Genomic DNA, 60948 nt, shown 5'->3' with positions numbered 1-60948 from the left:
ACCCACATGAAATCAGGTAAAAAGCCTAATCATGCTGCTTGTTCCCATTCTCTTTTCAGCTTTGGTGTAAATGATTTTTTTTTTAAAAAGAAAAAATAGTTCTCATCAAACTTTGATTAATTACTCTGTCACCACTGCCAAATGTGGACACTTCCACACTTTCTCTTTACAAATCTAAAGACCAAAAAGAAGAAAAAACCCCAGCAAGAACACACACCTATCAATCGAGTGCATGTGCTAGCAACAATAAATAAATAAATAAATAAATAAAGTTGAAGACCAATGAAGAAAGATGGAAATGATTAGTTAGTTAATTATAATGGTTAATTATAGGGTTGTAATTAGCCATGGAATCAAATAAGATAAATACATATATTATTAAAAATGAAGTATTTAGTTGAGTCAAAGATGAAGTGATAAGTGATATCAGTCTCAGGTTGGATGATTAAACAACTCTTATTCCTATCCTTTAAAAATTTTGATAATTCATTTGCAGTGTATACTTTTTTTTTTCTGGAAACTATGTTGTGTACATAAAAAATGAGGGAATATTTAGGAGTAAAGAGTGGCACGTGAGAAAGGGATAAGGCAACGTGCAAGCCATGTGAAAGTGGGGCGGGTCCACGGCCCACTCCTCTTCCATAGAATCTAATGTGAAGAGGGCCATTAAAACATGTCCAAAGCAATAAATTAAATAAAAACACTGTACACCCATACCCTTTGGTTTCTTTTCTTTATTATAACAACTTACTGTGGGAACATGATAGTTGTAATAATTGGCATTCCACATTAAAAATAAAGTTTCATTGTTTTGGAATGAACAACCAAAATTTTTATACATTATCTCAACCAAAGGATATGAGAAAAAGATAGTAGAAAGCTAAACATATGGTATTTAATTAGGCCTATGCTTTTGATTGCAAAGGAATCATCACAAATTCAACACACTATTTTTAATTTACTAATTTTAGAGAAGGGGTTGAGGGAAAAAAATAGAAAAAAAAAAAAAAAGACAAAATCCAGCACACATCACATGTAGGGGAGACATTGGTATCTTCCCATGTATGATACAAAGATATGGAAGGAAAACAGGGAATTCATATTGTTTCTTTCTTTGGTTTTTGTTTCTTGCTATATAAGTTTTTGGGTCGAGTCAACTCAGTGGTGGTTTGCAGCAGCTGCTGCTGCTCCGGTTGGTGGAGGTGGCTTGCATTGATAGCACTTAGCGAACAAGCCGAAAGTGTCGATTTGCCTGATGAAATTGGTCATGCTAGCCCATCCACCGAACCCAAATCCAACCACCAAAACCCACACCACTATGAAGGCATTGAAGGCATACATTGCAGTCCAGCTTGGCATGAAGAACGGAGGCTTTTCTGCTGCATTCTGCTCATGAAGATAACGTGAAAACATAAAAATTAGAGAATGGGGTTTGGCATATGTTGGAGTTGAAGACGGAAGTGGAAGGAAAAGGGTCAAGTCAGCCAGCTCATGCACATCCAATCCAACACAGTGTATACAGCGTTGCAACTGTAGCATATAACTAAATGAAAAGGACTTGCCAACTATCCAATTCTTCTCGTAATGTTTCCAAATCCAAGCCTTAAATGCATTTGTACATTTGCTTCAGACTTTTAACTCCCTCTTTTTCTTCTCTCTCCACACATTTTGGCCAAAGCTAGCTACGACTATGTGGAATAATGTGTGAAATATTGCTCATCAAACCTACCTACAGGACTGACTGTGTCCATTGCCCACTTCATTTTAAAAGACCAATTTACCCCAAATAAATAAAGATAACTACAACTTGAGTCTAGGTTAGTGGGACAACAAGATAATGGTCCTAGTGAGTTGAAACTTTTGTAAAGGAAGAGGATCTGTAACTGTGATGATTTACCTGTCGAGCAGAGGCTTTTCTGTAGGTGAGCATATGGGCTAAAGCTGGGATGATGTAGACGGTGAAGCTGACCAAAAGAGCACCGACTGCGGAGTTTATGGGGCCGAAAAAGGGGAAGATGATGGCCAGGAACCAGATTGGAATCACCACTGGCAGCCTTGCCAGCGCCCTCAAACATATGCTTTTTGTGTCGTGCATCCCAATCACCTTCTCCCACACGAAGTATAATGGAGTGCAGGCAAACCCAAATGTTATGAACTGCAGCCCATTTCATGGAATCACACTGTTACTTTGACTATTAAAAGCATGATTCCATATTTAAAGTAACTCAAGTAATAGTAGTAGTCTTGCAAGCAATGACTTAAATATGGACTAGACCTGGTGAATAAGCATTAAGATGACGGCAGCATCACGGAAACCATTCTTGGGGAGGAGAGAGAAGGCGTTGGAATGGTTGAGCAGCTCGTCCCCGAATGCCCAGTAGACGGCAGAAGCGGATGGAAGGGTTAAGGTAAATACATATAATGTGGCCAATAAGTATATGTACTTGAATTTTTGAGGCTTCCACATTGCATGCATGATTTCCCTGAAAAGATAAGGACAAAAAGAAATTCCTTTACTTAGAATTTCCTTACTTAGAAATTAAAAAAAAAAAAAAGGAAGTGTAAAAATGGGGTAATTAATAATAATGATGTTCATTCATTATTAGGTTATAGTCATTTATAAGAAGCTTATTTGGAAATATACTCAAACTACCTAAATACCCTCACGCCATTGGATGGCAGCTCAAGTAACAGGTAGGGGAATTACAAAAACGTTTCTTTAAAGTTCTTCTAATATAATACTATGATAGAGAAATTATGGTACAGGTAAAGACAAAGGAGACTAGACTAGACTAGACTAGACCAGACTAGACCAGATTAATGTCAGAATCACGGTTTAACATGGAAAAACAATTCACAAACAGTTGAACATATGACTATTATACAATTTCAATTTCCCTAGAGAAATGGAGAAAAGATTTTAATGTTCGTTTCTGAGTAAACAAAAGTAGTTTAGTTTGCAAGATTTTGTCTGGGTCTCGAACCCCAAGATTGCCGGCAAAAGCTGCAAAGAGAAGCCGTGTAGAAGCAAAAGAAAAAGGAAGAAATGGAATAGAGTGAAATCAAGTATTATTCTTGTAAGTTTTGAAGGGGAAAAAGGGCTTACACCGTCACAGCATGTCCCCCAAAGGTGTATAGAATGTTGGTGGCTCCGGTGAAGTAGAGCACTAACTTTTTTGGACCGCTGTGCGTAACTCCGTCAACCTGATTAGCAAAAAGAGAATCATATGTAAAGAGAGAAATAAAAAGCATTGCATGTGGAGGAAGACGATGGCCGTTTATTTGTTGGTTTTTAACTCTTTTTTTTTCCTTACCTGACCGTGAACAAAGGCAGCTATTGCCAAGTACCAGGCCGTATAGGTGGTCATCCCAAGACCTAGGAAAGACCAAATACGGTAGTTGTGAAAGGAAGGAATGAAAACTGTGGTTGCGCAGCAAGCTCCAAAAATATAGGTCCATGTCCTTTTGTCCAATTTATCATTGATGTAGTAAATATTGCTGTTATCATACAAGTAACAGCAATGGTTAAAAAAGAATAATACCCAGTTTCAGAATCAGCTTAAATTTGACGTTGAATGAAGAAGAAAGATGAATAGGTTACGTATATTAACCTTGCACAAGCTATAAGTTGTATGACAGATCCGAATAAGAGGAAGGTACAGTTGAAGGCAAGTCCAGCTGCCTTCCAGTATGGACCCAGCAGCCCATCAAGCACTTCAAACCACTGCAATCCCAAAACAGTGTAGTAGTTAACAACAGTGATCGTTCGAGATTGTTTTTCCTAGGGTTCTTCTGCTAACTAAGCAATAAAAAGCAACACGAACCTGGATGACATGGTTCTTGAAGCTGACGTTCTCTTTCTCTTTCCTGCTTCTGTACTCTATATAGAGCACACTGATGATATAGGCAGTCCAGCTTCCCATTAGTCCATAGAATATCTGAAGCAGAATTCCCGACAGCATACCCAGTTGAGAGAAAGAATAGGGTAGTGTCAACAGCACTTGAGCCACCTAGGGAAGAGGGAAAAATAAAAAGATAGTCACTTCAAGAGCAGAGAAGGAAATGATGGGTTGAACGTAGTAATGGTTGTGTTGGAAAAGAGTACTTGATTGGAAGCGCAGCTGAACCAGGCATCCCAAGCTGAGCCACCATGCCAGAGGAGGTTTTTAACACTAAACAATGATTGTTGTTCTTCTTCATCTTTCTCTTCTTCTCTGGTTTCAAGCTCCATCTCGGTTAAGTTTGAGACTATTGCTTCTTCTGCTTGCTTCTGAGGCAGCATTGTCTTGGTTTTTCTCTAAAGCCAATGTCTAAATCCTGGTAGATCTGGAACATATAAAAGACAATCAATGAGACAAAAAAAAAAAAGAAAGGAAAAACTATATCTATAATCAAACGGATCAGTCCCAAGATAACGAAAGTCAATAGCACCCCAGATCCAACACCCCGGCAATCTCTTCCAATACGTAGAAAAAGATAAACTAAAACTTCCATCCCATAGAGAACAAAAAGGAAATAGTGTTATTGACATTTTTCACTATCCCAACCAAAGAGAAAGAAACTTCCCCCTACCCTGACTACCACTTTGAACGAAACTTGTTTCTGAGTTGTCTCTTTCGTGTAAAGAAAGAAAAAGGATTGTAGAAAATCAAGCAGAGATCTATCAATGACCCAAGAATGAGTGGGATTAAAAGAGTGTCCTTTGCTTGAGTTGATCTATCACCTTTATTTGTTTTCTCCTTCTCAAGAATGGAAAAAGAACAGACTTTGATAAAAGTATTGTATCAGATGGAAAAAAAGGAAAAGCCAAAGAAGGTATATAGGAGGGGGCAGTGTGAGAGTTTATGAATTCTCCATCCCAAGAGTTGGCAGAGAGAAAGAGAGAGAGGGGTTTTATATGGTTCCTGAAATAATTGCCACAGTAAAGCTCCTTACTTTAATGCAGCCACCAATTTCCTCAGCTGAAAGAAAATATATATATGAAAAATGAAATCAGTGCAGTGAATCAGCCAAAGACGGCGAGACCTTAAAAGAAGGGAAAAGGAAAATATCTCACTCTCCTCCACTCACCCCACTCACCCAACTCAACTTAAAAGAAGGTATACAATGGTTGAATAAAAGACCCTTTTTGCTTCTATTCAACTAGCTATTTATATAATGATATACAGTTACATTTCATCATACAGTATTCACTATTTGTGTTTTCAACTCCTAACCTCAACAGTAAGGGGAAGAAGGGTGAGAGTGACTAAACCCCGAATTGGGAGTGAAATCAACTTGGGATTCGATGCTTGGGGGTATTGTGTGGGTTGGTTTGGGTGGGTGAGGAAAGAATTAGAGATCCAAGCGACTGAGACGTTGTTCTAATCAGAAATGAGTGTGAGACTCAACCTAACCAAAACCATTACACCCTTTGCTTTTTATAGCAGAGCCCCTTTGCCAACTTCAACAGCTAACTTATATTCATCTCTGTCAAGTGCTTGCTTGCATTTATGAAACGGTGGCTCAGTGCATGCCAGGATTATTTTATTTATTTATATCTATCTCTGAACTTCTCGTTTCCGATGCTCTTAAATTACGTTATTTTAAAGAAATACTGCTGCTGTTGGTATTGCCTAAGCTGAAGGCTGAAGCTTAGATCCAAATCCAAATATAGGGGGTCAATTAAATTCCGTAGTGTTTTGTATTGTAATGCTGGATTCATTTTTTCCTATTCAATGGAGACTTCAGCAACCCCTCCACCCAATCAATATAAAGGAAACCCCATCTCCCACTCTATCTCACCAACGCGTCAACTTAACTGCCAATCATTATTTCCACAACTTGTCCAGTGAAAAGGGGCGTTGTACGCACGCTCCTTACAGCTCTGCTGGTAACACTTTACCAAAGTCCCCCTATGTAAAGATACGATGATAATTTTTTCTATAATGCTCTCTCCAACCCAACCTATATTTTCTTTAAGAATTTAAACGTAATCATGATTATAGTTGTAACTTGAATTGAATTTGAATAATTTGAGATTTGATCGGATATTAATTTATAAGTTCAAGTTCGATTTAAGATTTAATTGAGTGATTAAAGTTGAAGTTCTATTAAATTTATTAATCAATATTTTTTATGTAAATTAATATTCGAACTTGATTCAATTTAATCGTATTCAAGCTTCAACTCGTTGGTATTTGGGTTCCTTTTGTATAATAAGAGTAAAAATATAGTTACATCAAATTCATCCATAGTTATAGAAAGATAACTGAAATCTAAAAATATATAAAAATAAAATATCATCCAGAAGGCTAAATAAAATATTTATAAAATAAATAGAAAATGCATTAATTAAAACCATTTTGATAAACCAAACGTAAACGTACAAGTAATAACCTGAAACTTGGACGGCTCAACTCATTGTGTGGCCCTTTAATCGGATGGCTTCCTTGTGTGGCCCATTGTGGCCCGCTCTCCATTATCTTCACAATTCATTAAAACAAAACCATCCTCCTCGAAATTTCATTTACTTTTGTTAGGGAAAAAAATAGAATTTATATTTATTTCAGCCTTTTACAAAGAATAAATGTAAAAAAATATCAATAAATATTAATAGTCTTCGCTAGATATCCTAATTTTGATAGGAAAAAGGTGTGGACAGATTTCAATTAAAATTTATATTATTATTTTTAAGTGTTGGTGATCCTATCTTAATCAGAAAATATTAAAAATTTAATATTCTTTTTATAAAGTAACAAATATTACTATAATTATGTGTTTTTTAATTACTTTTATATAAAATTTTAAAAATATACCCATAATAAAATCTAAATTTAAAACACCATAATATTTAACATTTCAACTATAACCTCATTTAATTTTTTATCACCTAAGTTTTTGTTTTCACCCACAAATTTGCCACAACCTTGTATAAGTTAATAGCTTGCTAAGAACATATCACTAAATCTATAAGAAAAGCTGTCATAATTAATTTATCCAAATTAAATTACTTAAAGAAGGTGGTGAGGGTGGCAATGGTGGTGCGGAGCCACCACAGGAAACACCCACGAAGACCCGTTCAAACGGGGATTTGTCGGCTTGGTGAGGGTTATGAGCTTGGCCCTCGCTACTCATCCAGCACATCTTCCACTATTTCTTTGCTCACTTCAAAAGAAAAATAAAAAAGAAAATCCATCCCAAGTTAATCCCTCTTTAGTCATTACTCAATATTTTTGCCTCTCCTTTCCATCTCCCTTTGAGCTAAGTGACTCTACATTTTGACCAGTAAAATCCACGTAATTTTTATTGTTGAAAAATATGAGAAGGCTGAAAAAATGTTTGAGGGACTATCCATTTCTTGACCAATTTTCAATATATTAGATTATTTGCATATTAGAGTTATTGGTAATTTATTGAATTAAATTTTTGGATTGTGTTAATATTGTGGAATGTATCTTCTTCATCATTGAAGATTATATCACTTAAAAAACATATATGGAGGATCGGATCATGTTTATCTAATCCCTTGGATCAAGGTAGTTAGATTGGATCGAATCACTGAAGACTTAGCTACCAATAATTCTTGTTTACCTTGTTTGTGATTATTATATTGTATTCAACTTATTTAGTTATTGTTAAATAGTGATTATGATAGATCTTCTTTATGTTTGCAAGTCTTAAAATAGTCTATATAATTGAGAGATTGTTTAGGTTGATGTACGAAATATAAAGAGTACTAATATGTTAAAATGAGGAACATTATTTGTGAGAGTGAATTTCTGATTGTAAAACCTTTGTGTTGTGGTTTTACAAACTAAGTTCTTAAGGGGAGAATTTAGTGGTGAGAAATCTAGTTTTCAAAGGTACAAGAGTGAGAAATTGTCAGGAGATATAATATATTTAAGTTCACTGGTTGTAATTGTTTGAGGATAGTGGATTATTTTCACTGAGCTAGACCCCGTTAATGTAAGGAAACCGAACTATGTAAATAAACTTTGCTATCCCTTCTTTTATTCTTTGCTTCATAGTGTTTGAAGAAGTGCCCACTCCCTTAACCACTTCTTCCAAGCACTTTGCTTGTGTGTCTCAACAATTGTTCAGGCTAACATTTTTCCATAGTACTTTGTTTTAAATTTTAGTAAAATTAGTTTTGTTATTAAATGAAATAGAACTCGTAATATTATTTTAACAAAATATTTAAATTTACATAAAAAACTATTAAAAATATTTTATTAAATAAAAATCATCTTTAATAGATTATATTATATTTGTAAATTTTATTAAAGCCATGATATGATTTTTTAATTTGAAAATAAAAAAATTAAAATCTTACCTAAATTTCAAATATTATTATAAGTGTATAACAATCACCTCTATATAATATCCACAAATTAGGTAGGCAATGAGACTATTATAAAGAATGTTGATTATATAAATAAATTTTGTTGAATCAAACTAAAGTTTTGTTTGATAATTTAAGAAATTAAGTAGTGAATTTTTAATATTGAATTTAATAAGTATTGAATTTAAATTATATAAATTTTATTGAGAAAAAAGTTATAACAATTTCTTGGTATTTACTTTTTAAGGGCTGAATATAACTATAATTGTTTGATAAATGTAAATTTTATATTTTAAAAATAAAATATAAAAATATTAAAAAAATGTTTTAAAAATATCCAAAACTAATAATAAAAGAATTTATTTTAAATTATTATGATTTAATTTTTATTTAAAAATAGTATAATGTTGTGATGAAAAGCAAATTAATGATTTTCTACTTCATTTACTTGCCATTTTTAATGATTCTTTTATAAACATATTCAATTAAGTGATTTTAAATTTTTGAAATGTATTTAAGAATTAAATTAGTCAAAAAAATTAAATTTTTGAGTGAAATATGAAGAAGCTCTAAAAGCTCAATGTGAGGTAATAAGTGCAAAAAGTAGTTGCTTGTTTTATTTTTCTTAAAAAAGCCATTGTCAAACCATTAAAAAAATAGTAAAGAGGATTTTAACATATTGGGAGAAATATCATGTATGCTTTAGTGGGAGAAGTAATGATTTTGTTGGTGTTTTCAAAGGGGATCAAAATTCGGAGCATGTTTCATCCATGCACCTCACATGGGTCCAGCAATACCAATTTCTATCTCTCCTTCATTTTCTACTATCAAATTTCGGTGTGGGAAAAAACAACTAAAGATTAATTACCACAAATATTCTGATTTAATTAGCATCTTGATCAACTTTTTCTTATCTTGATTAACCATTATTATCATCCTTTGTCAAGTAAGATCATGGAGATTGAAAAACTATAAAATTGATTGACCAAATAGTTCAAAGTAACGTTAATGTCACTGCAATACCATGCATTGCTGTCGAGCTGCTGAGTAAAAGTTATGGTCTAAAGTAAATGTAATTGTTTCCATTCACAAGAAAAGGTAAAGAAATGTGCAATAGTGATTGGTGGGTATGTCAAGCTCATAGACTTTAACCAAACCACTGAATTAATGAACTTGGTTACATGAATTAATCCTCACTTAAACTTTCATGGGAGTTAATAATGTAATCATGAAGGAATGGTTAGTGGATCTTTTGCATTGCCCCTATACTTTCCGCTAGGAGCATGCTTTTGAAAAAAAAATTATTGTTAAACAATGGAATCTTAAATTAAATAGACAAGTGGAAGTGTTTAGGGTTTTAAGTGGAGGGGCCATAACATCAACCCAAAGACGGAAATTGCCTTTTTGGTTTAGGGTAATTAGTGCCCTTTGGGGTCACTCCATGCCTAAAACTCACTGACGCAATGGTAGGACTAACCATATATTGCCCCTTTTATGGCAAATAACATGGAGGCTTACACAAAAGACAAAAGACGAAATATAAGTTTTAGAGTTGTATAACTCAAATTTTTATTAAAGAAATAATATAATGATAAACTTAGGGGATCTATAGAGGGCTTAAGGTCGAGGGTTTTAGTGCGGGGATTGGAGTTCTCTGTGGTACGGACTATGTTGCACAAGTAGAATCTATATAAAATTACATTTCTTCTATTTGATATTAGTTAGAATAAAGTTTTTTAACTTTTAAATAGATATAGTTGAAACTCCTTATGTATTATTCGATTTTCAATATTAATAAATTTTTTTCTTTTCTACCTGTAGTTTTTTTTTCTGAAAGGGATTTCACGTAAAATCTAGAAGAGATTTCACGTGAAATCTATATGTTTTATTTTTCTTTCTTATTATTTTATATTGCCATTATCCACGCTTAGTTTTACAATAAGAAAAGATTTTGTTCACGTCTTCACCTTTTCCCTACCTTATATGTCTGGCCAAGCAAGCTTAACACTAATTCTCATCAACTAAGTTAAACTATTTGGCAACTTTAATATGATTAAAAGATGGTTAAAGTTAAATTACATGACTTTGATTAATGTGACTCTTAGGGCTTGTTGAAAGTCGAAGGCAAACCTCTAAAATGGTTACCAACATTAATTTTAAGAAAGTTCCACCTCTCTCTTTCTCTCATCGTCGCTTTTTCATGTATTAAATCACTCCATACTTGCAGCATTAACTATGCTTTGTCCTTGAATGATTGGAATTACAATGACGTCCCTTTCATGTGATAAAGAGCCCTCTCCAACTCCATCTGTTTGAAGGAAACCGCAGCTGTATACCACTGCTACATGCACTCGTTGGCAAGGAAGCCTTATCCCTATATGCATATATAGTTGTCAAAGATGTACGTGAAATCGACATTATCGGTCAATCTTAGAGCCTATAGCGAACTGCAAAAGCATTCTGGAAGGACCATTCGCTACCCAATACCTGTTCCATTTACTTCAATAAGTCAAGGTTACCCTCCCTAAAGGACTAGTCGTTTATGGTTTTAAGTTGAAACACGTTGGCCAATTTTATTGTGGTCCATACATTATTAAGCTTGTCAAAAACACCTGATATCGTTTTTCTTTTTATTTGCATTAATTTCTTTAACGGCTTCCTAATTAACTTTATTAAGTTTGATGTTGATCCTTTATAATTAAGTAATTTTTTTTTGTACATTAAATTCGAACCTGGGAGTGTAAAACCATAGACATATAGATTATTATGTAGGCTAATGGTTGCAGTGTGAAGGGGCTAAATTGATTAATGGTGAGTGTTGGTTTAGAAGTTAGAATAATTATTATAAGCAGCCCATATTAATTGTCAAACGAAGTTTTCATAAAGAATAATGAGATGGGACATAAGTAGCATATGCTAACACACAGCACAATTGTCTATCCTTTTCATATCTTCAATAATTCCCTTATCTTCCGCTTCTTGCAACCCATATATCTCAAGCTTGAATTATTGCAACCCTATAAATGTGTATATATTATATATACACACATACATACATATATATATATATATATATAATTGCAGAAAGAAATCAGAGAACTCTCAGTTTGGAGGAATTCGTCAAACCTTAGCAAAACTCTCAAAAAGTGAAAAAGAAAAAGAAAATATGAGATGTGATGTGATGTTTTCATATTTGGAGGGGGCCACAGTCAAATCAATTACGAATTTTAATCGGAATTAATTAAAATTTTGCAGATTAAAGTAAAGAATATTGTTGTTATGGGCAATACTAGTTGGTGATAATCGACTTGACGATAAAACAAATGTGAAGCAAAATTCGGATAAGAGACGAACCACTGCTGTAATTTGGAGATTAAATGGGACCTAGCATAAAACAAAATTGACGTGTAAAGGAAGGTCCATCATATATATTATTTTGTACCAAACTGTCAACTCTTGGTCCCCACCGCTATCAGAAATCAATGCTATCATAAATGGCTACTTACCATAACCTAATTTCCTTCTTCCTTGGAATATTGTTATGAGTTTGCTTTCAATATTTATTATTAAGATTATAAACCTTTTTTCTTTTCAGGTTTTCAAATTAATTATGATTTTCAATATGTATTTTATTTTTAAATTTATATTATCATTTGATTTATTGATAATTTGTGTATTCCGAATTCCAAATCTATATTATGCTCCTCTTTCATGAATTAAACTAATGTAGGCAAATAAAAAGGCGAAGATGTGCATAGTAATTTTTGGGTAAAAATATTATGAAAGTTTTTATATTAAGATTTAGATTTTATTTTTCTTATTTATTTAAAATATGAATAAATTAATCATTATATATTATATTGAAGATAAAATTAATTATTTTTACTATTAAATATTAGTGTAACTGACTGAATAATTAAATAGTTGATTAAAAATAATTAATAGCGTGTTTTAAATGTGCAAGAGGTGCTCTTTTTGACCAAGTTTTATAAAAAGTATTTTGTTGAAAAGAAAAGCTTCTATTGATGAATTTTAGATTATCTATGACCTAAAAAGAAATTCATTTTTCAGCAACTCTATTTACTGGAATTCTCTTTTGGGTTGTGATTTAATTAGAGCATGTTGATTTTATTGGATGAGAAAATATATATTGAATGCAAAATCGATCATATATATCAAACTTGAAATGCCATGGGGACTTGTGTCAATGCCAAGGAATAGTCGATTTCAATTGAGAATCTAGGGCCTACAGAGAAAAAAAAAAGGGAAGTAATTAAGAAGAAGCATAATAATAATAGTAGTAATACCATCAAAATCATCTCAAGTAAGATTTGAGCATCGAAACATGATGAGGAAGGTGCGTACGTGTTTATCCAGTTGGACAAAGTTGAGTCCATATCTAAAGCATCACTTTGGGAGGGGCCCAAATTCTCATAGCAACCATGTGAATGCCCCCTCCATACACACACACACAAGTTTCCACTTGGTTGCAGCAAAGAGAAAATTAAAAGAGTTCCATACATGTATATAGATTCTTCTTCGTATGCAAGCATCAGCATGACGATTATGCTCAAGGGAAAAAGAAAGAAAGAAAAAAAAAAGCTTTGGTTTTTTGTATTCATTAATTAAGAGTATGGTAAGCTGTGAGATCATGATGATGGAAAAGAAAAAGAACCAAATTTGTTAATGCTAGGATAAAGAAAGAAAAATATTGATTAGAAAGGTCATAAGTGATGGAGTGGAATGATGAAAAAAAGGTGAAACTTGTGAGTTTCCAAGCTTCCCAAATATGCCTTTCAATTGGGTTTGTTTGTTTATGCAATTTGTCATACGGTCATGGTTTGGTCAATCAGTAAAGTGGAAGTGTGAGGCTTTCTTAGTTCCCTCTTTATAATTAACATCAATATATGGAGAGGGTTTGACTTATATAGAACTAAAGTAGTTTTACTAATTGACACATTATCATGGTTGGATGTGTTTATACCATTTGTCGTGGATGGATTATTTAGGGACGGTAATGTAGTGGGTGAGAGTGAGGGCGAGGATGGATATTGTTAAATTTATTATTGTTTTATAATTAATATGTTTTGTTTCATCACCTGTTCTTCTCCATTATGGATGTATAATTTGGGCATATTCATGAATGTTAAATATATCCATTCTCGTCTCACCTCGTTCCCATTCAATTTAATTTTTGTTATTTTTCTTTAATATTTTCAATATTTTTAAAGCTAAGTAAACATTTAAACATAATTCTTAAAAATATTCAAATATAAAATATGTTTTTTTCTATATTATGTTATTACTTCTTTACTCTTTTAATAGTTTATATATAGAAGGATAAAATAATAATTTTATATAGTGAAGTAAGAAGGTTGAGACAAATAATTACTATAACTGTTTCATACCTGCTACTAAAAAAAACCACCTCACCTTACCCACATCCACTTTTAAAAAAAAAATCCACTTCATTTGAGAAGGAACAGATCAAAATTTTCCATTCTTAATATTGTTAAATTATTAATAAAAAAAGGAAAAAAAGTATGGATTTCTCCCCATATTTAATATTACAAACAGTGTTCAAATGCTGCCATATATTTCATTTTTCAATACTTATCTTTTACTTTTTCTTTACTTTCCTATAACTTAAACAGAATATGTGTGACACTTTTAATTCTGAAATCTAAAATTTTCAATCATAATATATTAAAATAATTTATTTATATATTCCTTTTTTTTAAATTTTCTTTTCCTCAATCGCCTTAGAATATTTTTCCAATAATGGTGGGGTCAGGAAGGACCTTTCCACATGATGATTTCACCCTAAATAATCTTCTTTTAAGAAGACAACTAATTGATATCTAGACTCTTAATTTCTAAGGTGAAATGGTCTGTTAAGAGTTCTGATTCAATGCGAAATTTAATTTTGATAATCTAAAATATATATCAGGGATTTGATTTAAATATATTTAATATAATGCAAAAGAGACCTAGAACAAGCTTATTTTACTGTAATATATACTAAATATATTATTATTAAAATACAACCGAACAATTAAATTTTAGTTGAAAGAAGGCCAAGAAAGGTATAAAAGATACATATGATCTATAATTGAAGAAGTGATCAAGTGAAGCTTTCAATTGGTAGGGTAAGAGAGCAAAATGCGTGGCGAACATAAATCATGGTATCTTTCATGCTCGATAGAGTTAAATTGTTCAGTAATTATGACTGACATATGTATTTATATATTTTAAAATTTAATAGAGGTAAAAAGAATTAGGTATATAATGCAAAATGATATATATATACTTCATTCCATATTGTATAAACAAAATTAATGAGTGGTGAAAAATCTATTCCAAAAGGTTAAAAATGAAACCCCAAGTTGCAATCATCGAGTAACAGCATATAATATTTGACTTTATATAATATCATCTCTTGATTTTGTACATTCTATGTCTTTGACTTTATATAGTATGCCCCTTGGCTTATTATTATGCTTGATTGAAATTTTCATCAATCTATGGAACAACTAGACGTAGAACTTATCCGCTAAATGATAGGATGGGTTCAAAGTTATTTCTTTGCTTAAGAAATCGGTGGCCTTGTAACACAAAAAGAAAATTATGGGTCTCTCGAGTGGTTCAGTCAGAGGAGGTGAAGGTTGTTAAGGAGGGATTTTGACAAAGTAAAGGTAAGCTGGAAGGAAAATGGTCTTGAAGATGCACATATATGAGTATTTATACCAACGCCTTTAACAGCCTCTAAAGTATTCTTAGGCATGAAAGTATGTAGGGACCAAGTTGCCCATTGCGTGTGATTGACTGAGGCATGCGTCTTTAGTCTGATAAAGCTATGCCTTTAGCCCTTTTATTGATTCTATTACCTAACATTGTGCCTCGAACCCTTTCGTTCGTTAAGTGACAAGCACTTAAAAGTGTAATTAAACCAAGAACGACCTAGTTGCAATATAACCATGACCAAAGTTTGATTAATGGCAAAGATCATTGCAATCCCTTTCCACTAATGGTAATTAGATTTTATAATGGAAATTGGGTTTTACATAATTAGCTTAATTAAGTAGCTAATTATATGTACTCAGTTATAGAAAAATGTCATTTTTAAAAAAAAAATATTTATTGGATTTGGCCATTTTTTTGTAAAATGACAAGATTGGGCCGAAATAATGAAAGTTTTCAACTGATTTACAGAAAAACGCTTTCAACTCTCTCAACTACTATTTTCTCCAACGGCTCCCCCCCAAATAGTCACTTTTCTTTTTTATTTAACCCACATTTCATTTTTTCTAATTCAAACTCAACTCTCTCTCACATTCTCAAATCTCTCTCAAATTTCTCTCAATTCCATCTTAATTTCTGTAACACCCCAAGCTTTTGAGAATTTAATTGTGAGAATTTGTAGTAATTAAGTCTCTGTATTTGTGGTTGTGTGCTCTACTTTTGTGATTAGGGTTTGGAGTTCAAGTCGGTTGTTAACAGTTTTATTATTATTTTTAAAACAATCCTTGTCCATGTGTTATATAGTTAAGTTCAATTTAGTGTAAATATGTGGCAAGAATGAGCTCGCTGGTTCACTGGTTAAGCATCTGCCTATATTTTGTTTGGTTCCAAGTTCAAATCCCAGGGTATGCGATAGAAAACATTCCTTTTGCTAAGTGCTGGTATCTGACTGGAAATTGTTAGGAATTAAAATTTTATTATCTTCCATTCGTTCCTTTTTGTCACTGTTATTTTATTTTTACCTTTTCCTCTTTCCCTTTTGTTTTCTTTTTGATTCTTTAATTTTCTTCTTCATTTTGATCACGGTCGTAAGTAAGTACGGGTCTAGACAAAGTCATACACCATTAATTGCATTGATCGAAAGGTTAGTAAGTAAGTTTCACAATCAATTCGTTAAATTCCAGGGTTCATGTTTTGAATTGGGCATCTAGAGCGTATTGTGTAATCTCTAATAATTAGTCACTTGGTTTCCTCCTAAGCGGGGGTGTCAAGTATAGCAAACCTCAACTCAACAAATCGAGTGATCGTTGTTGACTTTTTGGTAAATTTGATTTCGTTGAAGGTTTTGTATCGAAACCTTTGACATAAAGTATTTTGTGTAAAATGTGCGTTATTGTCGATAAAGTTGGTCGATTGAGTTATTGGATGGTAGTTTTAGGCTTCGAAGACTCTCCTCGTTGTTGTTGCTTTGAAATCTCTCCAGGTGCGTGCCAAAAACCTTAAACTTTGCAAGTTTCAGTTGCCAAAAAATGTGGCTGTCAACGCCACATGGCCAGACACATAGGCATGTGTCTAGGCCGTATGAGCCACACAGCTGTGTGGTTGGCCATGTAACTCACTGTTTATTAATTTAGGGCCACACGAGCAAGGCATACAAGTGTGTGTCTAGGCCGTGTGTGGCCATATTAGTGTAGGGTTCACACGGGCAACGGACACAACAGTGTGTTTGGGCCGTATAACTCATTGTTTGTGGCTCAAGACCACATGGCCACGGACATGGACGTGTGCCTAGGCCGTGTGAGTCACACGGGCAAGGACACAATCGTGTGTCTAGGTCGTGTAACTCACTGTTTATGCTTTAGAACCACACGAGCAGAGGACATGTGTATGTGTCTAGACCTTGTGGCAGGTTAATGAGGCCCGAAACCTATTTTTGAGGCTGTAAGTGTTGCTCAACACTGATATTGGCCTCCCCAATGTATGAATGGTTGAATTAGATTATATGAGAACTGTCTGATACTCTGAGACTGATATATGAATGACATAATTATATGTGTACTGTGATACTTATTTTGATGTTGAACTGTCTTATCTATGTTGAAACAATTTAGAATTACTGAATACATGTTATAAATATTTGTACTCTGCATTTGCATTGGTTGGGATATTGTGAAGAAGGAAGTAATCCGTTCTAAATTAGGGGCTAAGCCACAATGGATATAAATCTGATTTTGGTGCTGTGTCGCATTTTGATCTAGCAGCTGAGCCGTGTTTCTGTAAAAGCGTCAAACTAACATTCTAAGGTGTGCAGGGTTGGTTGGGCATTGAATGTCCTTAACAGTGTGCTGGGATGGCCGAAGACGGTGTGTAGTGGATGGGGATAGGCATATTGCATTTGAATTTGATCTGTATCGTATATGAAACTGAAATTGCTTATATATATATATAACTAATCTGTTCTGAATCTGAATTGAAATTACTTTTGTATCAAACTGAATATTTAAATTCAAAAATATTTTATAAATGTGTTCTAGTTGAAAAAACTTCTTTTACGCACTAAGTTCACAACTCATTTTGTTATTAAATAGATTTCAGGTGGTACTTAAACTTGAACAAGACAGCGTCGCGGGAGCTCGGTCAAGCTTTTATCTTTTCTAAATTACTACTAGTAGGAAATTCAGTATTCTATGATATTTAATGTTTGGAAAGACTTTATACTTAGTTAATTGTTATGTGGATATTACGTGATGAGTGGTTCATTTTGACTGCGTTATAAATGTGGTGTCTTTAGTGTCCTTAGTGTAACCCTCTAGACACAGTCTGGACGTTTGGGTCAGGTTTAGGGTGTTACCTTTAATGGTATCAGAGTCAGGTTTGTCAATACTTGGACTGTATTTGGGGATCATAATGTGCGATAAAAGTAATTACGTGATAAGTTAGTATCAAAATTAATTTGAAAACTGAGACTTTAAAAATCACCTAGCCTCCGACGCTGATCATGTAAGTATTTTTGTTTTGTTTAATGACTGTATTACTTGAACTATTGTTTGGTTAGATGTTTTGATGTGAATTAGTGAAATCATCTTGTTGGATGTTTAAACTGATCTGTGCACTCTGACATTATTGCTAGATTACCCTAATAAGTTCGCGTAGTAGCTGTGGACACGGTATTCAAAGGCACTGAGGAGGAACTCGAGTGGAGTCATCCTCTATGGGTAGTATGCCTAACTTGGAGACCAGCGAAACAATTGGTACTCTCACTAATGAGATCCCAGACTCCGACGGTTGTGGACGACTCAATGTTCAAGCCATGATTCGAGCACTGGAGAGGGTTGCAGGGACCTATTTAGGATCAAGAGGCCGAGGGTCGGTTGCTAAATGACTCTAGTCGAATAGGGCTGAATTGTTCAGCGGTGTCAAAGGAGTCACTCCTACTGTTGCTGAATATTGGCTTAAGGCTACTGAATGAATTATGACTGATTTTGACTATACTCCCACTCAGAAATTAAAAGGGTGTTGTGTCCCTACTCCAGGACGAAGCTTATCAGTGGTGGCTAACAGTTGAGCAAGGTGCTCAGCCCGGATAGGTTAACTAGGATTATTTCAAGAACGCATTTCAGGGAAAGTATTAGGGGGCGAGTTATGTTGAAGCTTGCCGACACGAGTTTATGAGCTTAGTTTAGGGCGACCAATCTGTGGCTGAATATGAAGTCGAATTTCTGCGACTGGGTAGGTATGCACGGACTTTGGTAGTGTCTGACTACGATAAGTGTGTGAGGTTTGAGGAGGGATTAAGATATGATTTAGGGTTTTGATAGCTTCTCAGAGGGAGTGGGTTTTTACGATTCTGGTTGACAAAGGAAAGATATTGGAAGAAGCGAAGTGCACTGAGCGCGAGCGGCGTGATTTTGAGAGGGATCAGAGTATGATTAAGAGGGATTCGGGTTTCTCTGGTTTTGGTCAGCGCCCTAAAAAATAAGAGAGATTTGACAAGCCTCTGAGGGCCGAGGCACCAACTATAGTGATTGAGATTTAGCTGTGCAGTGATTGTGGGAAACGTTATCGGGACGAATGCTGGAGGAAGTTAGGAGCATGGCTCTGTTGTAGGTCGATGAAGCATCAAGTTAGAGATTGCCCCCGTCGACCTGATCAAGTGCTAGCTGCGACACAGACTCTGGCTCTGGATTTTGTTCAGCCTCTGAGAGTGGTTTAGTAGCCACCTAGAGGTCGTAGTACTGGTAGAGGTGGTAATGGATCTAAAAGAGGATAGAGAGCACCGGATGGAGGTGCAGGTTAGACTGAGGCTCATTAGCAGGCTCTAGTATATTCGATAAGACGTCGTGAAAACAACGATAATGCTGATGTCGTTGCAGGTATTTTCTTTATTCATTCTGTACCATACTATGCTCTAATTGATATTGGCTCTACTCACTCGTATATAGCTAGTGTTGTTTCTGCAAATCCGGGTTTAACTGCTGAAAATACTGCTAGAGAGTTTTTTGTGATTAGTCCTTTGGGATAGTCAATGTGGGTTGATAGAGTAGAAAACCGGGTACCCTTAGAGCTCCAAGGTATGGTATTTCTAGCTGATCTGATGGAGTTACCCTTTAATGAGTTTAATTTGATTCTGGGAATAAATTGGCTCGTAGATTATCAGGTCAGTTTAGATTGTGCAATCAAGAAAATTACTCTGAGAATGGATAAGAATAACGAGGTGGTCATGGTTGGTGAGCATCGAGATTACCTCATTAATGTAATCTCCGCTGTTGTAGCAAATTGTGCGAGGCATACCTTGCCTACGTATCCGGTTCTGTTCCTGCAAAATTTTCTGTGGGAGATATTCGTACTGTGAGGGAATACCCGAATATTTTTCCTGAAGAATTATCGGGGGTATCTACGGATCGAGAGGTGAAATTTGGTATTAATCTGTTATCAGGTACGACTCTGGTGTCCATTATACCCTATCGCATGGCACCGAAGGAGCTGATCGAGCTAAAAGCACAATTTTAAGAACTTCTCAACAGAGGGTTTATCTAATCGAGTGTGTCTTCGTTGGGGGCACTGATACTGTTTGTTAAGAAGAAAGACGGGTCGATGAGAATGTGCATAGACTATATATAGTTGAACAAGGTGACAATTAAGAATAAGTACCCGTTACCCAGGATTGACAACTTATTCGACCAGTTTCGAGGAGTATCTGTCTTCCCCAAAATCGATCTACGTTCTGGTTACCATCAGCTCAAGGTCAAAGAGACTAATGTGTACAAAACTTCCTTTAGGACTCGTTACGGACATTACGAGTTCCTGGTGATGCCTTTCGATTTGACGAATGCCCTGGCGGCATTTATGGATTTAATAAATCGGGTGTTTCAACCGTAGTTGGACAAATTTGTCTTGGTTTTTATCAATAATATCCTAATCTACTCTAAAATTGAAACTGACCGTGATAATCATCTTCGCATTGTACTTCAGATACTCCGAGAAAAACAGTTGTATGCCAAGTTCAGTAAGTGCAAGTTTTGGTTACAGGAAGTCACTTTTGTAACAGCCCGTTTTTGAGTCAAATTAGAATAGTGGTTTCGAGAGCACAAATTCGAAGTAAAAATATTTATTTTATTATTTAATAATTTTTACAGCATGATAGAATGATAGTATAAAATTTTGTTAAGAAATTTTATCGTTTAAATGCTTAATTCAGTAAAAAGGACTAAATCGCATAAGGCGTAAAATATGAGTTCTCTAAGTGAAATGAACCAAATGACTATAGAAATGAAAAGAATGAGTGCTTGCATGGTAAATATACCATTAATAGAATTAGTGGACGAATATGGGCTTATATAATAAGAATTATAAGGTTAATTAACAATGTTATAATAGTAATTATGAAATAATGTTTAATAAATAAAATAAAACATAAAAATTCATTAGTTGTCATCTTCCTTCCACCAAAAATCAAAGCTTGAGAAAGCCATTAAAGAAGCTTAAACATTTGGTCACTTGGAAGCTTAATCAAGGTATAGTTTTTATTCGGTTTTTAATGATTTCTATGTTTTTGAGCTCGTTGCAGCTTAATCTAGCTAACCCATATCTCCGTTTTCGAAACTGTTATAGATTTTGAATGATGCCATTGTTGAATCTTGGTTTTTTAGATGTTTTATGATAGATTATTAAATTTTGAAGCTAGATTAACAAGTTTTATAAAGTGATTTTTGACAAAAATGTCAATTACAGACTTAATTGAGAAATTTGTAAAATCCATGGGTAAATGTGTGAATTAATGAGAAAAATGGGTTGATATGAATATAAGGAAAATTCGCTACTATGGGCTAGTATTGAATTGTATGAATTTGTACTTTTATGTGATAATGACTAAATTGCAAAAATGTGAAATAATAAGGGAAAGAGTGTAATTTTACCAAAATGTGTAAATTGTGTTAAATTGAATGAATTAATGTTTAAATAAGTAAAATTTGTTATTATATAGATTGAGAAAAATGAGATTCAGATCTAGAATGGGGGAAAATAAAGTATCAGATCAGTTGACCTAATTCGTCGTTATAGCAAACGAGGTAAGTTCGTATGTTAATAAATGCTGTTAAATTGTGCTATAAATTTATAATTATTGTTGAATTGAATTATAATGCTGATTGGAAATGAGTACAAGCACAATCGATAGAGTCATGACGTTCAGAAGTCTCATATGAACCCTAGGAATAGCTTAGGATCTAAATGTCATAACATTAGGATTATCGGGATATGAGATTTGTGTAAGACCATGTCCGAGACATTGTCATCGATATGAGATTCGTGTAAGACCATAGCTGGGCTATTGGCATCGATATACTATAACATGTAAGACTATATCTGGGATATGGCATTGTATGAGTTATACGAGATTTCCAAGTATCCTTAGCGATTCTGAATGGTTCAACGGGCATAGTCAAGATGAGAATGAAAGTACAATCAAATTAAGTGTAACAGGTACATACAAAACCTATATGAGAATCAAATGAAGGTAATTAGGTGAGTATGTTTTATGCCAAAAATGTGTTTATTTGGCTATAATGATGTATGAATTGAATGATGTGTGAGATATGAGTTATAGATGTTTTAACTAAATATACATTTGGTACATAGTGTGCAAGATACCGTTATTTGATGATATTTCACATGATTCATCTTTTCTAAATAGAATGTAATTGATCCATACGAGCAAAGAAATAAATAAACTTGTGAAACTTTGTTAATTATGTTATTGGAATTATGGTATAAAGATGAAATCAAATGAATTTATATTATAGTATATGTAAATGCTTAATATGTGCGTATTCAATAAGATAAGTTTAATATCATACGATCTCACTAAGTTTTATAGCTTACTTTGTGTTATTTTTCTATGTTTTATAGTGATTCGGACATTCGTTTGGGTTAGAAGTCAGCGGGGATCGCATCAAACTATCCGATTTTTTATTTTGATATTTATACACTTGTGACTTGGTTATATGACATGTATAGGCTTGAGTTATGTGGAAATGTGTTTGGTAATGTTGAATGTGAGTTTTGCTTGTATATGATGTAAATGTTGGTGAGTATTTAGCCATTTAAGTTGGCTTAATTCATAAGATTTATAAGTGATATATTATGTATATATATAGCCTTGTGTTTTGACATGTTTGGTATGGTATAGAGATGATGAATTGGTATATTTTGTGACATGAATTAGATGATAATATGGTGAGAACTTACTTATGGAAGATAAGTGAAAAATGTAGGTTATGACATATTGATGTGATATGCTTATGGTTATGATTTGAGTAGTGAAATGGTTGAAGATGAAATAGCATGATTTGTATATGAATTAACATGTTTTGGTTGCCTATAAGTGCATTGAAATGAAGTGAAATGATATGGTTTAGGTATGCTTGAGGAGGGTGAGAAATGTGGCTTAAACCAAGCCTAATTTCACCCCACATGGTTGAGCACACGGGCGTGTGACTCGACCGTGCGTCTGCTATAACTTAATTAAACAAGTCAGTGAGTTATAGGGCTTAGACGAACGAGCGTGTCTACTGGCCGTGTATGGCACACGGACTGACACATGGGCGTATGGTCGGTCGTGTGGCCAAGTCAGTATACCCTTTAGATTTTACACGACCATGGCACACGGGCATGTCTCTGGTCGTGTGATGCAAGTCAGTATGTATGTCCTGTTTTAATACAGCCTATGACATGGGCGTGTCTGGTGGCCGTGTGAGGCACACAGTCTATTCACACGAACGTTTGATCTCTTTATGCTTGAAAATTTTCTAAGTTTTCAAATGTTATCGGTTTAGTCCCAAACCTATTTCAAGAATGTTTTAAGGTCTTGTCGAGCCTTATAAGGGACAATGTGATTATGTTTGATTGATGATTATGTGATAATGGCTTAATGTTTGAGAAATGTACTTTGTATGTTGTGATTTGATCGGTAATGCCTCGTAACCCTATTCCGGTGACGGATACGGGTTAGGGGTGTTACAACTTTTCTGGGTTATGTGGTAACTGTGGGAGGGATTCGAGTCAATCCTAAGAAAATAGAAGCTATTGTTGAGTGAAAAAACAAAAAATATATACTTGAGCTTCGTAGCTTCTTGGGTTTAGCTGATTACTACCTGATGTTTGTCGAGGGATTTTCTTTGATTACGTCACCTTTGACGAAGCTGCTGTGTAAGAATGCTCCGTTCGTGTGGTCTGAAGCACAAAAATCTAGTTTCGATAAGCTCAAGTCTGTTCTGACACAAGCTCCTGTCTTAGTTCAACCGGAATTAGGTTGGGAGTTTGTGGTATATAGTGATGTGTCACACTTCGGGTTAGGATGTATTCTGATGCAAGATAGAAAAGTGGTTGCTTATGCATCGCGACAGCGTAAGACACACGAGGGTAACTACCCTACTTATGATATTGAGTTGGCTGCGGTAGTGTTTGCTCTGAAGATCTGGAGAAACTATCTATATGGTGAAAGATGTATCATTTACACTGATCATGAGAGTCTCAAATATCTGTTAACTCAAAAAGAGTTAAATCTTCGGTAGCGCAGGTTGGTTGAATTACTTAAAGATTATGATTGCACAATAGAGTACCATCCAGGTAAGGCTAATGTGGTAGTTAATGCCCTTAGCCGTAGAGCAGTGACTGGTCTGAAAGCAATGTTAGCTCGTCTGAGTTTGATTGAGGATGGTAAGCTGTTAGCGGAATTACAGGTTAAACTAAATTGGATTGATTAGATTCGAGCTAAACAGTTGAGCGATAAATCCTTAGTTCAGCAATTGCAACATGTTGGTTTGAACGAGACTTCCAAATTCAGCTTGAATAGCGATGATGTCTTGTGTTTTAAAAGTCATATTTGTGTACCTAATGATAAAGAGTTGAGACAGTAGATTCTACAGGAGGCTCATAATAGTTCTTATGCTATGCATCCTGGTGGGAACAAAATGTATCAGGACCTACAAGAACTCTATTGGTAGCCCGGATTAAAATGGAAGGTAGTCGCTTTTGTGTCCCATTGTCTGACATGCCAAAAGGTTAAGGCTGAGTATCAACTACCTTCCAGTCTTCTTCAACCAGTTAAAATTCCTCAGTGGAAGTGGGAGCAAGTAACGATGGATTTCGTTAGTGGCTTGCCTTTAACCCCCACCAAGAAAGATTTGATTTGGGTCATCATTGATCGATTGATAAAATTCGCCAACTTCATACCCATCCAGACAGATTACTCCTTACAAAAGTTGGTTAAACTGTATATTGCTAAAATTGTGAGACTACACAGAATCCTAGTCTCAATCATCTCGAATAGAGATCTGCGATTCACATCTCGGTTCTAGAAGAAGCTCCATGAGGCCTTAGACACTCGACTTAATTTCAGCACTGCGTATCACCCTCAGACCGATGGACATTCTAAGAAAGTTATTCAAATTCTAGAGGATATGCTTTAGGGTAGTTGAGAGGAGTACCAATCGTTGGCGAAGTTTGCATACAGTAATAGCTTTCAATCTAGTATTCAGATGTCACCATACGAGGCCTTGTATGGTCGTAGATGTCGTACTCTGTTATGTTGGACAAAATTAAATGAATGTCGGGTTCTAGTTCCTGAGATAGTTTCTAAAACTGAAAACACTGTAAAATAATTCGAGACCATCTGAAAGCTGAATATGATTGGTAGAAGTCTTATACTAATTTAAAAAGAAAAGAAATCGAGTTTTCTGTAGGTGATCAGGTATTTTTAAGGGTATCACTGTAAAAAAAGTCATTCGATTTGGATGCAAGGGCAAGCTGAGCCAGAGGTTCATTGGGCCTTATTGTATCTTGAAACATGTCGAACCAGTTGCGTATTAGTTAGAGTTATTGTCAAAGTTAGAATGAATTCATAATGTGTTTCATGTCTCAATGCTGAAACAATATCCGTCGGATCTAACGCATATTGCTCCTGTCGACGAGATCGAATTGCGATCGGATTTAACATTCGATTTAGAACTTGTCCAGATCTTGGAACGTGATGTTAAGGTACTACGGAAGAAAATCGTTCCTTTAGTAAAATTTTTGTGGCAAAACCACGGTACTGAGAAGGCCACGTAGGAACCTGAAGAATCTATCCAACGGCAATATCCGTATCTGTTTGATCAAGTAAATTTTGTGGTCGAAATTTCTTTTAGGGGAGAGAGTTGTAGCACCCTAAAATTTTGAGAATTTAATTATGAGAATTTACAGTAATTAAGCCTTTGTATATGTGGCTGTGTGCTCTTCTTTTGTGATTAGGGTTTGGAGTTTGAGTCGCGTTGTTAACAGTTTTATTGTTATTTTTAAAACAACCATTGTCCATGTATTATATAGTTAAGTTCAATTCAATGTAAACCTGTGACAAGAATGAGCCTGCTGGTTCACTGGTTAAGCATCTATTTTTATTTTGTCTGGTTCCGAGTTTGAATCCCAAGGTATGCGATAGAGAACATTCTTTTTGCTAAGTGCTAGTATCTGATTAGAAGTTATTAGGAATTAAAATTTTTGTCATCTTCCATTCGTTCCTTTTTGCCACCGTTATTTTATTTTTCCCTTTTCCTGCTTCCTTTTTCTTTTCTTTTTGATTTTTTAATTTTTTTCTTTATTTTGATCATGGTCGTAAGTAAGTATGGGTCTAGACGAAGTTATACGTCGTTAATTGCATTGATCGAAAGGTTAGTAAGTAAGTTTCACTGTCAATTCATTAAATTCTGGGGTTAATGTTCTGAATTGGGCATCTCTAGCGTATTTTGTAATCTCTGATACTTAGTCGCTTGGTTTCCTGTTACGCAGGGATGTTGGGAGTAGCAAACCTCAACTCGACAAATCAAGTGATCGTTGTTGACTTCTAGTAAGTTTGATTTCGTCGAAGATTTTGTATCGAAACCTTCGACATAAAGTATTCTGTGTAAAATGTGTGTTATTTTTGATAAAGTTGGTTGATTGAGTTATTGGATGGTCATTTTAGGCTTCAGAGACTCTCTTTATTGTTGTTGCTTTGAAATCTCTCTAGGTGTGTGCCGAAAACCTTGAACTTTGTAAGTTTCAATTGCCGAAAAATGTGGCTGTAGATGCCATAATGCCAAGCACATAGGAGTGTGTCCAGGCCGTGTAAGCCACACAGGAGTGTGTCTAGGCCGTGTAACTCACTATTTAGGCTTTAAAACCATACGAGCAGAGGACATGAGATGTGTCCAGGCAGTGTGGCGTGTTAATAGGACCGAAAATCTATTTTTGAGACCGTGAGTGTTACTCAACACTGATATTGGCCTCCCCAATGTATGAATGATTGAGTTAGATTATATGAGAACTGTCAATGCTCTGAGACTGATGTATGAATAACATAATTGTATGTGTACTGTGATACTTATTCTGATGTTGAACTGTCATATCTATGTTGAAACAATTTAGATATTGCATCTGAATTCCTTAACGGTGTGTTGGGGTGGCTAAAGACGGTGTGTAGTGTATGGGGATAGGAATATTGCATCTGAATCTGATCTGTATCGTATATGAAACTAAAATTTCTTATATACATATAACTAATCTGTTCTAAATCTGAATTGGAATTACTTTTGTACCAAACCGAATCTTTGAATTCGGAACTATTTTATAAATGTGTTCTAGTTGAACAAACTTATTTTACGCATTGAGTTCACAACTCATTTTGTTATTGAATGGATTTCAGGTGGTACTCAAACTTGAACAGGACGGCGTCACGAGAGATCAGTCAAGCTTTTATCTTACTTTAAATTACTACTAGTAGTAAATTCGGTATTTTGTGATATTGTAATGTTTGGAAAGTCTTCATGCTTAGTTAATTGTTGTGTGGATATTACGTGATGAATGGTTCATTTTGACTGTGTTATAAATGTGGTGTCTTTAGTGTCCTTGGTGTAACCCTCTAGACTTGGTCTGGATGTTTGGGCCGATTTTAGGGAGTAACGCCCCCGTACCCGAGACCATCACCGGAGTCAAGCACGAGGTGTTAACGAACTTAATTCATTAATTAAACAGCTCAAACAATTTATTTTAGAATTTCCAGACAAGCTGGCTAACTGCGTCATAGTCGCTAAAAAATTCATATCTCTATTCACGAAACTCTAAATCTAATTCTGTAAATTTTCCTTGAAAGTACACTCATATATCTACTTACTAAGTTTTTTATAGAATTTTTGGTTAGGCCAATTAGTACAGTTTATTAGTTAAAGTCTCCCCTATTTCAGGGTTCGGCTACTCTGACCCCTGTGCACTACGAATCAAATTTCTTTCTTTACAAAAATCCAATGACTATTCTGTTTATTTAAATTAAAAATAGACTAAATAAGGAATCCATACATATAAATTATGAGTCCTAATTATTTTTAAAAAAATTATGGTTAATTTCTAAAGTCAGAATAGGGGATCCAAAAATTGCTCTAACCCTATTTCACCAAAACGTAAATATCTCATAAAATACAATGTTTTTACCTATTTTGTTTCTTCCACATGAAAATATATTCATTAATATTCAATTACATATTTTATTCATTATTTAATTATATTTATACTATTTTTAGTGATTTTTCAAATTCACGTCACTGCTGCTGTGTGATTCTATTTTATAGCCAATTTCACCATTTTATGGACTTCCATAGATTAGTTAGCACATAAAGCATACATGTTATCAAATATAATCTCGATTAGCCACCCCAATAGCTAATCATTCTAAAACATTTCCATGCCATCCATGAGCTATATCATAAGATTATATACACAAAAGGATTATAATGCTATACATGCCATATTCCCAAAATATGCAAGCCACCATACCGAGATGGTCTGCTGATAGTGTGGCGTGCCTCCGATCGTCTCGATCTCCAAACCGCTTGTCAAAACTACAAGGAATGGAAGGGAAGGAGTAAGCATAAATGCTTAGTAAGTTCACATGCAAATAACAAATAACTTAACAAAGCAATTATACCAACCAACATTAGCATAATATCACCAAAACATATATCACATTTCTATTCATCATTCATCGTCCTACTACATTATTGTTGTCGTATCAAGTCTCAACCCGAGGGTTAAGTACATACCTGTCCAAAGTGCCCATTCCACAACACTTACCAATACATCACTTGCATCTTGAGTATTCTTCCATTTCACTAGAGTTTTACCCGTTGAACACATCGGAATATAACTCGGATACATGGAAAGTTTGCACATAAGTGCCACATATGTAGCCAAGCTACCATGTAACCCGCCCATAAGCGAACTCGAACTCAACTCAACGAGGTCGGGCGTTCCCATCCATAAGTGAACTCGGACTCAACTCAACGAGCTCGGATGCCTAGTTACATCTCACGAACTCGGACTCAACTCAACGAGTTCGGACGTTCGCATCCATAAGTGAACTTGGACTCAACTCAACGAGCTCGGATGCCCAAATATCCGAATCTATTCCTAGGGTTCAACAGGATTCTTTTCAATTACACATTTCGATCGCCTTCTTCGGAATATAGAAATCGATATTTGCTAACATCTTATACTTATTAAATTGTTCACATAGTTTGCATATCACCAAATAATAATTCACAAAACATCATATTTCATGATAATAAGTATCATGTCATATAAATAACATTAAATCACTTAAAATAAAAATTATGTTACCTTATTTACACATGAACTTATCTCGTATGCGAAAATGGTCATTTTTACCATTTTGTCCACAACTTGGTATTTTGTCGATTTTAGCCCGAATTTCGATTTTCCTTGCTCTATCATTTCAAATATAGCCTAATTCGGACTCATATTATTCGAATCAACCCAAAATCATATTTTAGAAAAATTACAATTCTGCCCCTAAACTTTTACATATTTACACTTTTGCCCCAAATCTCGTAAATTAAACTTCATCCTATTTTCTTATGTTTTATGATATGCTGATCATTTTTCCCTTCTACAGAAACATCCAATTCTCACTCTAACATGTACTTATGAACATTAGGTATTTTTACCGATTATGTCATTTTAGTCGTTTTTACGTAAAATCACTTAGCAAAAGTTGTTTAACACAATCTCAAGCTTCATATTCTACCATAAAACATCAAAATTCATGCATATCATTCATGGGTAAATTTTTAAATATAAACCCTAGCTCAAAATGTTGGTAGAAACAGGTAAACCGAGCTACGATGATTTCAAAAATGTAAAGAACATTAAAAACGGGCATAGAAATCACTTACAATCAAGGCTTAAAAGTGTTGAAACCCTAGCTATGGTGGAGAGAAAAATTTGACAGTAACTTATGGAGAAGATGATCATTTTTGTGTTATTTTTCCCATTTTATTTCATTTAATATTCAAATGACCAAAATGCCCTTCCTTACTAAACTTTCAAAAATTCCATCCATGTCCAATTTTTGTCCATAAACTTAGAAATTGGTAAAATTTCTATTTAGGACCTCCTAATTAATATTTCAAAGCAATTTCATACTAGAAACTTCTAGAATGCAAATTTTGTAACTTATTCAATTTAGTCCCTAACTTCAAATTAAGCACTTTATGCATAGAATTTCTTCACGAAATTTTCACACAATCATGCAATCATATCATAGGCCTCAAAATAATCATAAAATAATTATTTCTATCCCGTATTTGTGGTCCCGAAACTACTATTCCGATTAGGCCCTAATTCGGGATATCACATAGGGTGTTACAATTTCTCACTCAAATTTTATATCTCTCTCAAGTCTTTCTTTTTTTATTATTAACATTTTCTTAAAAATTTTGTACATTATTTTTTCTATTACAAATTATTTCGTGTTTATTGAAATGTCAACCACTGTTTTGCCTTGCTCCTCAAAGAGAATGGGAACAATTGTAAGCGTATGGCTTCATCAATAGTGCCATTAATCTTGAATGTGTCACAAATCTCTAGAAACTTAGCCAGATGAGCATTCGGATCTTCATCTTGCAACCCATCAAACTGAACATACTACTGTACCTTTTGAATTATGTTATGCTTTAGCTCAAATTTGTTTGCAACAATAGTCTATCTAATTATGCTCGATTCAGTCCCAATTAGAGTAGGCTTAGCATAATGAAACATAGTACAAGAAGCAGGAGGTGCAGGAGGCTGTTGATTATTTTGATTATCACCCATCTCCACAGTAATATCCTTTGACTATATTCTTTAGATCCTCTACTATATTCTGTTGACTTTGCTTTGCTGCTTTAGCCTTTCTACTATTTTTGCGACCAGTCTTTTCAATCTTACTCTCAAAAAGTAATGGATCCAACGAGTTTCCTCTAGTCATAACCAAAAGAACTTGCCAAAAGCAAAAAAAAAAAAAAAAAAAATTAGAATGTAAAATTTAAATAAAAACAAAAATATTAAAATAAAATTGACTAAATTAATAGAAATAAAGTTTTCCTAATATTTTAATCCCTGGCAACAACACCAAAAACTTGATGTCCATGAAACCAACTAAAAATCTAACTAAGGCAAGTACACCTATCAATTAATTGTATAGCTATGATAAGCAAAGATAGTGTTCCCACGAGGACTAAAAGTACTAGTAATACTGCCTTTCTATTATTTAACCAACAAACTGGAGTGATTGATTAAAACTAAAATTAACTAAATTAATTAAATAAAGAACACGACGAAGAAAATATCAGGAAATGAATGATTAACAACCAAGAAGCGAGACAATACCCAGGAAAGAATTCACCTAAACTTTATCTGCCATTATCAATCTATATTATGCAGTTTCTTGACTTAGTACATTGATCTGTGGAAATCCCTAAATTATGCTAATATTTTTCTTCGAGACTAAGAGCTACTGACTCTAGTTTGATTAATTAAAATTTCTTTCTAATTAAAACTCCTATAGTCGTATTAACTTGATCTATGGATCCATTATTAGATTTGACTCTAATCTGGTAGATTTATGTCGTCCTATTTCTAAGATTGTATGCAACTCCACTCAATTACGCTATATCTACTCTTAAATATGGTCTATTCCTCCTCTGATTTAAGTATATCAAACATGGATTAATAGTCTAGAAATATTAAACCAAGAATTAAGCACACATAATTGAGAACAAGATCTAAGTATTTATTGAGTAAAAATAAAAATCAAATAACATAATCCATCCTATGGTTCATCTCCTTAGGTATTTGGAGAATTAGTTCATGATAGCAAATAAAAATATCCCAAAGATAATATAACCACAAGAAGCAAAGAAACTTATAATAAACTTCAGAGAAATCAAAAGGAGATCTTATATCTTGATGAAAATCTACTTTAGAATCGGCTTCAATGGTGTTTTTCGAGTTGTTTCCTTAGGTATCTTATGACAGCTCACTCCCATCTTCTTATTTTTGTCATATATAGGTCTTAGAATGCATGAAAAACCTAAAAATTGTGTTTTTCCGCTATTTAGAGTGCAAATCATGATTTTGACATGGTCTGGCACAAGCTCGTGTGGTTCATAGTCTGTGTGCCCAACTTGTGTCGGAGAGTCTAGGCTGTGTGGCCCCTATATCTTGCTTCGATTTTCCAATTTTCTCTCATTTTCAATTCATTTTGCTACCAAATGCTCTCTTAAGTATAGAAACATGAATTTAAAGGATTAGGAGTATAAAATTCACCATTTACATCGACTAATCATCCAAAAACACATTAAGAATGAGGTTAAAACATGTTATTTTTATCATTTATCAACTATATAATTTATTTTGAATTAGGTTGGGAACGTTATTTATCCTCGGCCGAATTTGTATACAATAATAGTTTCCAATCGAGCATTCAAATGCTTCATATGAAGCATTATAGGTCATAGGTGTCAAACACTTGTTCGCTAAGGTGGGAAAGAAAAATTGTTTGGTCAGAATTGATTCAGGAAATGAAAGATATAGTTAAGGTGATTTGAGATAGATTGAAAGTAGCTTTTGATAGACATAAATCATACACGAAACTGAAACATCGAGATATTGAGTTTGCCGTGGTTGATAAAGTGTTTCTAAAGGTTTCCTCATTGAAGAAAGTTCTACAATTCAGTTGAAAGGGAAAGCTGAGCTCGTGACTTATCGGACCGTATGAAATCACTAAAAGGGTTGGACCAATTGTGCATCGGTTGGCATTATCGAAAGAGTTACAGAAAATACATGATGTTTTTTATGTGTCAATGCTTAAAAGGTATCAATCGGATCCGTCTCACATTATTTCAGCAGATGAAATTGAAATTCAGCTTGACTTATCATGTGAGGAAAAATCGTTCCAAATTCTCTCTTGCGATGTGAAAGTGTTAAGAAAGAAACATGTTCCACTCATGAGTGTTTTGTGGCATAACCATAGTGTGGAAAAAGCGACTTGAGGATTGGAAGAGACGATAAAATCCCAGTATCCCCACCTCTTTTCAGGAAAATTTCGATGATGAAATTTCTTAAGGGGGAGAATTATGATGACTCGAAAGTTAGTGGTATCGAAAAGTGTGGTTTTGAAACCCTGATTCCTTAACCTAAAACCTTAAATATTTAATAAAGTATTTACGGAGTTATATTAGAAATGAATTGAATATTGGTCGAGTAATTTTGTAAAAATGGTGCTTAATTAGGGTGCAGAGACTAAATTGTTAAAGTGTCAAAAGTTCAATTTCAATATGTTTTTATTAACTGGAAATGGAATAAGGACTAAAGTGGGAATTACACCACTTCTAAGTATAGTGGATGGTAGCTTGGTAAATTTATAAAGAAAAATGTAATAAAATTGTAATAAATTAATAAATTAATCATAAACAAATTAAACAAATTATAAGAAACAAATAACCTTAGTGGATTAAAAGAGAATGGAATTTTTCTCTTTACATTTCAAATTTTCGAAACCAAGGGGAAGGAGAGAAGACGAGAGACCAGGGTTCTTTATGTTTGAAGCTTCAATTGGTATGTTCAATTTAGTCATTTTCTTATCTTTTTTATGTTTTTGAAATCTCGAGAGCTTAAGCTACCTGACCTATATAGTATTTTTTGGTATTGTTAAAGATTAAAGATAGTACCATGGTTGAATAGTTGAAGTTTTAGGGGTTATATTTATAGATTTTATGTTTGGAGTTGAAAAAGGACTAAATTGTAAAGTTAATTGATGATTTTGTGTAATAGGGACTAAATTGTATAAATTTTGAAATTTACCATAAAAATGAGAAATATAAATTTTAATTAGGCTTAGAGTGAAATTGACATGAAAATTTGTGGTTAAATTTAAAAGTTATGTTAGTCTCAGTTTTAGGGACTAAATTGAATAAAATAAAAAAATCGCATAATTTAGAAATTGATTGGGAAAATGGTTGAGTATTGATGAAATACCTTTTTTTTGATTCACAACTAACATCAACCTAGATTCGTCGAAAAAGAAAGGAAAAGATAGAGTTATCAACTAATAGCTCGAAGTTTACGGTTTGTGTTTTTATAATCCGAACTACTTTTAATTAATGCATATTAACATTTTTGTGCATTGCAAGAACATAAGGTGAGATAGTTTTTGAGAATGAGATGTTTTGGGTTGAATTGAATTGATTGATGTCCATTAGGACTAAATTGAATATATGTGAAAAATGTGTATGTTTATATAAATATGAAATTGAATGCATAATGAGACATTTGATGTTGCCATATGTTCCAATAAATGATTTCATGAGAAAATTTATGTGAATTGATGGTCGCTAAACTAACTAAAAATTCGACTTAAGGCAAACGCACCTATCGAACAGTAGTATAGTTATGGTGAGACCGAAAATATCGTATCCACGAGGACTAAAAGTACTAGTAATTACTATCTTTTTATTATCTAGCCTAAAAATTGAGAGAATGTTTACCTTAATCTAATTATCTAATTAGTTAAGATTACGACAGAGATTAAGGTTGGAAAATACTTTTGAAAAACCAATTGAGAAGACAATACCCAAGAAAGAATCCACCTAGACTTCACTTATTACCTTTCAATAAGACGATTTATTCACTTGACTTATTCCGTAGAAATCCCTGATTTATGTTAATATCCCTTTCGAGACTAAAAACAACTGACTATAGGTTGATTAATTGAAATCTCTTTCTAATTAAAACCCTTATAGTCGTATTAACTCGATCTATAGATTCCCTTATTAGATTTGACACTAATCCGACAAATTTATGTTGTCCTATCTCTAGGATTGCATGCAACTCCACTTTATTATGAATGATCTACTCTTAAACAGGGACTTTTCCTCCACTGAATAAGCACATCAAAAACCTGAATTAATATCCTGGAATATTAAAGCAATGATTAAAACTCACAATTAAGAATAAGAATAAATATTTATCATATAAATCAAAAAGTAATAAGATCCGTCTTAGGTTTCATCTCCCTAAGGTATTTATGGAGTTTAGTTCATGATAATAATGGAAAACAACAAAACTTAAAGAAACCTAAAGAACTTCTAGGAAATTGGATGGAAATCTTCAGTCTTGATGTAGATCCTGCCTCCGAGGTGATTCTGATGGCTGTTCTTGAGTACTTCCCTGCCTTCTACTCTACACATCCTCTTTAATCCTCTTCTAGGGTGTTTATATAGCCATTAGAATGCTTCAAACCCCTCAAAAGTGACATTTTCTTAGTAGAACTAGACTTGGGCTCGACAGGGACACGGCCGTGTGCCACGCCCGTGTGAAGGTGCTCAGGCCGTGTGCAATCCTGACTTCGATTAATGTCGACATGGCCATGACACACGGGCGTGTGGTCTACCCGTGTGTCACACAGGGGCGTGTGGATCACTCGTATGGAAGTGCTTAGGCCATGTGAAACACTGAGTTAGGCCCAATTTGTCTGTTTTTGACCCGTTTCTTACTCTTTTCGCCATCCTAAGCTCTTCTGAGTATAAAATATGAATTTAAAAGATTAGAAGCATCAAATTCAACAAAACCAAGGAAAAATCATCCATAAATATGTCAAGTATGGGGTAAAAATATGTATATATTACGGTTTATCAAATATCCCTACACTTAAGCATTTGCTTGTCCTGAAGTAAAATCCTCAACTTACAATTAAAATAAATCCTTCTCAACTTATAATTCTCATCAATAATGTTTGAAATAATCCACAAATAATCATACGTTAAGAGCTTAACTATAAGAACATTAAAGTTTCAAACAATCCAAATTGAGCATTTCAATCATAAAATCATAGGTATCCCCATTTATCTATGTAATCACCTTTAATTCCAAATTGACAAGGTTGACATCCTCACTAATGATTCACTCAAAGCACTTAAAGTGTTTAGGGTTCAATAATTAAGCACTCAATAGTCAAACATGGAAAGTTATTACCATAGGCTTGCATGAAAATCAAATCTCCACCACTATAATGAAATGATATACAAATCAAAAGGTCTTTAACAGGGTTGTAATGGGGCTTGGGTTAAAGGTGTGGATAAAGGCTGCAAAAGAGGGTTAGAATCGAGATTAATTTAATAGATTACCAAACTTAGAAAAACAAAACTGATCACTGAATTACAAACAAGTGCCAGAATTAACACTAACCAAAACTCATGAAAGGAGTTTTTCTCTCAATATGATAACTTATCCAAGCTCTTTTAGAACAATATGTAATTTGAATGAATATACGGTTTTTTTTTAAGAAATAGAACAAGTACAAAATGGAAAATACATAATAAGAAATAATTCAGCAACTGGAATGAATGAATATAATTAGGTAACTAATCAAATTAAATCTCGAAAAAAGGGAGTCGATAAAAAAGGAGAAATTGTTAACGAATCAAAAAGGGTTAAGTTGTGGGTTAATATAAAGGGGAAAATCAAGAAATAATAGTTAAGGCCCAAAGGGGTTCACTAGGGGTCAACTGTGTGGGTAGGATTTTTTATGGGGTAAATGGGTTGAAACCTAAGTGCCTTTATCATTTTTGTCGTAACCATTTTTTTTGAAAAAACGAGAATCGACTTAGATTTTTGGAAATGAAAACGAATAGAGGAGTCGCCACCAATCTTTTTTGATGAGGTGTGATCGGATCACCTTAAATTAATCATTTTAATAAAAGTTAAGATTTACTAAAACGATAATTTTGGTCTCTAAAATCGAAAAATGAGTTCGGAGTCGGTTACATACGAGGAAGGATTAGCACCCTCGACACGCCCAAAATTGGTACCTAGTTGATTAATTAGTGTCTTAGTGTCGAAAATTTGAAAACTTGAAAGAATTTAAAATACGATCCCTCTTTGTAAAGAAAATGCTCAAATGTTAAAGACCTTCTCGTCTCACAATATAAAATGTCACATCCAGTAAGTTAGGACACGACATCTTGAATTTTCGAGAGCGAGCTTGCCTTTTATATAAAAATTCGTGTATTTCAAAAGGTTATTCAGTTAGTTAAGGTGAACGAGGAAAATCGAAACCCAGAAAGTTAGGGCACATTTCCTCAAATTCCCGAACACCGAATATTGCCTTTACTTGCAAAAATCTTATTTCGAGGTAACAAAATGCCATATCCGGTAAGTTAGGGCACAACACCTCGTATCTCCGAGAATAAGCATTTTTCAAAACTCATGTCGCGATTTAAAAGAGTATTCTGTTATTTAGGTTAAAGGAGAAAAATCGAAACCCAGTAAGTTAGGGTACGATTGTCTCGAATTACCAAATACGGAATATTACTTTTATGAAAGAATTATTATTGGGTTGGATATAATGATAATAATAATAATATTAAAGTAAAGTAAATAATAATACTATATATAAATATATATATATGTATATAATAGAAATACACATTACTATATAATAATAATAATAATAATAATAATAATAAATATAGAAATACAAAAAGCAAATATAATAAAAATATTAAATTAAAGTAATAAAAACAATACTATATATAAATATATATATACTTAAAATATACACTAATATATAATAATAATAGTAATAGCAAAAATAATGAAAATATGAGTAATATTAATAATATATTAGAATACAAAAGTAAAGTAATAACAATAGGGTGATAATAATAATAATAATAATAATACAAACAATAATACATATATATATATAATAATAGTAGTCAAAAATAAAAATAATAGAAGTAACAATAATGATAGTAATAATATAAATAAATATGGAGAGGGTATATATAATATAATAATAATATAAATAATAATATATACATGAGAAATAATAATAATAATATAAATAATAGTAAAAATAATAAAATAAAAAAATAAAACAAAACTCTCAACTCTCTCCCTCTTTCCCTCTTTCCTACCATGGTCCTGGTTAAGTACCAGTCTTGACCCAAGCACCATCCACCGCCTTTGTTGTTGTCATGGCCACCGTCTTGTGATGGCGAATTTAAAAATGTATTATTTTTGTTTTCTTTTTATTTTATATCTAAATATATGTATACTATTTTTGAAAGAAAAGAAAAAAAGAAAAAAAGTTTATATGTACAAAAAAAGTGAAAATAAAAAGGAAAAAAGAAATAAAAACCTTAACGCGTTTGAATCTTTTCTTTTTCAATACTCGCTTTTTTTATTTCAGATTTGCTTGCAAACCTTTTGCTTTTACATTCTTCTCCTTTTTTTTATGAAAAAAACCTTTCAAAAATACAATTCTTTCCTCCTCTTTTTTTTTTTTACAATGATTTTAGTATGGCCTTTTTATAGCCATCTTACATACATTTCTTATCATTCTATGTCTCTTCTCCATTTGATGGTGTAGGTGCAAGTGGAGGACAAGGTGGTGGAGTAGGTGCAAGTGGGAGGCAAGGTGGTGGAGTAGGTGCAAGTGGGAAGCAAGATGACTAGGGTTTTTTTTTTTTAGGTTGTATTGGGCTAGGGTTTTTATTATTTGGGCTTAGTTTTGGGTCTGATTTTGTAATTGGGTTTATGAATTGGGTAGGATTTAGGTTTGATTTTAATTTGTTGGGCCGGGCAAATTTGGGCCTCTACAATTTTCATATATCAAATCAAAGGTGTGGTCTTGACATGCATAATCGAAGAAAAGTTTTAGAATAACAAATCAATGTTGACACACTCATAACCAATAAAATCAGTGAGCAAGAAAGATATATGCTCTAAAAGGCTCAAAGTCTCACGGAAATTATAGGTATTTGATGTCAATCCTGTGAATTCAAAACTTCAAGATAATACCTCAATTCAGGGAAACAACCTAGCAATTTTACTTCTCAAAAGTCAACTTATCATGCTTGATTCTTTAATGTCTTACAGTTTAAAGAATCAATGCATAGTTACCTATGATTTAATTTAAAACATATCAATAAAAAATCATAAGTCAATCAAGATTCATTCTAATAGTAATATGAGGAACTTTTTTTGAGAACAAGATAAAAATTCAGGGATTTTTTCTGATAGTCACATAAATGACCTCCCCACACTTAAGATTTACATTGTCCTCAATGTACAGAGATATATAATAGCAATCTAAGCATAATATCAGAAGAGAGTAAGAGAATCGAAACTGCCCTGAATTTGGATGTAATCCTTGAAAGAGCGGAAACAGGTTTAGAGGCATTGAAAGTGATGGGTATGTGACATGTAGGTAGAGGTGAAGGTGGTGGTAGAGGTTGGGTTCCACAATCACAGTGCCCAGCGATGAGGTTATCGTGGTGGTCGGTGTCGTGGTGGCTGTGGTCGTGGTCGAGCAGGACATCGCAGTCGTGGATGATTGTTTGTTTATGCCTTAGTAGTACCCATCGACTGAACCTCTTGAAATTGCGATGCCGTTAATAATATTTAAGGGATTTATATGTATATGGTTATTATTGTTAGTAATAATGAAAGAACTAGATAAAATAATATTCAAATTATACTAATAAAAGTCTTGTAAGTAATTGATAACGAAAGTGCAAAAGAAATGTCAAAATAAAGATAAAATGAAAAGAAAAGCAATTTGAAAATTAGTTGGACTTAATAGTCCTCGTCGACAGCTGGATCGTGAGGTGGTGGTGCTGGAGGTGGTCAGAAACTTCCCACAATGAAGCAGTCACATGAACTGGTCGATGACTCAGTGGTGGCTGTGAAGGTGGGTCTTCCTGAATTGCAGGGATATCATCAGAAATATCCTTGGCTTCATACTTATCGGTAGCTTGTGCAAGTCGGTACTGAGGAGGCTCGAACCCATGACGACGCTCAATCATTCGCATATGGAGCATACTTTGGATGCCCTATGTGGACATCTGGCCAATTATTGTGAGCGATGAAGACTATGTCACTGTATTCAGGAGCCCAAAATATCACGCTAGAAGAGTCACATATGGGTCGATGCTGATGACTTCTTTTCAGTGTCGTTCTGTCTGGTGGCGAAAGGCAATGGCAACAAAGTAAGTGAGATAAAAAATATGCCCATGGCTAATGCTCCACAGGAAGTATGCGTCATGAGTGTTGACGAATCCAGTGCTCTCTCGCCTCCTCGTCAATGTGTGTGCCAAAAAGGCGCGGAGATAGCGTAAAGCTAGAGCTAGAGTGGATGCCTTTGAACGGCTAAGATCATAAATGCCAGTAGCAGGGTGGAGGTCGACCCAACACGATGAAGGTGAACGATGTATGTGGCGGTGGAGGTGGGGGAAATGGTAGGTCTCCATAAAGTCATCAGTATAGAGTCCCAAGGCAGCTCCAAATTCGGGGACACTCAACTGTCATACTAGACCGCCAAGGCGGAATTGAACTGTTCCTGGGTCGTCGTATTCCGCTATCACTGTCTATAACTAGAAAGTTAAGCCGAGTTCTAAGGTGAATTCCAAATATTTTGGCTCGATGATAGCAAAAAATCGGTCCCACAGAGTTGTGGGGAAGAGGTCCCATACCAAATCGGCTAGGTGGACCTTCTCTAGTGTGGCCCAATCGATGCAACACCCCACACCAAGTGGTCGGGCACGTAGAATTTGAAATAGTTCTTCTTAGGACCTTGGTGGGAATTGGACGAATGGGTGTCGTATCTCGGTGGCGGGACTCAAGGAAGATGTCGCTCCTTTCTATTTTTTTAAGGCGGGAACCGCGACTTTCTTGCCTTTTGTGTTCGTCATGATGCCTACAAATAAAAGACTAAGTTATCCATAAAATAATCCCCACACTTGCAAGTCAAAAATTTGAGTAGTCCAAAATAATAAATTGGTTGAAAAATAGCATGGACAAATACTCAAGCATGCCAAAACCAAATAGTGACACTGCATAGGAATCAAAGGACCAAAGGAATAATGATAAATCTTAGTGAGAAAATAGTATTGAAAAATAAACAAATCTCAACTAAAAGACAAATCAAGTTATTAGCAATAGAAATACGAGAAATTGTGATAAAAAATGCCTAGGAACTGACATAGACAACTTATGTTAGACATGAAAGCAGTAAATAGATGAAGAAACAATGAAACAGAGCTGCAAGTGAGATAATAATACGAAATATGGTGTGGTAGACCAAGAAGAAATGAAATCCATGGAAACACAAAAGACCAAGAATGAGTGAATGTAGTATTATGCATAGGTCAAGCACTATTAGTAGAAAAATCACAAATCACTAAACAAAAATAAGAATCACAAGCATGAATATCATTAGCAGTGTAAAGAATAACAAAAAATAGTCAAATGAAACAAGAAATAAAATAAAGATAGTAAAAGAAATGAAGATAATGGAGAGAAAAGGATAGACAAACGTAGTGGTGCTTGGTGGTGCTCGGTGTTCGCTCGGAGTGGCGCATGATGAGAGGCGGAAGGGGTGAGGGAGAAGGGGAAAGGAGAGGAGGAGGTGGCTGGCGACAGTACATGGTGGTCAGAGAGGGAGGGGGAAGAGAGGGAAAAAGGAAGAAGGATAAGGGGGGCTTGTTGAAGAAGATGATGAATAGTGAAGGGTAAAGGGAGAAATTAGGGTTAGGGGGGATTAAAAAGGGGGCCATGGCCGTGTAAGCCCCGTTTTAAGCCACATGATTGTGGCCCACGCCCTTGTGGTACGCTCTCAGCCCGTGTTTTTCGTGAAATTCGTAGTCAGGATTGCACACGGTTGCTTTGACACGCCTGTGTCACCACACGACCGCGTCGCACGGCCGTGTGTACGATCGTTCACTTATCTCACGCCCATGTTAGAATCACCACACTCGTGTGTTTATGTCGTGTGCTTATGGTTTGATGTTTCAAGTCAGTATCGCACATGGCCTGCGGACACACCCGTATGTTTATCCCGTGTGACCCACACGGCCACATCACTCGACCATGTTGTGCTCACTTCGTTTCTCCCACGCTCGTGTCTAATCCAACATGCTCGTGTCAATTAGTCAGAATTGTGCACGGCTCTTGAAAACGACCGTGACCTACACCCGTGTTCTATTCTGACTTCATTTATCGTTTCGAATTTTTGGAAAGTTTTCACACGGCCTCAAACACACCCGTGGTACGGGCCGTGTGTCTCCCACGGCCGCCTCGTACGGACGTGGTGATTTATCGTACGCCATTTTGTCCTGTTTTAGTACAGCCATAGCCACGTCCGTGTTGCTTGATCGTGGGATGTAACACCCCGAACCTGAGACCGTCGCCGGAGTCGAACACGAGGTGTTAACAGACTTCAAACCACTTATTGAGAATTTCCCAGACAAGCTGCCAATCTGTGTACTAGTCGCTTCAAAAATAATAACTTGAGTTTTACAACTCGAAAATCAGTTTTGTAATTTTTTCCTGAAACGAGACTCACATGTCCATCTACAGATTTTTTTCTATAATTTTTGGTCAAGCCAATTAGTACAGTTTATTAGTTAAAGTCTCCCATGTTATGGGGGTCGACTACACTGACATTCGTGCGTTACAACTCGAATAACTCCCTGTGAAGGGCTTCAATACTGATGCCGTTTGTTTCTATAGAAACTAGACTCAAATAGGAATTTATACATATATGGTATGACTCTTAATTATCTCTGGTTAATTTATAATTAATTTTCAAAGTCAGAACAGGGAATCCAGAAACCGTTCTGGCCCTGTTTCACGAAAACCCAAATAGCTTTTAACATACAACTCATATGACCGTTTCGTTTCTTCCATATGAAAATGGATTCATCAAGGTTCATTTACATAATTTATTCACTATTTAATTCCATTCCTACTATTTTTAGTGATTTTTCACATCTACGTCACTGTTGCTGCCAGCATCTATTTCTAGGGTAGACTTTCTCTAACACATAGTTTCTATGATTCAACCACCCCTTTTTCATATATAGTCCAAAATATAATCATGATGACCCATTCTAATGGCTGGTCATTGCCAAACATTTCCGTGCTTCTTAATGAGCATATACATACCAAATGATTATAACATTATGCTCAAAACATTTATACGCCATTTTCGCATGGCTATTCAAAATTTTACATACCAAGTTCAAACAAAACATAATAGCCTATACATGCCGTAATGTACTCCAAGACCAACTACGAAGAAAATACCAAAAGTTGTTAGCCGGTGTGATGACTTCGATGACGGTCCCGAATACGCAAAAAGTCGAGTCCAAGAAATCTAAAATAGGTGACAAGCAAACACCGAATGAGTATATAACTCGAGAAGTCATAAGCAATGCACTAACAACCATTAATAACATTATCGCAAGAGGAAACAAAATGGAGCGAGGCTAATTACTCCATTCAAACCGAACTATACCATAGTTCCTTAGACCTTCGATTCAATCATACATCTACATGACCTTTCACTCATTCCGCGATAATTCTTATGTACGTGACTTCAATTTACATTGTCACATAGGTTCAAACTTACCAAGCTCAACTCCAAATATAAACATAGCACCTATTAGCCATGAACTCAAGGTACTTACCCGACCATTGTCCGTGGTCAACTCAATAATGTCGCACACTCGGTGTCAATAGTGATTCAAAAGCATATAGTGAGTCCGCACACTCGGTGCTATATAATCAACTCGCACACTTAGTGCTATATGATCAAACTCGCACACTTAGTGCTGTACAAATTTTAAACCCGCACACTTAGTGCCATTCTCATGATCACAAATGTTTATACCCGCACACTTAGTGCCGAAATCAACAACTCAATACTTCTCACCTCTTTTCTTTTCATTCAATACTTTCATCACCACATACATACATGTATATAAATTTATCATTCCTTTCGGCATAATTACATAGACATTATGTCTATTTAAATCAATACAAAATATATGCTTAGTGACCTACCTTGTGTTGGGTAAAACAGTCCAAGTCGGCTACTCGATGACCTTCGTCTTTCCCTTGCTTGATTCTCCTTCTTTAACTCCTTGAGCTTAATCAATAAATCAACTAGTTTAACCATCTCGCTAAACATTCGTAATTCAATTACACATGCATATGTATGTTTGTATATTCGGCAACCATCCTCATTTATTACCCATTTAGTCAATTATCTAAGCCAAGATAAGGCTTCAATACGGTTGCCTCTAACCGAATACATGCACACCAATCTACTTCATTTGGCCGAATATGCATGTCTATGTTGAGGCCAATTTTACACTTAATACCACACAAAAAAAACAGCATACATTTTACTAACTAACGCATTACATATTGTAGCTCAATACACATCTCTCATTTACTACATAACCAAACATCATCACAAGCAAATATACACCTTGAAATAGTATATATGTCATACCAATTCATCATGTGCAAACACATATTCATGTAGGTGCAAGGGCCGAATCTCAAGTTGTTTATATCCAAATATAAACACATATCCAAAGCTCAAATCTTACCTACCATGCAACATGCATGAATCATACTTATGGATATACCATGACCGAATACATCACAACACCATAATTTTGGTCATGATTAAGCAAAGAACTTAATGTCTTACTCAAAATACTAAAAAGAAAGTCCAAGAGCCATCAATCCCCATCACATATACCATTAACAAGCTTCATATTTAACATGCAATGGCATTAACACAAAATCCACCTTGGCCAAATACCATCCCCATGATATAACAAAGATTTGAACCATGGGCTAATAAGAACATCAAGCTAGTAACTAAAACATGCATGAATCTCATGGCACAACCTCAAACATACCTTAATCTTGATGCAAGTATAGCCAAACCCCTTCCTAATCCTCTTCCAAACCAAACATGAAGCAAAAATTCCCTCTTCTTCCTTAGGATTTTCGGTCAAGAGAGAATGAAAGGATGATCAATTTTTTTCTTTTCTTTTCTTCAATACACGGCAATAGGGGTTCACTCACACACATTTTTTTTTCATTCTTTATTACCCATGCTTATTTGTTTATTTCTTTTCTCCCTAATGCACCAACAAAACATGTCTATGACATGTTTTGCCCATCCTCATTGTCATGGCTGGCCACCTCTTATAAAAGAGGGATATTTGACATGCAAGGCCATTGTTTTGCATGCATGCTTTAATTAGTCATTACACATTCCCCATCATACTTCCAAAGTTTTCTACTAGGTCCTTTCTAGTGAAATTCACATTTATAACTCTAAATCAAAACATCAAAATGTCACACATGAGTTAACACATATTATAGGCAATAAAATAAATATTAAATTATTTTTATGCCTCGGTTTTGTGGTCCCGAAACCACATTCCGACTAGGGTCGTTTTAAGGTGTCACAACTCTCCCCACTTAAGAAATTTTCGTCCCGAAAATCTTACCGTAAATAGATTTGGGTATCGCTCTTTCATAGAGTTCTCGGGTTCCCAAGTAGCTTCTTCTATCCCGTGTTTGAGCCATAACACCTTCACCAGCGGAACCCTTTTGTTTCGCAACTCCTTCACTTCACGAGCTAGGATACGAATCGGTTCTTCTTCATAACTCATATCGGCTTGAATTTCAACCTCTGATGGACTAATTACGTGCGACGGATCGGATCTATAGCGTCGAAGCATCGAAACATGAAAGACGTCGTGAATCTTTTCAAGTTCAGGGGGCAAAATCAGACGATACGCAACTGGACCGACTCGTTCGGATATCTCATATGGCCCGATGAACCTCGGACTCAATTTGCCCTTGTGCCCAAATCTGAGTATCTTTTTCCAAGGCGAAACTTTAAGAAACACTTTATCTCCCACGATACTCAATGTCTTTTCGTTTGATTCGCGTCGACTTCGACGATCGGAGGCTATCTTGATTTTCATGGATTACTCTTACTTTCTTCAAAGATCTTTAATCAAATCCACTCGAAAATTTTGCTCTCACCGAGCTCGGTCCAAAACAATGGTGTACGGCATTTACGCCTCGCATAAGGCCTCGTAAGGCGCCATCTTAATACTTGATTGAAAACTATTGTTGTGCGAATTCAATCAAAGGTAAATATCGTTCCCATGAACCACTCGAACTCGAGGATGCAACATCTCAACATATCCTCAAGCATCTGAATTATTCGCTCGGATTGACCATCGGTTTGGGGGTGAAAGGCGGTCTTGAAATGCAACTTGGTACCCAAAGCTTCTTGCAATTTCTTCCAAAATCGCGAGGTGAACCTCGGATCTCTATCCGACACAATGTAAATCGGTACCCGTGTAATCTCACAATCGAAAGCGTACAATTCAGCTAGTTTATCCAATGAAAATCCGACGCATAGGATAAAGTGAGCCGACTTAGTCGGTCTATCAACAACAACCCAAATCGCATCCTTCTTACTAGTCGACAATGGCGGCCGGACACAAAGTCCATTGTGACTCGATCCCATTTCCACTCGGGTATCATGATCGGTTGAAGTAACCTCAAGGCACTTGATGTTCCGCTTTCACTTGTTGACATATTAAACATCTCAAAACAAAGTCGGAGATGTCTCGTTTCATACCATGCCACCAAAACCAACATTTCAAATCGTTGTACATCTTCATACTCCCGGGTGAATTGACATTCGGCTACAATGAGCTTCGTTCGTAATCATCGAAATGAGTTCTCAATTTCTTGGAACACACAAACGATTTCGAACCTCAAACAATCGTCATCATCAATTTGAAACTCCGATTCCTTGTTCGAACACACTCAGCCGTTTGCAACCAACTCATCGTCAACTTTACGAGCTTCGCGAATTTGATGAGTCAATAATGGTTTGGCCTTTAATTGGCTATTAACACATTGTCGGGTAGGATAGACAAGTGTACATTCATTGCTCGTAAAGTAAACAAAGATTTCCGGCTTAGGGCGTCCGCAACCACATTAGCCTTTCCGGGTGATAATCAATGACCAGCTCATAATCTTTCAACAACTCAAGCCAACGTCTTTGTCTCGATTTAAGTCTCTTTGGGTCATCAAATATTTGAGACTTTTGTGATCCAAAAATACATGGCACTTCTCACCAAATAAGTAATGTCGCCATATTTTCAAAGCGAATACGATGGCAGCTAATTCGAGATCATGGGTCGGATAATTTTTCTCATGTGGCTTTAATTGTCTCGACGCATAGGCCACAACTCGACCTTCTTGCATCAATACGCAACCTAACCCAAGTAGGGAGGCATCACTATAGATGACAAACTCTTTGTCAGATTCGGGCTGTACTAGTACTAGAGCTTCCGTCAAATGAGTTTTCAATTGGTCTAAACTTTTCTGACACTTTTCCGTCCATTCAAACTTGACATCTTTCTGAAGCAGTTTCGTCATGGGTGTGGCTATCATTGAGAATCCTTTTACAAACTGTCGGTAGTAACCGGCAAGTCCCAAAAAGCTCCGAACCTCAGTAATATTTCTTGGAGGCTTCCAGTTAAGTATGGCTGAAATTTTGCTCGGGTCGACTCGAATACCCGATGCGGATACCACATGACCTAAGAAGCTAACCTCTCTTAACCAGAACTCACACTTGCTGAACTTAGCATATAACTGTTTATCCCATAAAATTTGCAACACTAATCTCAGGTGCTCCACATGTTCGGTCTCATTTCTTGAATAGACCAAGATGTCGTCAATGAACACAACTACGAACCGATCCAAATACGATCAAGATCCGATTCATCAAATCCATAAATACCGCAGGGCATTAGTGAGCCCAAGCGGCATCACTAAGAACTCGTAGTGACCATATCTCGCTCAAGGCGCTTTTGGGTATGTCCGAATCCGAATTCATGAATCGATAATAGCCCGATCTCAAATCTATTTTTGAGAACATGAGGCTCCTTCAGTTGATCGAACAAATCATCGATCGCAGTAATGGATATTTGTTCTTTATTGTCACTTTATTAAGCTGACGATAGTCGATGCACAACCTCAAGGTTCCGTCCTTCTTTTTCACAAACAACACTGGTGCACCCCAAGGTGAAAAACTTGGTCGAGCGAAACCTCTATCCGTCAACTCTTGCAACTGAGCTTTCAACTCCTTCAACTCGGTTGGTGACATACGATACGGAGCTATCGAAATTGGCGTAGTCCGGTACAAGCTCAATACCAAACTCTACTTCCGAGCAGTGGTAAACCCGTAATTCTTCGGAAAAACATCCGGGTATTCGCAAACCACCAGCACCGATTCGGGTTTCTTTTCCAATTCCTTATCATCAAGTACATACGCAAGGTATGCTTCTCACCCCTTTCTTACATGTTTCTAGGCAACATTGTTGATATTACAGCTGGCAACCCCTTTAAGTCCGTAGACTTAACTCGGATTATCTCGTTATTCGCGCACCTCAAATCAATAGTCTTGCTTTTGCAATTCACAACCGCATCATGCACGGTCAACCAATCCAAACCAAGAATAACATCAAATTCATCAAACGGCAAAAGCATCAGGTCTGCCGGAAAGCAGGACCCTCGGATTACTAGGGGACATTTCTTGCACACTTTGTCGACAAGCACGTAACGACCCAAGGGATTTGACACCCGAATTACGAACTCAGTAGACTCAATAGGTAAAGTCTTACTGGATGCTAAGGTTTCGCATATATAAGAATGAGTACAACCAGGATCAATCAAAGCAATCACATTAGTATCAAAAAGAGTGAAAGTACCAGTGATAACATCAGGGGAGAATGCTTCCTCTCGTGCACGGATGGCATATGCCCTAGCAGAAGTATGGGTCTCGGATCGAACAGTAGTGTCGGTGGCCCCTCTCGACTACCACCCCTACCTCCTGAAATTCTTGGTGGTCTACCTCTAGTTGTCATTCCACTAGGTCTTGCACCTTGCATCCTATTCTTCTCATCAAGCTCGTGCAATCTCTAATGAAGTGGTCCTTGAATCGCATCCATAACAAGCCCTATTGGTAGACTTACCTAACATTCACCTATGTGTCTTCTCCCACATTGGGGGCATTCAGTTTCTCTTGACGGTTATTGCCCACACTAGCTACAAGTAGCTCGAGTCCGTCAATGGTCGTGCTCTAATGGAAATTCCTTGATTGTCCTCGATTTATTGGTGTCCTCCACGAACTTCTTTACAGGTAGAGAACGGAGCTTTACCGTCGATCTTTGCGATAGTCTCTAGCTTCAAATTCAGCCTTCTTCTTCTTCTTTCCAAGTTCCTCCGCCTTGCGAGCTCATTCAACTAGTGTTACGAATTCTTTTATCTCCAAAATACCCACTAGGAGCTTTAGATCTTCATTCAATCCTTCTTCAAACCTCTTGCACATAGCAACCTCATCAGCCACACACTCCGGGCATACCGATCGAGTCTTACGAACTCATGTTCGATTCAGATCTTGTCATACTGGCCTTGCTTGAGTTCCAAGAATTCCTTACGCTTTTGATCGATGAACCGTTGACTAATATATTTCTTTCAAACTCCGTTTGAAAGAAATCCCAAGTAACTCGTTCGTTTGGAACTATGGAAATCAAGGTCCTCCACCAATAGTAGGTGGGTCTCGCAACAAGGATATAGCACACTTTAGACATTCATCGGTGTGCATGACAGTTCATCAAACACCGAATGGTGTTATCAAGCGAACTTCGGCCTTCGGCATCATCAAGAACTATGGCCTTGAACTCCCGAGCCCCGCTTCCTAATCAAGTCTACAGGTGGCTTACTCAGCCTCATAGGATCGATGAATCGATGGCATTACGGGCTCTTGGGGTGGATTATTGAAATTGGAATTGTTGGACAGCCGGATTGGTTCGGGCATATTGCGCGACCCACTCATTCATCATGGTAAAGAAGGCTTGTCTAGCCCCTCACCCCGATTATTCGCAGATGACCGAGGTTCAACAGTGGCGTCCCTTGTGCAGGAGCAGCCGCTACACTTTCAACGTCATCCGCCAAGGTTCTCTCTACACGGGATCCATTTACTAATCAAAACAATAATTTTAACCGTCAGAAGTCATCACACATTTAAACATTAACATTAAGGCATGTATAGCTAGACTCATACGTGCTATGGTAGTCCTAGAACCGACTAAACCATAGCTCTGATACCAATAAAATTGTAACATCCCGAACCCGAGACCGTCGCCGGAGTCGAACACGAGGTGTTAACAGACTTCAAACCACTTATTGAGAATTTCCCAGACAAGCTGCCAATCTGTGTACTAGTCGCTTCAAAAATCATAACTTGAGTTTTACAACTCGAAAATCAGTTTCGTAATTTTTCCCTGAAACTAGACTCACATGTCCATCTACAGATTTTTTTCTATAATTTTTGGTCAATCCAATTAGTACAGTTTATTAGTTAAAGTCTCCCATGTTACGGGGGTCGACTACACTGACATTCGTGCATTACAACTCGAATAACTCCCTGTGCAGGGCTTCAATACTGATATCATTTGTTTCTATAGAAACTAGACTCAAAGAGGAATTTATACATATATGGTATGACTCCTAATTATCTCTGGTTAATTTATAATTAATTTTCAAAGTCGGAACAGGAAATCAAGAAACCGTTCTGGCCCTGTTTCACGAAAACCCAAATATCTTTTAACATACAACTCATATGACCGTTTTGTTTCTTCCATATGAAAATGGATTCATCAAGGTTCATTTACATAATTTATTCACTATTTAATTCCATTCCTACTATTTTTAGTGATTTTTCACATCTACATCACTGTTGCTGCCAGCATCTATTTCTAGGGTAGACTTTCTCTAACACATAGTTTCTATGATTCAACCACCCCTTTTTCATATATAGTCCAAAATATAATCATGATGACCCATTCTAATGGCTGGTCATTGCCAAACATTTCCGTGCTTCTTAATGAGCATATACATACCAAATGATTATAACATTATGCTCAAAACATTTATACGCCATTTTCGCATGGCTATTCAAAATTTTACATACCAAGTTCAAACAAAACATAATAGCCTATACATGCCGTAATGTACTCCAAGACCAACTACGAAGAAAATAAGTTGTTAGCCGGTGTGATGACTTCGATGATGGTCCCGAATACGCAAAAAGTCGAGTCCAAGAAACCTAAAATAGGTGACAAGCAAACACCGAATGAGTATATAACTCAGTAAGTCATAAGCAATGCACTAACAACCATTAATAACATTATCGCAAGAGGAAACAAAATGGAACGAGGCTAATTACTCCATTCAAACCGAACTATACCATAGTTCCTTAGACCTTTTGATTCAATCATACATCTACATGACCTTTCACTCATTCCGCGATAATTCTTATGTACGTGACTTCAATTTACATTGTCACATAGGTTCAAACTTACCAAGCTCAACTCCAAATATAAACATAGCGCCTATTAGCCATGAACTCAAGGTACTTACCCGACCCGCTGTCCGTGGTCAACTCAATAATGTCGCACACTCGGTGTCAATAGTGATTCAAAAGCATATAGTGAGTCCGCACACTCGATGCTATATAATCAACTCGCACACTTAGTGCTATATGATCAAACTCGCACTTAGTGCTGTACAAATTTTAAACCCGCACACTTAGTGCCATTCTCATGATCACAAATGTTTATACCCGCACACTTAGTGCCGAAATCAACAACTCAATACTTCTCACCTCTTTTCTTTTCATTCAATACTTTCATCACCACATACATACATGTATATAAATTTATCATTCCTTTCGGCATAATTACATAGACATTATGTCTATTTAAATCAATACAAAATATATGCTTAGTGACCTACCTTGTGTTGGGTAAAACAGTCCAAGTCGGCTACTCGATGACCTTCGTCTTTCCCTTGCTTGATTCTCCTTCTTTAACTCCTTGAGCTTAATCAATAAATCAACTAGTTTAACCATCTTGCTAAACATTCATTAATTCAATTACACATGCATATGTATGTTTGTATATTCGACAACCATCCTCACTTATTACCCATTTAGTCAATTATCTAAGCCAAGATAAGGCTTCAATATGGTTGCCTCTAACCGAATACATGCACACCAATCTACTTCATTTGGCGAATATGCATGTCTATGTTGAGGCCAATTTTACACTTAATACCACACAAAAAAACAGCATACATTTTACTAACTAACGATTACATATTGTAGCTCAATACACATCTCTCATTTACTACATAACCAAAACATCATCACAAGCAAATATACACCTTGAAATAGTATATATGTCATACCAATTCATCATGTGCAAACACATATTCATGTAGGTGCAAGGGCTGAATCTCAAGTTGTTTATATCCAAATATAAACACATATCCAAAGCTCAAATCTTACCTACCATGCAACATGCATGAATCATACTTATGGATATACCATGACCGAATACATCACAACACCATAATTTTGGTCATGATTAAGCAAAGAACTTAATGTCTTACTCAAAATACTAAAAAGAAAGTCCAAGAGCCATCAATCCCCATCACATATACCATTAACAAGCTTCATATTTAACATGCAATGGCATTAACACAAAATCCACCTTGGCCAAATACCATCCCCATGATATAACAAAGATTTGAACCATGGGGTAATAAGAACATCAAGCTAGTAACTAAAAACATGCATGAATCTCATGGCACAACCTCAAACATACCTTAATCTTGATGCAAGTATAGCCAAACCCTTCCTAATCCTCTTCCAAACCAAACATGAAGCAAAAATTCCCTCTTCTTCCTTAGGATTTTTGGTCAAGAGAGAATGAAAGGATGATCAATTTTTTTCTTTTCTTTTCTTCAATACACGGTAATAGGGGTTCACTCACACACATTTTTTTTTCATTCTTTATTACCCATGCTTATTTGTTTATTTCTTTTCTCCCTAATGCACCAACAAAACATGTCTATGACATGTTTTGCCCATCCTCATTGTCATGGCGGCCACCTCTTATAAAAGAGGGATATTTGACATGCAAGGCCATTGTTTTGCATGCATGCTTTAATTAGTCATTACACATTCCCCCATCATACTTCCAAAGTTTTCTACTAGGTCCTTTCTAGTGAAATTCACATTTATAACTCTAAATCAAAACATCAAAAATGTCACACATGAGTTAACACATATTATAGGCAATAAAATAAATATTAAATTATTTTTATGCCTCGGTTTTGTGGTCCCGAAACCACATTCCGACTAGGGTCATTTTAAGGTTGTCACATGGGAAGCCCACGGTCGAAAGTACGCCCGTGTGCTAGGCCGTGTGTGTTGAAAATACCTGCAGTCAGATTATAAAGCAAAAAGGGAAAACAAACTAAGTTATTTGGTGGGGTTAGTGCTCGGGTTGCCTCCCGAAAAGCACTTATTTAGAGTCTAAGCTCGACTTTACCTGGTAGGTATGTTTATTCAGGTTCGCGGAGCTGTAGCTCCTTTCCCTTGTCTTTGAAATCCTCACCGTTATAAAGTTTAAATTGATGTCCATTTACCTTGAAAGTGCTTTAAGTTGGGTGACTTACCTCTACTGTGCCATATGGAAAGAAATTTTAGACTACGAAAGGACCTGACCATCATGATTTAAGCTACCCAGGGAACAATTTGAGCCTTGATTTGTATAACAAGACACGATCTCCAGCTTCAATTTGCTTGTTTTGCTTTAAACAAGCATCATGGCGACACTTTGTTGCTTCATTGTTTATTCGTAAATTCTCATAGGCATTAGCTCGCCATTCATCTAAGTCATTCAGCTACATCAATCTCCTTTCACTTGCGAGTTTGGGATCAAAGTTTAGAAATTTTATAGCCCAGAATGCTTTATGTTCCAATCCAAACGGTAAATGACAACTCTTCCCATAAACAAGTCTGTAAGGGGATGTTCTTATGGGTGTCTTAAAAACGGTTCTATAGGGCCATAAAGCATCATCTATTTTCTTTGCCCAATCCTTCCTATTTGACTCTACAGTTTTTTCTAGAATGCGTTTAAGTTCTCGGTTAGCGACTTCGACTTGTCCACTAGTTTGAGGATGGTAAGGGGTAGATGTTTTGTGATAAACTCCATATTTCTTAACGGTTTTATCAAATTGAGTATTACAGAAATGAGTGCCCCAATCGCTGATGATTACTCTAGGTTTTCCAAATCAAGAGAAAATTTTCTTAAGGAACTTCACCACTACTCTAGCATCATTAGTAGGTAAGGCTTGGGCTTCCACCCATTTAGACATATAATCAACGACTACAAATATGTATTTATTCCCAAATGAGCTAGGGAATGGACCCATGAAATTAATACCCCATGCATCAAAGATTTCACATGAGAGCATGTATGTTTGGGGCATTTCGTCACGTTTAGAGATATTACCTGTTCGTTGGCATTTATCGCAAGTAGCAACATACCTGTTGGAGTCTTTGAATAGTGTGGGCTAGTCAAAACCTGATTCGAGTGTTTTATGTGCGGTCCTAATTCCACTGTAATGTCCCCCAGTTGGTCCTGAGTAGCAATGCTCCAAAATTTTAATCGCTTCTGTCTCTGTAACGCATCTTCGAATGACTTGATCTGCACATATACGAAAAAGAAAAGGTTCTTCCCAAAAATAATTTTTCACATCAGTAAAGAATCGTTTCTTTTGCTGATGTGTCAACCTTTTTGGTATAATGTTAGCGGCTAAATAATTCGCAATATCTACAAACCAAGGTTCTTCCGAGTCAGAGATAGCAAAAAGTTGTTGTTTAGGGAATGAGTAATTTATCTCCTGTTCGTTCAGTTCATTGAGATGTGGGTTTTCTAATCTGGATAGATGATCTGCTGCAAGATTTTCTGCTTCTTTCTTATCTTGAATTTCTAAATCAAATTCCTGCAACAATAAAATCCAACTTATTAGTCGAGGTTTTGCATCTGTTTTAGTAAGGAGGTATCGAAGAGCTAAGTGGTCAGTGTAAACGACAACTTTAGATAATATTAAATATGGTCTAAATTTATTGAATGCAAAAACCACAACCAATAATTCTTTCTCGATCGTCGTATAATTTTCTTGTGCAGCTATCAATGTTTTGCTAGCATAATAAATTGGTTGAAAGTGTTTGTCTTTCCGCTGTCCAAGAACCGCTCCTATTGCAAAATCACTCGCATCACACATTAGTTCAAAGGTAAATTCCAATCAGGTGCAACTACAATTGGAGCGTTAATTAATTTATCCTTAAGAGTATTGAACGCTTCTAAACAATCCTGACTGAAATTGAAAGGTACATCTTTCTCTAGAAAATTCATTAAAGGCTTGGCTATTTTTGAAAGGTCTTTAATAAATCGTCTATAAAATCCAGCATGACCTAAAAAACTACGAATAGCCTTAACTGAATTAAGGAAAGGTAGTTTCTCAATAGTTTCAACCTTTGCTTTATCAACCTTGATTCCCTTGCTAGAAATTTTGTGGCCTAACATAATCCCTTCACGAACCATGAAATGACATTTTTTCTAATTCAGTACAAGATTTGTTTCCTCACATCTAATCAAAACTCGTTTTAAATTTTTAAGGCAGAGATGGAAAGAGTTACCGAATACCGAGAACTCATCCATGAATACCTTCATAATGTCTTCCACAAGTTCATCAAAAATAGCCAGCATGCATCACTGAAAAGTAGTAGGAGCATTACATAATCCAAAATGCATTCATCAATAAGCAAACGTACCGTATAGACATGTAAATGTCATTTTCTGTTGGTCCTCAGGAGCTATTGGGATTTGGAAATAACCAGAGAATCCATCTGGGAAGCAATAATACATATGTCCAGATAATCTTTCCAACATCTGATCAATGAATGGTCGGGGAAAGTGATCTTTTCTTGTGGCATCGTTCAATTTCCTATAGTCAATGCAGACTCTCCATCTCGTGACTATTCGTATGTGAATTAATTCGTTCTTCTCATTGGCCAAAACAGTCATTCCTCCTTTCTTAGGAACAACCTACATAGGACTCACCTAGGAACTGTCAGAGATAGGATAAATAATTCCAGCATCTAAAAGTTTAATTACCTCAGCTTTTACAAAGTCTTTCATGTTAGGATTCAACCGTCTTTGCACTTGCATAAAGGGTTTGAATTTATCTTCCATTAAAATTTTATAGGTGCAAAAAGAAGGGTTAATCCCTCTTATGTTAGAAATCTTCCAGGCTATGGCTCTTTTATGCTCCTTTAAAACTTTGAGTAACTCGTCTTTTTTGGTTGGCTGTAAATCTGAAGCAATAATTACTGGTAATGTGGAATTATCTCCAAGAAACGCGTATTCTAAGTGATCTTGTAATTGCTTTAATTCCAATTTAGGCAGTTCTTCAACAGAGGGTTTTAATTTTAATTCATTGTTTACCTCAATACCCTCATAGCTCTTCTGTCTCAATGAAGGTTCATTGGAATTTAGTTCATCTTTTATCTTACCTATCTCAGAATCATCATCATTTACCTCTTTTCTTGGGCAAGATACAGTTCCAACGTGTCCTTATGTATGATTTCCTGTAAAGAGTGTTGAGTAGCATGATCAATAGAGTCAATAAAAGAACATGAGTTATCCTGTTCCCTAGAAAGTCTCATAGCATCATAAATTTTAAAAATAATCGCTTTGTCACCTACTCTAAGCACAAGTTTACCATCACCTACATCAATTACAACCCTAGTAGTGGCTAAAAATGGACGACCTAAAATTAAAGGCACCTCAACATCCTCATCCATGTCAAGCACAACAAAATCAACAGAGAATATAAATTTATCTACTTTTACAAGTACGTCTTCTATAATACCCCTAGGATATTTAACAGATCTATCAGCTGGTTGAATACTCATTCTAATGGGTTTAGGTTCCCTAAGACCAAGTTGTTTGAACATTTTATATGGCATCAAATTAATGCTAGCGCCTAAATCAGCTAGTGCCTTCTCAATATTCAAACTACCAATTAAGCAGAGAATAGTAAAACTTCCTGAATTTTTCAGTTTGGTTGGCAGATTATTTTGGAGTATAGCCGAGCATTCCTCGTTGAGTTCCACTGTAGACAAATCTTCAAACTTTCTTTTATTTGTTAGAAGCTCCTTTAAAAATTTTGCATATGTAGGCATTTGCGAGATAGCTTCAACAAAAGGTAAATTAATATGTAATTGTTTAAAAAGTTCAATAAATTTACCGAATTGTGCATCCATGCGATCCTTCTTCAACTTCGCTGAGTATGGGACTGGTGGTTTATATTCCCTCAACACCAGTTTTTTATTGTCTTCGGGTTTTTCCTCCTCTCCTTTTTTTCTATCAGCTTCTGGTTGCAGCTTCTTTTCAGATTCAATAACACCTTTCCACTCTTTAATGTAACTGCTTTCACATGCTCTTTTGGATTGAGTTCGATATTGCTGGATAGGCTCCCTGGTAGTCTCTCTGAAATCATCTTAGCCAGCTGTCCTATTTGATTCTCGAGCCCTTGAATTGATGCTTGCTGATTTTTAAGTGTAGTTTCAATATTCTGAAGACAAGTCTCTGCTACTGAGATAAATTTTGTCATCATTTTTTCAAGGTTTGGCTTTTTCTCTGGCTGGTACGGTTGTTGTTGGAAGCCTGGAGGGGGTGGTGGTCTTTGATTTCCTTGGCCTCCCCATGAGAAATTTGGGTGGTTCTTCCAACCTGCATTATAAGTGTTACTATAAGGATTATTTTGGGGTCGAAGATTATTACCCATATAGTTTATTTGCTCATTCTCTAAGTTAGGGTCATAGGATAGGTAGTCTAAATTGCTCGTTCCACCTCCACTTGCATCGCACCGCATTACTGGATGAACCTGTGAAAAGCCAAGTAAACCATCAATTTTTCTATTCAAAAGTTTTACCTGATCAGAGAGCATAATAACTGAATCGACATTAAAAACGTCAGCTGCTTTTGTTGGCTTTGTCCTTATGACTTGCCACTGATAATTATTCAGTAACATCTCTTTTATAAACTCATAAGCCTCTTCAGGTGTCTTATTATTAATAGTCCTACCAGCAGCTGCGTCAATCATCCGTCTAGTTGAAGGATTCAAACCGTTATGGAAAGTTTGAACTTGTAGCCAAAGGGGTAATCCATGGTAAGGGCACCTTCTCAATAGATCCTTGTATCTCTCCTATGCATCAGAAAGTGTTTCTAAATCAATCTGCACAAAAGAAGAAATATCATTCCTTAGTTTAGCCCTTTTAGCCGGTGGAAAATATTTTAGTAAAAATTTTTCTGTCATTTGTTCCCAAGTTGTGATTGACCCTCGTTGTAACGAGTTTAACCACTGTTTAGCTTTGTTCCTCAATAAGAATGGAAACAACCAAAGGCGAATGGCATCGTCAGAAATGCCATTGATCTTAAAAGTGTCACAGAATTCCAGAAAGTTTTCTAAATGAGTGTTTGGATCCTTGTCCTGCAAACCATCAAACTGTTTATCATTTGAATTGTGTTAGGTTTCAGTTCAAAATTATTTACAGCAACAATAGGCCTAACTATACTCGATTCAGTTCCTGTTAAAGTAGGTTTAGCATAATCATACATAGTATGAGGAGCAGGATTCTGATCTACTGAATTTGCAACAACCACAAGAGGCAATATATTATTTTGATTATCAGTCATCTCCTTGGTTGTGGTTTAAATATCGTCCTCTTGCCCTTCCTCTATGTATCGTAGGCTACGCCTTATTTCTCTTCTGTTTCTACGAGCTGTACTTTCAATCTCACTATCAAAAAGTAGAGGTCTTGACGGGTTTCTTCTAGTCATAAACTATAAAAACCTGCCAGAAGTAAATAAAATAAAATTTAGTAATTTAAGCAAAATTAAAAATAAAATTGCAATAAAAATAAAAAATGGCTAAAGTAATAAAAATTAAACGTTCCTAATATCTTAGTCCCCGGCAACAATGCCAAAAACTTGATGGTTGTTAAACTAACTAAAAATTTGACTTAAGCCAAGCGCACCTATCGAACATAAGTATAGTTATGGTGAGACTGGAAATAACATATCCACGAGGACTAAAAGTACTAGTAATTACTATCTTTTTATTATCTAGCCTAAAAATTAAGAGAATGTTTACCTAAAACTAATTATCTAATTAGCTAAGATTATAACAGAGTTAAGGTTGGAAAATACTTTTGAAAAACTGATTGAGAAGACAATACCCAAGAAAGAATCCACCTAAACTTCACTTATTACCTTTGAATAAGACAATTTATTCACTTGACTTATTCCGTAGAAATCTCTTATTTATGTTAATATCCCTTTCAAGACTAAAAACAACTGACTCTAGGTTGATTAATTGAAATCTCTTTCTAATTAAAACCTTTATAGTCGCATTAACTCGATCTATGGATTCCCATATTAAATTTGACTCTAATCTGGCAGATTTATGTCGCCCTCTCTCTAAGATTGCATGCAACTCCGCTTAACTATGAATGATCTAATCTTAAACAGGGACTTTTCCTCTACTGAATAAGCACATCAAAATCCTAAATTAATATTCTGGAATATTAAAGCAAGGATTAAAACTCACAATTAAGAATAAGAACAAATATTTATCATATAAATCAAAAATTAATAAGATTCGTCTTAGGTTTCATCTCCCTTAGGTATTTAGGGAGTTTAGTTCATGATAATAATGGAAAACATCTCAAAGTATGGAAAACAACAAAACATAAAGAAACCCAAAGAACTTCTAGGAAATTGGATGGAAATCTTCAGTCTTGATGTAGATCCTGCCTCCGAGGTGATTCCGATGGCTGTTCTTGAGTACTTCCCCGCCTTCTACTCTTCGTATCCTCTTTAATCCTCTTCTAGGGTATTTGTATAGCCTTTAGAATGATTCAAAACCCTCAAAAGTGACCTTCTCCGGGTAGAACTAGACTTGGGCTCGACGGGGACACAGCCGTGTGCCACGCCCATGTGAAGGTGCTCAGGCTGTGTGCAATCTTGACTTTGATTAATATCGACATGGCCATGACACATAGGCGTGTAGTCTACCCGTGTGTCACACACGGGCATGTGGATCACCCGTGTGGAAGTGCCTAGGCCATGTGAAACATTGATTTAGGCCTAATTTGTCTGTTTTTGGCCCATTTCTTGCTCTTTTCGCCATCTTAAGCTCTTCTGAGTATAAAATATGAATTTAAAGGATTAGGAGCATCGAATTCAATAAAACCAAGGAAAAATCATCCATAAATATGTCAAGCATGGGGTAAAAATATGTATATATTACGGTTTATCATGAATATAGATATTGATTAAGAATGAAATGAATAATGAATACCCTCTTAACAGTTCGGGTAGAGTCAGATATAGTTGGCATGCCATAGGATAGGAAGAGTTCAAAGTTACTTCAACTATGCGTCGATGAGGCACTGAGTGCCAATTACTTTGGTTATACCAATGAGACACTTGTTTGCAAATTTATTGATAGTGTTGGGCGGAACTATTTGCTTTGTATTTATCCGATGAGGCATTGGGTACCATACTGGTGTGTTAGTTGGATTTGTGTATCTGTTCGAGTTTGAGTCATGATAATAAGGGAATAAAATATAAAAATGAGATGTTATATTTGAAATGATGATGATGTGTATACCTTTGAATCCATGAGATTGGAAGACTGATATGAGATGTAATAATTGATATTGAGATGGCAAATGGGTATGAAATGGAATAAAAATATCAAATGGAATGTCTATTTGTGACATGAGTTGAACAATGGTCGATATGCTAATTATATACATAGAATTGTAAATTGAGATACCAAATGATATGTGAAATGGATTGTTATATTTTTAGATTAACCGGATGTGTTTGTTTGAACAAAGAATATATGTGAATTGGCATTAACTGCATGTTAATTGCATTTTACCTTTCACTTTTAGCTTATACATTTAAAATGATTTATGGTATGTTTAATAGTCGGATTATAGAAATACCACTAAGTTATACTCAGCGTACGATTTTATTTTTCATGGGCAGGCTAGGTATTTTTTTTATTCGATTGTCGACTCAGCATATGAAAATTTATCTTTGTCTTGGCATGTACATAAGAATTCTTATGGTTATATG

General features: G+C 35.4%; 1 protein-coding gene and 1 non-coding gene across 7 annotated transcripts; one reads left to right on the top strand and one right to left on the bottom strand.

The window, feature by feature from the left end:
- Nucleotides 1–751: 751 nt before the first annotated feature.
- Nucleotides 752–5660, bottom strand: LOC108460766 (auxin transporter-like protein 2). Of its 6 annotated transcripts, none has more exons than XM_017760400.2 (9): nt 5217–5660; nt 4106–4326; nt 3825–4010; nt 3612–3724; nt 3315–3498; nt 3107–3204; nt 2276–2483; nt 1898–2155; nt 752–1386 (listed from the first exon to the last, which is right to left on the bottom strand). In XM_017760400.2, exons 2-9 carry the CDS (start codon nt 4280–4282, stop codon nt 1159–1161), a joined length of 1452 nt encoding a protein of 483 aa, XP_017615889.1. In that variant the 5' UTR covers nt 4283–4326; nt 5217–5660; the 3' UTR covers nt 752–1158. The 6 variants fall into 6 exon arrangements, with proteins under 6 accessions (XP_017615889.1, XP_052882430.1, XP_017615888.1 ...); XM_053026470.1 differs by having other exon boundaries at nt 5392–5660; XM_017760399.2 differs by having other exon boundaries at nt 4724–5393.
- A 52299-nt stretch (nt 5661–57959) lies between these two features.
- LOC128292069 (small nucleolar RNA R71) lies at nt 57960–58066 on the top strand. The gene has a single exon (XR_008282054.1). It is a non-coding gene; the product is annotated as a small nucleolar RNA R71 (small nucleolar RNA).
- Nucleotides 58067–60948: the final 2882 nt, after the last annotated feature.

Source organism: Gossypium arboreum, chromosome 4 (genome assembly GCF_025698485.1).
Source record: "Gossypium arboreum isolate Shixiya-1 chromosome 4, ASM2569848v2, whole genome shotgun sequence".
NCBI classification, from domain to species: domain Eukaryota; kingdom Viridiplantae; phylum Streptophyta; class Magnoliopsida; order Malvales; family Malvaceae; genus Gossypium; species Gossypium arboreum.
Note: the sequence above shows the minus strand (reverse complement) of the source record. Positions and strands in the feature narration are given on the sequence as shown.

Excerpts from the sequence above, each read along its gene's own strand:
- LOC108460766 (XM_017760400.2), bottom strand. The coding sequence starts at position 4,282 with ATGCTGCCTCAGAAGCAAGCAGAAGAAGCAATAGTCTCAAACTTAACC. Across the intron at positions 4,011-4,105 it reads TCAGCTGCGCTTCCAATCAA|GTGGCTCAAGTGCTGTTGAC; the intron begins GTACTCTTTTCC and ends CCTCTTCCCTAG. Across the intron at positions 3,499-3,611 it reads CAACTTATAGCTTGTGCAAG|CAATATTTACTACATCAATG; the intron begins GTTAATATACGT and ends GTATGATAACAG.